This window comes from Homarus americanus, unplaced genomic scaffold (genome assembly GCF_018991925.1).
Source record: "Homarus americanus isolate GMGI-L3 unplaced genomic scaffold, GMGI_Hamer_2.0 scaffold24922, whole genome shotgun sequence".
Taxonomy (NCBI): Eukaryota; Metazoa; Arthropoda; class Malacostraca; order Decapoda; family Nephropidae; genus Homarus; species Homarus americanus.
The window spans coordinates 4,275,408-4,347,496 of NW_024722610.1; the positions used below are offsets into that span (position 1 = coordinate 4,275,408).

The window sequence follows — 72,089 nt, forward strand, 5'->3', positions numbered from 1 at the left end:
TGGTGCCGGGAGGAGAACTGTGAAGTGGGATAGAGTAAATAAAAAATTCCTAAACAATACTTAACATTTTAATAGAAAGTTGTCGTTTCTTTTAATATACTTAAAATCATAAAAACTAAGTAATTGTATATAGTTTATTATAATAGTCCAGAAGTTTGATACAGAAAGATTACAAAAGAACTTGTCAAATTGCCTTATTGTTCTGTTATACCTGCTCTGTCTAGGTACTTAACATAAGACTACCTGAACGTCTAGTAAACGGTTATCTATTATTAAAACCATTATCTAGTATTAGTGTAGATCACAACTAGCAATGGTTGGTTACGTCACACTAGATAACATTTTTCTCTTATCTCGAGATAAACACATTACCACCATTATTTCTTCTCGGCAGATACATTGATGGAAGCGTCATCACGATTTCACATAATACTGTATATTGAGTATTTCCCGATTCAACGTTCACAATGGACTCCGCTTATGGTTAGTTTATTACACTAGACCTTAATGATTTTGTCTATCTTATGACAGGTTTTGGTCCTACTGAAGATTTAGTTTAATCTAATAAAGGAAGTCTTGTACTTTGTGAATAATTTTGACCAGGTACAGTACAGACCCGTATGGGGGTATTTCGAAATTTATCCAATTGACCAAGTCTGATTTAGTATTCACTTGTTAATTTACTACCCTTTGGGCAGGTGTGTGGGCAGGTAGGTAGGGGTGTGGTATTTGCTAGGTTTACACCGTTCATCACCCTTCTCACAACTGTCCCAGGCTGGAGTTTGGGCCCCAGGACAGTTTTGCGAGATACACACTGTACAGTGTACAACCAACACCCACTGTACTTCAGGTCAAAATATCAAATTATTTCATTTCAAAATGTTACAACTTTAAACATGACCATTGGATTTCAGAGTCTTTAGCTTTTTGTACAACTAAATTAATTTACATTGTGTGTTGCACATAGTAAATTAATAATTTTACAAGGATTTTTTTCTAAATTTTAGACAAAACCGACTTCCATTCAACAATTGATGTGCAGTGTCCAGATTGTCAACATCCCGTAAGTAAAATCCCTACTGTACGTTACTTTCATGTACTATGTATACATTGCTTTCAAAATAATAGTATGTATACAGAATCAAAAACGTATCTTTACGGACATGGCCGATGAATTTCAAAATGAACAGACACTTGTTGTCTCTTAGGTTGTCAAAATCCTTCGTCCGAGGTGTCATTATCTAACACCACCATAAAGATGCATTTTTGGTGATGTACAGCTTGTTATAACTACACCGAAATGATGTATTACAATGCCATCTGTAGGTACAGTCCTGTGGTCATCCGTTTAGTTTTGATTTTGCACACCCAATAGGTCACTACATGGGCATTAGCGATAAATATACATAGGCTATCATGTTGGCATCACAGGATCCATATACTTCACCTTCAGTTTACTAGATCATTATTATTCTACTTTTCCTAAATCGGAGTATAAAAGATATCAAATTTATTCAGTGTTTATTTGATTATGAACATATATTGTATAATGAGAGCCAACATTATATTCTTTCTCGATACAAGTGCCAACCATTACACAATATATCCACCTTTTTTAATCTGTGTGGCTTGACTCGAGGCTTACTTCTACGTCCTTAAATGTTACTTTACTGTACTTTTAAATATTTTTTCTTAATTGTATAAATAAATTTGTGCTTAAGGTGGTAGTCATGAAGGTGTGGGATGGTTGACAGTACAGAACAGTCGCTGAGGTCATCTGGCCATCTTGCTTTCACATCTGGTTCATCGATCTTGTACAACTACCTGTAATAAAATTTTGATCACTTTAATGTATGTATCATTACCAATACACAACAGTTACCCCAAAATGTCTTGCATCCTTATATACCCATACACTTGAGCACCCTCCTAAAACACCTTACACGTGAGCACCAGCCTTCCTGCTCTCTTATGGCTGCAGCAGTCTTCTCACAGGCACCATCCACAACATTCCTTCACAGTACATGCCATTTTACTCAGATAAATTTGTAACATTCACTATTAACCATTGTATGAGCACATCACCGCCGCCCGTGCACAAGGGCCCTCCAGTGCCCAACGTACGAGGCCCCTCCACTGCCCAACGTACGAGCGCCCCTCCACTGCCCAACGTACGAGCGCCCCTCCACTGCCCAACGTGCCCCTCCACTGCCCAACGTTCCTCATTGCCCCTCCACTGAAGCGCCCTCCACTGCCCAACGTACAGGCCCCTCCACTGCCCAACCCGCCCTCCACTGCCCAACGAGCGCCCCTCCACTGCCCAACGTACGAGCGCCCCTCCACTGCCCAACGTACGAGCGCCCCTCCACTGCCCAACGTTCCTTCTTCCCAACCCTTCTCACAAAGCAAGTCACTCGTTTTCATTCTTATATTCAGTGGTTTTTAGGTTAACCATACAAAGACAGTTAACTTAACTGGGGAGGCTGAATTAACATGTGTTACATCTTGCTCAAGGTTGGTTCTGTCACTTCCTCTATGTTGGCCTTCAAGTACATCATCTGTCACCTGCAATATATTTAGTTATTTATGTAGAATAAAGGTTAGACATACAATATCCTTCTGCCACTAGACCACCTGCACTTAAACCGACTCAAACTGTACACAAGTCATCAAATTTTAACAATTTACAAAAGTCAATTTTATCTAACTTTAAAATTAACTTTATGTATTCATGATCAGTAAACGTAAGTGGCTCATAAAATAGTTAGAATTAAAAGTACTTTAAATAAGTTATATACAAAATAAGGTTTTGTGTAACAGACACCTTATTACTGATTTGGTTCAGTCTAGGTTAGTTATGTTTAATCTAAGTTAGGCTGGTTAAGTTAGTAAAGTTAGTTGAAACTCACCCACAACAACTTGCTTTATTTACTACTATACAAATAATAATTTTCTCTAATAACCAATAGGCATGTAGTCCTATATATTTATACTGTCACGACAACTAATATTAATTTTACTAGATCAGTCGCTACAGTCAGTCCACTCAATTCCTCCAACAGAGTCCTCCAGAGCCCCCAACACACACACACTCCTCCAGAGCCCTCCAACACACACACACACTCCTCCTCCAGAGCCCTCCAAAACAGTATCCTCCACAGCCCTCCAACACAGCCCTCCAGCGCCCTCCAACACACAGTCCTTCAGAGCCCTTCAACAGTGTCCTCCAGAGTCCTCCAGAGCCCTCCAGCTCCAGAGCCCTCCATCACACACCCTCCAGGGCCTCCATCACACACCTCCTCCAGAGCCCTCCATCACCCTCCTCCAGAGCCCTCCATCACACACCCATACCTCCAGAGCCCTCCATCACACACCTACCTCCAGAGCCCTCCATCACACACCATACCTCCAGAGCCCTCCATCACACACACCATGCCTCAGAGCCTCCATCACACACCACACCTCCAGGCCCTCCATCACACACCATGCCTCCAGAGCCCTCCATCACACACCACCTCCAGAGCCCTCCATCACACCACCTCCAGAGCCCTCCATCACACCATCCTCCAGAGCCCTCCATCACACCATCCTCCAGAGAGCCCTCCATCACACACCCACCTCCAGAGCCTCCATCACACACACCGTCCTCCAGAGCCCTCCATCACACACCCTCCTCCAGAGCCCTCCATCACACACCGTCCCATCAGAGCCCTCCATCACACACCGTCCTCCAGAGCCCTCCATCACACACACCGTCCTCCAGAACCCCCTCCATCACACCGTCCTCCAGAGCCCTCCATCACACACCGTCCTCCAGAGCCCTCCATCACACACCGTCCTCCAGAGCCCTCCATCACACACCGTCCTCCAGAGCCCTCCATCACACACCGTCCTCCAGAGCCCTCCATCACACCGTCCTCCAGGCCCTCCATCACACACCGTCCTCCAGAGCCCTCCATCACACACCGTCCTCCAGAGCCCTCCATCACACACCGTCCTCCAGAGCCCTCCATCACACAGTGTTGAGTGATTTATCGGATGACCATACTAGCTAAGATACACAAGTAACTTAACTGATGAGGCTGAAGTAACGTGCTGCTTGTTAAATCTTGCTCAAGGTTCTGTCACTTATCCATTGGCCTTCACGTACATCAGCTGTCACCTGCAACATGTTTAAAGTTGTATTTACTGTAGAATAGACATTAAACAAACAATTTCCATGTACAATTAGGTCACATGTACAGTTCTCAAGCTGTCCCTAACTGTACACAAGTTATATTTTTATAATTTACACGTCTCAATTTTATCTAAATTCAAAATAAACTTTTTCAGTTCATGATCAGTTAACTTAAGTGGATAATACAATAGTTTAAATTGATGTTCTTAAAATATTTTTTACCCAATATATTTACTGTATAATAGATACCTTATTACTGATTTGGTCAAGTCTAGGTTAGTTATGTTTAATCTAAGTTAGGCTGGTTAAGTTGGATTAGTAAGAGTTATGTTAGTTGAAACCCACCTACAACAACTTGCTTTACTTGCTATATTTACTCCTATACTACTACAATTTTCTCTGATTAATAGGCATGTAGTCCTGTATATATATACTGTCACTACAACTAATATTAATTTTACTCTAATATCAATGTCTAGTCAGTCCACCACAGCCCTCCAATGCCTCCGTCAGCCCACACACACCCTCCATTGCCCAGTGTAGGAGCACAGTGTTGAGTGGTTTATGGGATGACCATAATTGCTAAGATATACAAGTAACTTAACTGATGAGGCTGAAGTAACATGCCTTGTTAAATCTTGCTCAAAGTTCAGTCAGTTCTCCATTGGCTTTTTCGTACATCAGCTGTCACCTGCAACATGTTTAAGTTTCTATTTATGTAGAATGAATGTTAATATATACTTCTACCATTAGACCACATGGACCTAAACTGTCCCAACATTTTACATAAATCATTACCTCCCCATCGGTTTACTCAAATTACGTCTCACCAATACAGTACTGCTACACTATACTGTACTACACATCTCTACACTGTTTCATGCACTATCTGTACACAGTTTACTACAGCTCACTTCCTAGACCTTCCTTCTTTCCCTCCCTCCTCCCTCCCTCATGCCCCCTTAAGTGTCCCCTCGACAGCTAGATTACACTTGGTTTTAATGACAATCTTCACCACAACCACCTGCCCACCTCGTGCAATTCCTTCTTATGTGAACACACAACCCTATCCCAGACACCACCAGAGCCCCCCAAACAAGGTTACAACATCCCACATCCTCTCAAAACGTTAAATGACCACAATAAGCCAAACCCACCTACAAAACATTAAACGACACCACAAGCCACTCACGAAGGTTAAACGACTACCAACAAGCCACACCCACCCACACCCTTACAAAACATTAAATAACACATAATAGGCCACCACCCACACCTTCACACACAACGTTAAAATTTACCTCAAGGAATATTGTTGTGTGTGATATGGCTTCACTCGTGGTCTGCCCACACTGTACAGTTGTACCAGCCAATAACAGAGCTTTGTACTGGTTATGGATCTGTAGCCATTCCTTGATCGAAAAAAATTCACCAGCACATTGTACGTAGATTGACTAAGGTTAAGTTGATCTTCAGCTGAAATAAGCTGGGGATGAATCTTCAGGTGAGCCAAACAATTTAACATTTTCCAGAGGTTAATTAGATGGCGAGCCTTATTCTAATACATTTAAACTGTCTTTATATACATCTTAACATTTAGTTTTAGGAACCCGGGTTTTTTACAAGTAGACAACCAACGAACCTCTAGGTTAGTTAGGTTACGTTATTGGGTTACGTTACGTTACGTTAGTTTTGGTTGTTGAGCAATGTTTTTTCCGATGGTAAAATCCATGGTTTGTCCACTTTTAAATACCAGGAACCCTTAACGTTACTTTATTTAATATACGATATAATGTATTCTGGAACACCTCGACCTTCTGTAACGTCTCGCCCTCCGCCGGCTCTCGCTTGGCTCCCTACCTCACCTTACCTTACCTCACCTCACCCGGCTGGTCGCTCCCTACCTCACCCGGCTGGCTGGCTCGCTCCCCTTACCTTACCTCCACACTGCCTCCTCACCTCGCCCGGCTCCCTACCTCACTGCTTGCCCGGCTCTCCACCTCCACTGCCCGGCTCCCTACCTCACCTCACCTCGCCGCCCGGCTCCCTCTCCTCCTCGCCTCTCATGGCTCCTACCTCACCCTCCGCCTCCTCGGCTCCCCCTACCTCACCTCGCCCGCCTAGCCTCCTCCTGCCTCCTTGCTCAGCTCTCACCTCCTGCCTCGCCATGGCTTCCTCCCCTCACCTCCTTGGCTCCTGTCCTCTCCTTGGCTCCCTGCCTCCTCCTCCTTGGCTCACCACCTCCCACCTCCCCCTCACTCACCCAGCTCCCTACCTCACCTCCTTCTCCTTCCCGGCTCCCTCTCTCCTCCTCACCTCCCTCTGCCTCCTTGGCTCCTCTATTGGCCGGTAAAAAATTCTGTTTCAACTCTGTTTAAAAATGTAAACAAAGAACTAGCCAGTAAAAAGATAACTTAATTGTCAAAAATGTTATATTTTTGTTAAACCTGATCATTGCGGCGCAGTTTTTAATGCTGAATTCAGTGGTGATGGACGTTTGAGGAAATGCGTCATTATTGATTTATGAACCGCCAAAAAGTGGGTTGGGCAAGCAAGAGAAAATGTTTAATTAATAATACAGTAACCTATAAATCTGGTTATTGTGCTTTAATTAACTAAATACATGCCAAGCTCGTTTGGCGGATATGTTGTCAAAACATTAAAATTACTGGTTGAAACACTATATAATACTAAACCATATTAATATATTTGTTTAAGCTGCAAAGTGAGTTGACGCCCAGCCCAGTGAATCTTGGGGATACGACCGCGACCGTGAACTGCAACAACGGCGGCGTTTTTTCTCTTTCAGCATTTATTACGCCATAATTTTAGTAATTAAACACCGAATAACCATACTCTTGGCCATTTTGACTGTAGACAGTCGGGGAAAAACATTACACGTAATGGGAGACTAGGGTGTGGGGCAGCTCGACTTACCTGCCTGTCAGCTGCAGCCAGTAGATGGTGATGGTCGGTGAAAAATGGGGCGAAAACAGGTTGGTCGAGACTCTATATATATGAAGGTTGGTGACGTCAAGCTTCATTGAATCATTTTGATGCTTCATTGAAGCATTCAAGCTCCGAACATGAATATACGTTAATAATACCTACAAATGTCAAATTGCATTTTTCACTTTTGATTAACTTTTGGGTATAATACAGCGAAAATATTGCACCATAACATAAAAAACTAAAAACAGAAAAATAAATACAGGACTCGAACTCGGGCCTCAATAGTGGCAGGTAAAACAACATCCACTGGACTTCCGGAAAGTAGATATTTCCCGTTTTCTCTTTTATTACAGGTCCAAAATAGATCCCAAAATCATCACCTCATTACTATGGGGTATGTTGAAATACATGCAGTAGTTATAATTACAGATATATTAACAAACAAACAATAAACAAATATCAGTATGTACAAAAAATAAACAAATACAAATTAAATCTGATCAAATAAATGACTCAATGAACAACGTGGTCTATCATATACATGTTTCTGCTAGTGTGTATATATATATATATATATATATATATATATATATATATATATATATATATATATATATATGTATATATATATATATATATATATATATATATATATGTTTATATCAACTTCATTATGTGGTCTAGGGCTGGTGCTACTGTAATATGTGGTCCACATAAATTTTACTGTAGTATGTGGTCTCCAGAGCTGGTGCACCACAGAACTGGTGCTACGCGGTATATTAGATCCCTGCAAACTGGAATTCAATTGTGGATCACACAGAGCTGAATTGCTACTAAGCCAATAAGTGAGTCTACTTGAATTACTGGTATAGCCGATTGCCAGAGCTGGTGCTACTATAGTATGTGGTCTATAGAGCTAGTTACTACTGTAATATACCAGGTCTAGAACTGAAATTGCTCATGGTATAAGCAGTACAGAGCTGGTTACTACTATAGTATGTGGTCTCTAGAGCTGGTGCTACTGTAATATGTGGTCTACAGGCTAAATTATACTGTAGTATGTAGATACAGAGCTGGGGTGCCACTGTAGTATGTGGTCTAGAGCACAATTGCTACTACTGTATACGTCCTAACAGAGCTGGTGCTACCATAATATATGGTCTACAGAACTAGTGCTGCACAGCAGTATGTGGATACAGAACTGGTGCTTTACTATAGTATGTAGATACCACCCAAGAGCGGTGCTACCCAGCAATATGTGAGACCTACCGACTTGTTGCTGTGGTATGTGATGCTACAGAGCTGGTGCTGTGGTATGTATTCTAAGAGCTGAATTACTACTGTATGTGAGGTCTAACAGGCCCAGATTACTGCATATGTGGTCTCTGGAACTGGTGCTACTGTGGTATGTGGTCTGCAAGAGCTGTTTTCTGTGTGATTTCAGAGCACAGTGCTACTATAGTATGTGATACAACAGAGCTGGTGCTACTGTAATATGTGGTCCCCGTTGCTACTGTAGTATGTGGTACAGGCTGTAGTGCTACCTTGGTGTGGTCTCTAGAAACTGGTGCTTACTGTAGTATGTGGTCTACCAAACTGGTGTGCTACTGTAGTATGTAGTCTGGCTGGTGCTACTGTAATCATGTGGTCTAACAGGCTGGTGCTACTGTAATATGTGGTCTACAGAACTGTGCTGCTAGTATGTGGTCTGCTTGGTGCTACTGTGGTATGTGGTCTAGAGCTGGTGCTACTGTAGTATGTGGTCTGTTTAATTTTCTGTGTATGTAGTCTAGAGCTGGTGCTACCTCAATGCATGCTGGTCTATGAGCTGTTGCACTGCTGTATGGGTCTGAACTGGGTGCTACTGTGGTATGTGGTCCTAGGCTGGGTGCTACCTGCTGGTATGATTACACAGAGCTGGTGCTACTGTATGTGTGGTCTACAGGGCTGGTGCTACTGTGTGTGGTACCAGGCTGGTGCCATTATGTGGTCTACAGGCTGATTGCCTGTTATCAATGGTCTAACAGGCTGGGTTGCTACATGTGGTCTACAGAACACAGATTGCTACTGCCAGTGTGGTCTGCAAGGCTACCAGTGCTGCTGCAGTATGTGAGATTCTAGAGCTGTTGCTACTATAGTAATGTGGTCTGGGAGCACAATTGCTACTGTGGTATATGGTCTGCAGAGCTGAATTACTATAATGTGCGTTCTACAGAGCTGGTGCAGCATGTGTGGTCCTATGAGCTGGTGCTACTGTAATATGTGGTCTGCAGAACTGGTGCTACTGTAGTATGTGGATACTAGGCAGATTGCACTATAGTATCAGCAGTCTACAGAGCTGGTGCACTATGGTATGTGGTCTGCAGAACTGGTGCTGCACATAGTATGTGATACAGAGCTGAGCCTATAGTATGTGGTCTACAGGGCTGGTGCTGCTGTGGCGATATGTGGTCTGTAACAGAGCTTGGTGCTACACCTTGGTGCTCGCTGGTCTGAGCCCGTTGCTTTACTGGCCAGTATATGATTCACACAGAGCTGAAGGTGCTACTATGGTATGGCGGTCTGGGCTGGTGCTGCTATGGTATGTGGGTCTGCAGGCCAGTGCTGCTGTAACCATGGTCTGCAGAGCGCAATTGCTGCTGTGATGTGTGGTCACAAGAGCTGGGTGCTGCTGTAGTATGGATACCAGAGCTGGTGCTACTTATGGTATGTGGTCTACAGGCGTTTTACTGTAGTATGGTCTGCAGAGCTGATGCTGTAATATGTGATGTGCAGAGGCTACAGTGCTACCTGGTATGTGGTCTGCGTTTGCACTATAGTATGTGGTCTGCAAACTGATGTACTGTGTGTGGTCTGAAAGAGCTGGTGCTACTATGGTATGTGGTCTCTGGGGCGGTCTTTCTGCAGCTGCTGGGTCTGCCCAGGCTGGTTGCTACCGTGTAGCGGTCTGCAGAGCTGGTGCTACTGTGGTATGTGGTCTGAAACTGATGCTACGCATATGTGCGTTCTGCAGAGCTGGTTTCTGGCAATATGTGTGGTCTGCGGGCTGGTGCTGCTGTGTCAGTATGTGGTACAGGCTGTGGGTGCCTGCCCAGCGGTATGTGGTCTGGGGAAGCTGGTGCTGCTATGGTATGTGATGCAGAGCTGGTGCTACTGCGGTATGTGGTCTGCAGGCTGATGCTGCTGTGGCTGTGGCGTTCTGCCAGGCTGGTGCTGCTATGCGTATGTGGTCTGCAGGCTGGTGCTGCCTGGTATGTGGATGCCAGGCACGGTGCTGCGCGGCATAGCGGTTAACCAGAGGCCTGGTGCTATGGTAGCCTGTATAGTATGTGGTCTACAGAGCTGGTGCTACTATAGTATGTGGTCTACAGAGCTGGTGCTACTATAGTATGTGGTCTACAGAGCTGGTGCTACTGTAGTATGTGGTCTACAGAGCTGGTGCTACTATAGTATGTGGTCTACCGAGCTGTAATTGTTTCTACCAGGATATTTACACTGTAGCATCCATGAACCTAACTTAACCTAGGTTACGTTATGTTAATGGGTGCTTTAGTGTAAATATCCCGGTAGAGACAACCCCAGCTCGGTAGACTGCATACTATAGAAGCTCCAGCTCTGTAGACCACATATTATAGAAGCTCCAGCTCTGTAGATTGCATACTATAGAAGCTCCAGCTCTGTAGACTGCATACTATAGAAGCTCCAGCTCTGTAGACCACATATAGAAGCTCCAGCTCTGTAGAAGCTCGGTAGACTGCATACTATAGAAGCTCCAGCTCTGTAGACCACATATTATAGAAGCTCCAGCTCTGTAGATTGCATACTATAGAAGCTCCAGCTCTGTAGAGTGCATACTATAGAAGCTCCAGCTCTGTAGACCACATATTATAGAAGCTCCAGCTCTGTAGATTGCATACTATAGAAGCTCCAGCTCTGTAGACTGCATACTATAGAAGCTCCCAAATAACAATATCAGGATCTATTTAAAAAATAATTCAATCATCTTTTGGTGTTGTCTGGTGGTGGTGATGATGGTGATGATGTAGCCCCCTGCCATCTGGTGGTGATGCCTGAATCATCTGGTGTTGGTGATGGTAATGTAGCCACAGTCACCTGGTGTTGGTGGTGGTAATATAGCCTCAGTCATCTGGTGGTGGTGTAGCCTCAGTCATCTGGTGATGGTAATGTAGCCACAGTCACCTGGTGTTGGTGGTGGTAATGTAGCCTCAGTCATCTGGTGGTGTTGGTGATAATATAGCCTCAGTCATCTGGTGTTGTTGGTGGTGCTGTAGCCTCCTGCCATCTGGTGGTGGTGTAGCCTCAGTCATCTGGTGTTGGAAATGTAACCTCAGTCATCTGGTGTTGGTGGTGGTGATGTAACCTCAGTCACCTGGTGTTGTTGGTGGTAAAGTAGCCTCAGTCATCTGGTGGTGGTGGTGCCTCAGACATTTGGTGGTGGTAAATATAGCCTCCTGTCACCTGATGGTGGTGGTAGTAATGTAGCCTTCTGTTATCTGGTGGTGGTGATTTAACCTCCTGTCAACTGGTGGAGGTGGTGGTGATATAGCCTCCTGTCATCTGATGGTGGTGGTGATGTAGCCTCCTGTCATCTGATGGTAGTGGTGATGTAGCCATCTGTTATCTAATGGTGGTTGTGATGTAGCCTCCTGTCATCTGGTGGTGATGTAGCTTTCTGTCATCTGGTGGTGGTGGTGATGTAGCCTCAGTCATCTGGTGGTGGTGGTGGTGGTAATGTAGCCTCCTGTCATCTGGTGGTGGTGGTAATGTAGCCTCAGTCATATTCCTGGATCTGCCCCTGGAACTCAAACATGGAACAGGACGAAATGACTATCTGTGTTCTTAGTGCCAACTCTTCAAAAAGCAATATTACTAAACTATTTATTATAAATGAAGGAAATTAAATAAAATGACCTCAATTTCGGTATTTTTCCGACGGGTCGGTAGTGACGTCACGGTCTACCGACTACGCCATCGACTTATTTTTTTACCGTCTAACAGACGATTTACCGTCAAACGGTAGCACTGGTGTTCATAACTAGCAGACGCCCGCCCAACAAGGGGTCGCAACTTAAGGTTGATGCCACAAGTCCAAAAAACTGAGGGTAAACTTTTTTGTACCGAATTGTAAACTGTTGGAACAATATGTTGTGATGGCACCGAGTATGAGCTCATTTGTGACTACAGTACTGTACTTGACCAATACAGGTGCTGATACAGATACATCCTGAAGACCGTACATGCCAACAGTGTGTAACAGAGCCAGTACATGCCCAGTATTAGCCAACAGTGTGTAACAGAGCCAGTACATGCCCAGTATTAGCCAACAGTGTTTAGCAGATGGGATTGACCGCCCTAGATCACAGTTACAAAGGTCATGTGAACAGAATTAAATTAACTATATAACAAACTTTCAATGAATAAGGAGGTGCAGTACTGTCCACGATGACGACCACTGATGCAGCAACCTGGTCTTCCTCTCCTACACAACAGTAACTAACACAACCAACTGATTCTCCTCTGTAAAGAAAAGAAAGTCTTACGAGTAAGAAATACTTATAATAAATATTTAGTTAAATAACTTTTAAGACTAAAACATTTGTGATGAACGTTATTTATGAGATGATACAGTATTAATAATGTTAAGATTATAATATATTTATTTTTAGGTGAATTAGAGTGAGTGTGTGTGTGTGTGTAACTTTGTATTAGTGTGTTTATCCAATGTGTATGTGCGTGTGTTTGTGTGGATGTTTTTAACAACGTGTGTAATCTTGATCTATTCTAGACAGGTGAACGTTTTTAACCCTTACATACATCAGGTGAACGTTTTTAACCTGTGCCCTTTCATATAAGCAGTTAATGTTGTCAGTCTTTCAGCCTTGTGTATACCAGGCCGCGTCCCCCCCCCTACTTCGTATTAAGCTAAAAACGATAACATTCTGGTATACACAAGCTAATGACTCCCTCCTCTAAGCGGGTTGACCCACACCATAGATTTAGATTGCCCCCGAGGGGGCTAGTTTATTGGGCACCCCCTTACATCCTGTGCAAGGTGAAGCGCAGAAGCGTTTACAGCGCCCAACAGGGAAGCATGCGGAGTTCATGCTTGCCTTTATGACTCATGCATTAAGGGCGTAAAAGCCAGAAGGGTCATGGGTTTTGTCAGCAAGTTACATAGTGACAGAATGATGAGTGTGTGGGGGCATAATAATAGTCTTTACTTTAGCCTTGACCTCAGCTCATTATCCGGGTCATGCAACCTCAGCTGGCCTCATTAACCCGGGTAGTTAAGAGTAATGAAAGTGATTAAGAACTCCCGCCCGTAACAAGCATCCAATGAGGGTGTTGTCTCATTGCTAAAGTGTCTTAGAAGAGTCTAAACTTTGATTACACAGATAAAATTCTTAAGATTCTCGTGTTGTCCGAAAGTAAAAATTTACCCTAACTTCTTTAAATGAAAGCATAATCCAAACAGCATAGTATTGGAGGCCAATTAAGTTACACCACAATTCCTCTACAGTACAGTACGTAACTAAACTTTACTTTATCTTGGTACTACAGTATAGTAAACTCACTTGTGGTAATAAGTGACAAAGCTCCTCAAACTACCAAACAATTTCCTCATTGTTACAGTGACAGATCCCTACAATAATTTCCGGAAATGCGCTCTTCAGTATATTATAAATTACAATGATCCAATCAACAATAAATAACCTTAATGTATGAAGTACTGTACAGCGGGTAAGAGTAACGACTGGCAGCATCCCCGTCCTGTGTTTAAATGGCCAAGTTTTCACAACCAAGGTAGGTACTGTACCTACCTTGTTCACAACACCTTCCTCTCTCCAGCCAACAATTCTATACGAATTGGAAAAACTTTTAAAAAAATCCAACCTTTGTCATACATACATATTTTAATATAAATTTAAGGCAAATTAAGTTATCTCGTTCTATAAGAATAATAAGAAATTGTAAATAAAGAAATGTTTTGCAGAAAAAGCTAAATATAAACACGAATACTGTTCCAAATCCTTCGGCTTCGGATACAACTTTGTCAAATACTTTGCCAACTCCCCAACATTTCTGATATACTCAATTATATCATAAAAAAATATTAAATCCTAGTAACACAACTAGTTTTATCTAAAAATAATACAATACTTTTCAAATTAATATAACGTTTAACTCAGAAAACCTTACCTGGAAATATATACTGCAGTCGAATTACTTCCTGGACAACAATAATGCGGTAATTACCTTACTGGGCTGTTACTGCTGATTAATAATAGATAGATGAGTAATATATATCTATATATATATATATATATATATATATATATATATATATATATATATATATATATATATATATATATATACTGTATATATTATATAAATAGGTAGAGATACATATGTATAGATGGGTGGGGAGACGGATACATATGTATAGATATACAGTAGAAAATGTTTTAATTGAGTTTTCTGTTGTGGTTACTTCAAGGCTTAAGTTAATACAGCATCTACCTGGGGTCAGTACTGTATATGCAACGGTACAGTGCATAGTATAATTATACTTTACATTAACAGTACTTGTATACCAGGACAGTGATTGGTATATTTATATAATTTACCTGTGCATATTGTGCTTTTAACGAGGCTAATAAGGACCCAACGTTATAGCACCTTATTATGGCGGACGATGCCAAGTTATTCAAAAAATTAAGAACCAAACGGACTGTGAAGAGTTACCGGAAGATCTCTCACTTTTAAGGGTGGTCAGAGGAATGGCTGTTATGATTCAATGTCACGAAATGTAAAAAGGTATCACAGAAGGACGGTTGTGATCTTGGGCGTCCCCAGGGTGACTGGCGGACGCTTCCTGAGGCGGTTCACCGTCTCTGGCGCCCCCAGGGGCAGCAGGAAGTCGAGTCCTTTGTTACATCACCCATGCCTCAGTCACACCACCCATGGCCTACATGAATTTTGTTTAAGGTCAGCAAGCTCCTGAAAACACCAATATAGCCTTAAAAGGCCAACCCTGGTGGCCTTCGAGTACCAAGAGATGTTTGTGATGTTAGGACAAAGTTCACTGATTTGAGGACGTCTGTCAAGAAAAATGCAGCTCAATGACTTTATTTAAACTTCTTAACTATTATTCACAAACTAAACAAAACTATTACTGTATATTTCACACAATGATTACAACTTAACTTAAAATACAAATATATGTACAATTTGCAATTAAAAACTTCATAATCACTACTAAATGATTCAAGAAACTAGTAGCTTATTTTATAATAAAAATATTATGAAAAGTACAAAATAATAATACAAATTAGGTGAGAGTCGGTAAAGCCTATGTGACCACTACGTTCTCTAACCTAAAAAGGTGTCTAATTCCTCACCAGCTACAAAATTTCACTGAGGAAATATGTAGAACCTCAACAATTGTTCATCACTTACAGTATATTAAGAGGGTCCAAATGGCCTCGGTACCTTATTTCAGTCACAAAGCTTGATGCTTTAAATATACATCGACCAGCTCCATCTTGCCTGCTAAAACAAACACAGCTTAAGTTTATAAAATAATTCTTATTGGATTATATTTTATCTTTTAATATTATTTTCCATTGAAATCAGCGTTCATGAGGATTATCATAGATTGGAAGGCATATACTCTTTATACAATCTGGAAATACACACACTATGTCGGGGTTTATCCCGTTACAGGAGCTCCAAAGGTCCTGACAACCTCAAGGATCGACTTACAGAGTTAACTGGGAAATACAATAATGTAAATACTTTTGAGTATCCGGCCCCTGGGCCTCCATCTTCGTGTCGAAGTTACTCGTAGATTGAGCCACTTAAGATACAGTCTCACATAATCACTTAGGGGCGAAGACTTAACGTAGGAATCAATGAGAACCTGGGCCCAGTATTGTAGTGATAAGGCTAATGCTCATTTGGTATGTACAGTACACACTCTATCTATAGCTACAGCAGACTGAATAAAAACACAAGCATATATCATGATGTAAGTCTCGCATACTGAAGAAAATTGTCATCGCAGTATGTATGTGTATATATATATATATATATATATATATATATATATATATATATATATATATATATATATATATATATATATATATATATATATATATATATAACTAGGCTAAGAGTATACTGTACAACAGATGTGTGAACCAACTCTGTATAGTAGACCGTCCATTCTAGCTTCTAATACAACCTGGAGAACAAATCTTATATTCTAAGAGTTATCATTCACCCATTTTACTAATATTTATATCTATCAATGAATAGGGTAGTATTGTACCTTCTTATTTGTCACCTTCACGTAATTTAATAATAATATAAACAGATCTACCAGTTTATACTTCCAACAGAACATTGTGGCGATAAATGGTACCTTTCTAGATCCTCTTAGGTATGGTGGATAATGGCACTAGAGCCTCTTAAGAATGGTGGATAATGGCACTAGATCCTCTTGGTTATAGTGATTAATGGTTATGAATTCTCTTGGTGCGACCATTGATTTGCTGCCAATACGTCACCACCAAATACCTATCTTATGATTTAGTGTTCGATTTCATATGTCAAGTGGCCAATCTTTTTTTCTTTTCTTTCTAATAATATTAAATCGTGTTTCAGTTGAAAGTTTCCCTTTATCATAAGCTAGTTTCAATATTTAACTAACAGTAATACGTGGCAGTCATGTCAAGAAATATTAGATATAGTCAGTAATGGAAAAAAACTATAAAATTAAATAAAAAGTTAATGTTTTTAGTTCACATCAATATTTTCATATGACGTCTCACACATATAGAAACTTAAAGGTGTAGCGGATAGATAAGTCCAGGAAGATCATTTTAACACACGTTCTCTATTATGAGTTACAGCCGGGACTTCGCTAATCACCTACTGGTAAATATTTTGACGGGAATATCCCTTTTTTTAAGTTTATATATAGTAATTGCGTTATTTTTGGATCAATAACATAACATACGGTATCTGAGAACAAAATAGTTAATAAGAGAGTAAGAAATATGTTGCAAATAGTACTGAATACGTCACATAATACCTATGGCCATGTCTTACACCGCACCAGCTCCTCACCCACACCTTGACCCCACAACACAAACTTATTTCCAAGTGTATCTTCTATAGTTCATTCTTATTCTAAATATAATCTCATATCGCCAACAGTATTATCAAACTTCACATACTCAAATCTCAGGTGAATGTTCGGGAAACATTAAATATGGTTCATGTCGAAAATGTGGCTGCCTCTTAACTCTTACGTTGTCGGTAAGTCTAAAATATACACCATAGTGTTAGTTACTATTTTCTAGGGCCAGTAATAAATGTGGTTCTTTTTCATCCATCATGCAAACAAACAATATTCAGCCTTTTGCACAAGCCAAGTATATGTATTTATACTAGTGATGGAGGTTCACAATGCACTATGTATATCTATCTATCTTTGGTCAGGGCCGTGAGAGGCGGTAGAGCAGGAAGGAAGGTCTATCAATCAGGGCCGCGGTAAACAGGATGGCACAGGAGCAGACCACCTGCCACCCTCCAGACAAGTGATGGTCTTCTCGCCGTGGAGCACAAACTGGGAGCTACAGTTATAGGTGATGCTGTCCTCGATGGGGTAGTAGAACTTGACGGAGCTCATGGTGCCCGAGATGATGATGCCAGGATACGTGCATGCCTGGGAGCCTGTAGGGGGGCATACAGTGTTAGTACGTGCTTCAGTTGGTGTGGTTAAGGTAGAGATGGTAAATAATTCACCTTTGAACATCAGTAATTGACGTAGTACATACAATAATGACAAGTTAGTATATACTTATAATATTTAATCACAATATGTATACAGTGAGGGATGACTGTAGCAAGTACTAAAAACAGTATTTCATCATTGGTCTGTAGTACATATATAGATACAGTTCTATTAAAAAAATCACGAGAAATGATGTACAGTATTTACACTTGGGGACTTCTGAGGACCAGGTACCATCATCCTGGCATACGAGGAGTGGCTGGCCCACCAACATGAAGCTGGAGTGGCACTTGATCTCCACCACATCCCCAGCAGCGAAGGGTCCAGTGCGGGTCACTTCCCCGTGCTCAGGCGCTCCAGGGCTGCTGCACCGCACCTCTGTAACACAACTCACACCTTCAACACAATTTTGGATCATTTCACCAATTCCCTTAACAGTTCGTTGATTTTTTAACAGGGTCTGAGAAATTACATTACATTAGTATTTTTTTTTTAATTTCACATGATTTAAGTAAATATTTTTAAAATTCATTATTTTTCTTATAGACTTCACAAGATTTGAGAAAATACAGTTCACAGCGTATTTTTTTAATTTACTGTTATCTAATACTGCAGGTAAGACTTACTTTCACAGCTTGGTACAGGACCTGACCAGTTGCCTGAGGGGAGACACTTGGCCTGACGCTCCCCTATCAGGGCTGTTCCTCGGCCACACGAGAAGGTGACCACTGTGCCGAGGGCGGTGTCTCCCTCAGGGTGGTGGTTCGGGGGGGCTGGACCTGGGCCGGGTTGTCCAGTGCTGATATTAAGTGGCGGACAGTCCACCCCTGATATTTGAACAAACACACACGTTACTCCACACTACCTACTCCATACCACCTCCGCACTACCTAATCCATACCACCTCCACACTACCTACTCCATACCACCGCACACTAACATCAGTATGAATCAGAATAAAATTAATAAATGGAATGGCGCACACAGATACACGAAACTTACGTCTTATATCGAGAGTAACAGTGTGGGAGTGACCAGTGGGAGTGACGCAGGTGTAGTCCCCGGAGTCCCCGTGGTGTGTGGTGTAGAGGGCCAGGCGGAACTCTAACTGGGGGTTCCTCAGGGCATCTGTTGTCCACCCCGTCCAGTACTTCCTGTAGGAGGCGCGGGAGGAGGGAGATTAGTCTTTGATTATGGTTGGGTTGAGACTCTTTCATACTGCTTTCATTTATCTTGGGTTTTATATATATATATATATATATATATATATATATATATATATATATATATATATTTTATATATATATATATATATTATATATATATATATATATATATATATATATATATATATATATATATATATATATATATATATATATATATATATATATATATATATATATATATATATATATATATATATATTATATACAGTATATTTCTTTCATCTTTCTTGGTTTATTTTTACATTTTAGTTTCATTTAATTTTCTTAAAACTTTCTGATGGTGTATAACCTGACCTGACCTGACCACAGTACAATATCATGACACTACAACACCACCACCACTACATTACTACAACACTACCACCTACACCACTACAATACTATCAATATATTACTACAACACCACAATACACCACCACAACGCCAACACCACCACAATACTACTCCAACACCACCACAATACTACTCCAACACCACCACAATACTACTCCAACACCACCACTACCACAACACCACCACTACCACAACACCACCTCTACCACAACACCACCTCTACCACAACACCACCAATACATTACCATAACACCACCACCACACAAAGAAGTAGAGCATCAACAACGCACTCTAAGGTTACCTCAACACATTAACCAGCTATCCCGCTCTTTAAAACACTATTGGAGAATTTGTGTAATGTTGCAGACAGACAGACAGACGGACAGGCGGACGGACAGCACCATGACTATACAGTGATACCTCTATTTAAGGGACCAAACGGACCATATATCCACCACGGACGGCACAAACGTCCTCCTCCTCCACGGACAACCTAACACATGACTAAGTAACTGAAGCCTTACCAGCACAAGTGAAGCTTCTTACACTTCATGTTAAATTTCCTATGTTTGTAGTTACTGTGTGAGAAGAAAATATCCAATTAAATACAAAATCACAATACAGTATAAAAAATAAAACAGGCAGAATTATTTTTATAGGTCATTACAAAAATGCGAACCAACACTTCCTAACTCACCTGTAACAAAACTAAGACTCACTAAAAAAAATGGTACACGATAAAAAAATCCCAAATCGAACATGAAGCCATAACTCAATCATATCAATATGAAGAACTATAGTTATCGATCTTGACTTTGCGATTTGGTGGGGCGTGAAATCCCATGTAATCTTTAGTGTGTTTACTGAGCGGCGGCAACTGTCCAAATATTATAAAATGACAGGTGATCATATATGCTCCTTATACAGTGAGTTGTATAAAAAAATAAGTTATTCATTTAGTAACATGACTTTATAAGACAAGCGACCGTCCTTACAATGCGAGGTGGGAGATATCACGTGACCTGACACACCCACAACATCCCGACGCCAGACCGTAAGAAAACACCTATACGGGTATTTATAATAACCATCTACGTCAACCCAACACTTCAGAAGATAGAGGACTCAACTAACTAACTAACAGCAGAGTTGTAGTTCAGCAGAAGAAGTAGAAGTAGAAGCGTAACTGAAGGTGAATTTAAACAAGCCCGTGTACCGGAGGCCAGATGCTGTAGCCATGCAGAAAACGGAAGCTAAAAATCACATCCAATAGAAGAAAAAAGTGCAGTGCTGGGGAAACTTAAAAAATCTGTACATTAAAGTTCCCTCAATAACTAGTAATATACGAATGCATCTATATACTGTACCTTACATCGGGTACAAACACAACTACCAATCAAAATGACAAAACACACAATTCTTTACTGAGACTTTACCGTATCTAGAGGTATTCTTTTTTATATTACGAGAAACCGAAAGGAACTTAAATATACGATATTTTTTTTAAGATGAGGTGAGTGATTGACTGAGTGAGTGAGAGAGAAGTTTTGCCACACCTACCCAACACCCACCACTGCCGGGCCACTGCCGCCAACCTTGCCGAGAACTTCTGTTGGCTTCTTGGTTACTTTACTCTGCGCGGTCTCCTCTACTACAGGGCTGCCACCACACACGCCAATTGTAAATAAAGATAAAACACGTGATATCTTTTATCATGAGACCAGGAATTTTAATTTAATTTTATCCTTGTGACAAACTAATACGCCATATTGTACTGGAGTTTTAATTTCCTCATTGTGGACACCTTCTGCCAGCCTTATCACTGTGCACACACGACAGTTAGTGAAAAGAAACGCTCGAGTCTAGTGTTTGAATGTTATGTAAACTGCTCTGCTTAAAGGAACACATTCTGAACTGTTCTATCGGAAACAACTTATTAATACACATTGAATTATTATTGTTGTCATTATCATTGTCATTATTACTAGTGTTATTATGGCAGTAATACCACCATGCACTGTACAATGATTACGTAGATCAAAATGTCAATATCATCATTATTCCTATAACAGTTAAATATACACAATGATCTGCTGGCCAGTACAGTCCCTACCATTATAAGTATGATCCCTTAACACCACCCATGACTCTACTGTACGCACACACACACACACTAAACCTCAGAGGTCTTGATAAATGTGTCTGTCTGTGTTGACTTACGCGTGTGAGTGTGAAACATTCCAGCGTGGAGTGCCATATCGTCTCATCCATAGGCACTCCAGGTAGAGCTCAGTGCCAGGGTAGACCAGCAGGCGGCCGTCATTGGTCTGGGCGATGGGGCCGTTCTTGTGACGGAATAAGATAGTGGGTGGGCGGTCCACTATAACCACGACGACCAGCAGTAGTACCGTCATCACGCACCAGCGGGAGGGGGAAGAGACGCGCATGTAAACAAAGGTTTAGGTAAATTTTGGCTACTGTTTTGTGAGAGAGAGAATACCGTACTGCTACACATTTATATTTAGGATTGTATTGAAAACATATCTAGTCTAAAATGTATATACGTCTCTAATTCAGACATTGTAGTAACAGTTGCTCAAGGTCACATTAAACACTAAGTTCTCCAATTAATTCCTAAAGCTGGGTGACAGGCAGCCTGAAGAGGGACGGGGGTTGGGGGGGGGGGGTTACTTGCGAGGGTACGAGGGGGGTTGAACGAGGAGAGTTGGGTTGGGTGAGGGACGTACAGGCATAGTCATACTCCCGGTTGAGGCCAAAGCAAACTGGGGAGCCGCTGGTCCAGTACCCGTTCAGACAGCGACGATGAGAGGACCCCGCCATGCCGTACTTGCCTATGTCCACACACCGCGACACCTATAAGAGCGAGAACCCTTCACTATCCACCCCACATTACAGCCTTCCTGACACACACACAGAGGGGCCCATTTGACCCAATAACCTAAAGGCCCCCGAGACTCACCAGCTCGGTGCCAGGGGGGAACTCCGCCACATCATCCTTGACCTGCTTGTCGTTGTGGAAGGTGACGAGGTTCGGGTGATTATTCCTCCAGGTGCAGGAGTTGTTGCCTACTGAGAGGTCCTCGGTGTTGTCATCGTCATCCTCCTGCTCCTCCTCCAGGCCGCAGGGTGAGGGCGCCTTCTGACCCACCCACGACCCTTCCTCACAGCGGATCTTCCAAGTGGTCTTCTCCCCGATGGTGTTGGTGATACAGTTGAAGGTCACCACGGTGCCGTCTGGGAACCTGAACGTGAAACACAGGGCTATTCTAGTGAAGGAGGTACTCGACCATCTACCAGTACCATCAACTAGTCGACCATTCTACCAGTATAAATGACCGTATGTAACCAAGGTCGAGTCTCGGTATAAACTTAACGCCATTTTGGAAGTATATTTGTAATGTTATCGCTTCAGTAGCCAAATTAGAGACGTGTTGTTGAGGTGTTAACTTACGTCACACACCAACATCTGAGAATTACTGTCTGTTTGGTTCATGAGATCAATAAGTCATTAAGCTGTTAACTCCGTGTTTAGTGGCTTGGCTTTGGTCTCTCTCTCTCTCTCTCTCTCTCTCTCTCTCTCTCTCTCTCTCCACCCCCTCCACACACACACCTGCGTTCGTTCCTGTGTAGCGGCTGACCGTTCTTGTAGATGATGGTGCCTCGGACTCTGGCTGGAGGACTACACGAGTTATGGAGGTTTGGGATGAGGTCAATGCCTGTGATGTCACCACCAGGGGTCAGGTCACCTTTCCCGTACGATAACACTGTCGGGGGGATGAAGAAGGTTACAGTGAAACGTCTATTTAGCGGACTATATAGAGAGAAAAGTACGTTATATCGAGGGTCCGTTAGTAGTAGTTTAAGGGGAGATTGGAGGCCATAAAAAAGGTACTAGTTGTAGTAGTATCTTTATTATCATTACTACTACTACTATCATCACAACACAAGGGTACTCACCAGTAGGCGTCCGTTTGAGAGGAGGAGGCAGGTTGTGTGAGGCGGCGTGTGTGGCCTGTGCTGGAGTGACACAGGTAGGTGGGCTGGGCTGTAGGTGACCCAACTCACACCTCACTTCCTCCACGTTCACCAGCCAACCTTCCTCACACGAGTACTCCACCTTACTCCCGTGTACGACTTTCGAGCCTTCCTCCTCGTCTCCCGCGTACTGCCCGTGTATCACCTTCGGCAGTGTACACGGCTCTGGGGGAGAGGGTGTAGGTGTAGTGAGATGAGAAAAATGATTAATTAATGGATCGCGTGAAGATTAGACACCTCAGTTTATTTCACTTGATGAGGGAGGGAAGAAGGACTCAAGAGTGGGGGGGAAGAGGGGGGGGGGAGAAGCAGTGTGAGGGAGGGAGGCACTCACCTGGCTGGCACTGAGGGCTGGTGCCAGTGACCGTCCACTCACCATACCAGCACCTGAGGGTGTCGGAGCCCAGCACGGTGTAGCCTGAGTGACACGAGAACTTGACCACCTCAGCGTGCCCGATGGTGGCTCTCTCTGGCACCTCACCTCCGTTGAACGTATACTGGCCGTTAAGAGCCTCTGGCACTGAGCATGGCACTGTGGCACCACACAAGAAGAAACAAGCGTCAGAAACAGACCAACTACACAAGAATAAGTCACCACTAACATTTATGGTACTCTAGGGATTTACTTAATTTTTACTTTATATTACTTACTTAAATTATATGTAAACAAGTCACTAATTATCAGTGCTGTGTCTATAATGTTGGTACAGTATAATAAGGGGACGAGGCAGTACTCACGGGAGATACACTCAGGCTTCATGGGCTTCCACCTGCCTCGGGAACACTTGGCCGTCTTGTTGCCTATGTTGAGTCCGTGGCCGTAGAGGCAGGTGACTCTCACCCTCGCCCCCGCCGAGAAGGTGTAGTTGGTGTCCCGTCCCGCCCGTACCACCTCCACCCTCAGGTACGGCTCCCCGCCCAGCTCCTCGCAGTGTGGTGCTGCCGAGGACAACGCTGGGTCACACTACACCCAACACCAGCGCTTATCTCACCACCCCCTAACGAGAGCGCGTACACAGACGTCCATAAACACAAGACACTAATAAACAAACCAGCGGCCAAGTTTAACACGAACTGATGCTAATTTGTTTTAACTTATTTACTGGGTCGTGCGTCGTGGAGGTGAAGCCGAGTGTTTGTACCAGAGTTCTCAACAGTAAAATATATTCATGAACAGCCGGACGCAGAGCTTTACATGTAAGATCACTGTCAAGGCAAACAACGAGTAAGACAGTCTCTCGCCCTCCCTCACAACAACCTTCCATGTAATCCGAGAACAATCTTTTAAACAAATTTCCCACAACAGACATAAATCACCTTCTCTTAAAAATTCTCTTCTTTTAAAATATATTCCTTGTGATCTGTTTCCTTGAGGTTGACGCCGACTCAACACACCTAGACATGTAAACAATGTCTGGGTGGTGTAGGAGAAGTGTTGTCATCACCACCTAGTACCTGTTGTCATCACCACCTAGTACCTGTTGTCCCCACCACATCAATCACAACTCCGACCCCCCCCCCACCCCCCCCCGCCAAAAAAAATGAATAAATAAACTTTTGACTGAAGGTTAATAATGAAGAAATCATACAAGAATAAATTATCATTCATTATTATTTTATTGTCTTAAGTCGGGGTATAACATATAGTCAAACACACACACAGAAAAAAATCTTAATGACAAAGCGCCTCCTAAAGTGATGAACAGCTACGAACGACTACTAGAGTTGGCTGAGCATGCATGTATAGATTGTTGTGGTGAATTGAGTGGCGTGAGTGAAGCAGAGATTACACAGACACTATATATTATATACTAAGACGGCAACAACAACAACAATGTGATCTAGAGAGGTTTAGAATTATTAGAACTGCCTCACCTCACCTCACTTCACAAGCAACCATTAAGTCCTCTTGTTCACTCCACCACGTCACAACAGCCTACCTTTTTTACCCTTCTTTTTCGATTTATTTCTTCTTTTGTGATCGTCGCTTTTCGTTTCTCTTTTGGTATTTCTCAACACTCTTGCCAACAACGCACTACCGCCGTCCACCTGAGACCCCGACCCCGACAAGCTCCTCCGGCCGAATAAACTGTTCTCCCTGGCCCATTCTCTTCCCTCCTCCTCATACTTGGCCCAGGTCTCTAAACGTGTACTCTTCTCTGTATCTTTTAGCGGAGAAAACACCGTCGTCTCCTCCTTCGTGTTGTTGTTATGCTGCACAGGTATTATTAACGAATCCGATACTGATTCATTGGTATTATTAGCGATGGTTATTGGGCCTTCGATGTGGTCTGCTTCAGGATTCTGGCCCGTTAGCCAAGAGGCCAGAGACCCTACGAGAGAACCAGCGAGAGTGGACAGTCCTGCAACACCACCATCACGACCATCAAACGCTCTATCAGTCAACTCCTTCGTCGTCTCCCCCTCCTGTGTGGCATTGAGATACTCCAGGTAGTCGGACATATTGACTGACCTCTTGATCATCCACTGTACACGAGGGTGGAGTTCTGGAGAGCACCTGTAGAAAGAGAGAGAGAGAGCACCCTAATGTTACCTGGCCTTGGGAGGGTTAGGTTAGGTTATGGTGGAAGAGATTAAAGAGTTAGGACAGGTAATTTTTTTTCAGTGTGTCTGATGGACTTAAGAAGGTGAGTTAATCAATTAGCTCAACAGGGCGAATCGAACTGACTTAAGAGGTTGAGAAGGTGAATCAAGGTGACCAAGCAGGTTAAGGTGAGGCTGTGAGGTGACTTACTTAGGCAGGTTCTTAGGGCTCCACTTGCCGGCGACACAGGTAGCCCCCGGCGGCCCCTCAGACAAGAAGTATCCCCGGTTACATTCATATCTTATCCGCCGGTCATTCCGTACCTGTGAAGGAGATCAGGTCAGGTCAAATTAGGTTCTCATACTTTCTTCTGTTCCCTTATAATAGTATGCACTAGCATGTAATAGCACACCCTAACTAACATGAGTTCTCTTTCAAAAACAGGTGTTGTGCTAGTATACTACTATCACCCGACTAGCGAACCCCCAAAAAATTCACTAGCAGAAACTATTGGTCTCTAATATATATATATATATATATATATATATATATATATATATATATATATATATATATATATATATATATATATATATATATATAGTAACTAGTTAAAAGTTGGGTGAGAGAGAGTGGAAGGATGGGTCCTGGGTGAGTGAGTGAGCGGGTGAATGAATCATGGGTGAGAGGATGAGAAAAATCCTGGGTGTATATAATGGATTAGGTATACACTCACCTTCCTCACATAAGGACGGTAGATATACATGCCCATATTGCCCACGAGCAGTACCCTTCCGTCTACCAGATACCCGGGAAATGGGCAATAAACTGTAAAAGAAAAATACAGATAAAAAAAGGAATAAACAAACAAGTAAATATCAATATGAAAAGTATGGAGAATAAAAATGGAATCAAAACAAAGGCATAAATCATCTCCTCTACTCACCCACCCTACACCAAGGCGTTCGTCCCGTCCAGTTACCAAAGTGGCATTTCGTGGTCTGTGGTCCCATCAGCTCGTAGCCGTCCTTACACCTATACTTGGCCCTCATACCGTGGCCAGTCCTAGGTGCTATAACCATGCCGTGACGGGGTCTCACAGGTAGCTTCTTACACCGCGCTTTTGGTGGTGAGGAGAGATATGATTAGTAATGCGCGCGCGCGCGCGCGCACACACACACACACACACACACACACACATGGTACTACAATCAAATATACAATACTGTAGTACTAAATAATATTATCTTTAAGACTTGGAACTTAGAAGTTGATGTGATGGTATGGTTTGGTGGTGTTGTGGTGGTGCAGTGTGAGATGTGGTATAAGGTAGTGATGTGAAGTGGTGTAGGGTGGTGATGGGGGCAGGTAACCTAACACTCACCTGGCTGACAGTGAGGGTAATGGGTCCAGGTGCCATTGTAACAGGTAGAAGGAACGGTCTTGAAGGTCGGCTCGTAAGACTTGGAACACCTCACCCGGATGACGCTGCCGTGAGGTACCTGGGAGCCTGGCTTGGTCCCGTTGGTTAGGTTACCGTTCTCGATGGTGGGCACGATGCAGGGAGCTGTTGTTGGGGACATCATTAATCATTATCATCCACTACACACACGGGTTAAAACAGTGGTCTTAAGTGTGTGTAGACGAAGGAAGCTACTCACTCACCAAGACACTTCGGTAGAGGGTGTGACCAGGTGCCGTTCTTCTGACACTCGGTGCGGTGGTCGTGGTAACCTTCATACTTCATGTTATCATTGCACCGGAACTTATACACGGCGCCGAAGTTTGTCCTCGAGCCTTCCAGCCAGCCGTTGTACAGGTCGCCGGGGAAGCCACAGTCGATCTCTGGCGGCAGGAAGGAAAAAAAACTGTTCGTGACCTGATTCGAACACGTCAATATTTTTCTTGCGTTCCCGAAGTCATTTTTACTATAGTTTGACTTTACTTAATTAATAAATAGGAAAGGTATTTATTAGTCAAGGGGTTCGTGTGTTATTTTACAGTTTACAAAATTGGGAAAATTTACCACGTGTGTTGTAGAGTATGGGAGAGAAACGTACAATACACACATACACACATACACACCTTTACAGCGAGGCATACTACCACTCCACCTCGTGTCTGGACCACAGCGGCGGGTGGAGGGGCCGACGATCATGTAGCCGTAGTTACAGTCGTAGGAAACCACGGCGTTGTAGAAGACGGAGTTAAACTTGGCCTGTCCGTTCTCTGGGTTGTCGGGCATCGAGCACTGGATGGCTAATGAGAAAGGTTAAAGGTAAAACAAACACAGGGGAAAACACACACACACACACACACCTGGTCAACGTTACAAGTGCCTCAATTATCATCTTACGTTTACAGGTAGGCAGGTCGCGTGGGTTCCAGGTACCGTCGTGCTGACAATAATACTTGCTGCGCCCTTCCATGCTAAACCCCGGCCGGCAGTGGTAGGTGACGCGGCAGGAGAAAGAGTAACATGACCCCTCCTTGAACCCGTTGAGAATCTCGCCAGGATCCCCACACTCCTTGGCTGTAGGAACGTTGAGGGGTCAGCGTTGGGTTAAAATGATTGGAAATTGTAAGTGCTGTGTTAAAATGATTGGAAATTGTAAGTGCTGTGTTAAAATGATTGGAAATTGTAAGTGTTGTCTTAAAAATGATTAGATTGCAATAGTGTTAGGTTAAAATGATTAGAGATGATAAAGAAAGAGTTATATGATTGTAGATTGTGATAATACAATTCTATCACTCATATTAACTGTTCTAATATATCATTCATAATATTCCTCAACCATTTTGCATTCATTCACCCCATTTTTCATCGAGAACTTGGGCTATACTTTTTTTGTACCAGTTTTATGGGGTTGGTAAATTCTCTGGAGTGTGGTGGCCGAGTGGATTTATCGCTCGCCTGCCGTCCCTAAGGTCGTTGGTTCGAGGTAACTAGAGACCCGGGGGACAGAAAGCGACTGCTGTATCCACTCGGCTGCTGCTGCTCTATGTAGTGTGTATTATAACAAATGGTGTTCTATAAACCTCCTTCTTCTCCACCCAATGAGAAGAGAAGGAATGGGAATATACACATACATACATAAAATGAGATACAAAATACTTACACACACACACACACACACACTACAGAAAGAAGACTCCCCCCCCCCTCACACACACACACACAATACTCACGCACGCACTCAATCTCGGGGCCAAACCACTGCATCGTGTTGTTGTAGAGGAAGCACTTGGCCACGTCGAAGCCCGTGGTGGTGTACCCTTCATAACAGCGGTACTTGAGGGTGTGGTTAACCTCAAACCTCGTCCTTGCCTCCACACCGTCATGCCTGGCGTGAGCTATGACTGGGGGCGTGGTGCAGTATACTGAGGGAGGGGAGAGAGTACCTGGTGATAAGGAGTTGAGGCTCAGTGTTGTGGTGATAAACTGGTGGTGATAAACTGGTGAAATACTCTCTCTGTGTTGGTAATAAAACAGTGGTGCAGTATGTGGTGAGAGAAGAGGTGTACTCACAGTTCTCGCGGCACTCTGGAGGGGCGGAAGACCAGGTGCCATCTCCCTGGCACTGTCGGGTCTCGTCACCAATCAGATGATAACCCTGCTGGAGGTACAGGTGTTAAATTATGGCCGTCTGTCTCCCTTACAGGTACACATACATACATACATACATACATACATACATACATACACACATACATACCCCTCCTACACACACACACACACACAAAAGAAAATAGTTCTTTAACACTGAGGCGGAACAATGTGAGGCTGGATATACCGTGTAGATAGCCTCGCTACCCCCGCCTTGTGAACATACTGCAGAGAACAGCCACGTCGGGGAGAGGGTGGGGGAGGGTGGGGAGGAGAGGGTGGGGAGGAGGGAGAGCAAGGAGGTCGTCTGATAGCAGGTGAATGAAAATACTGCATGTGTGGAGTGGATGCGTGTGGGTGGATGTGTATGGCTTGGTGTATGTGTGGGTGGGTGGGTGGAGTGGAGTGGGTGGAGTGTGGGTGAGTGAGTGGGTGGTGTGTGGGGAGGGGGTGTGGGTGGAAGCGGCAGAGTTTCTCAAGGAACTAGAATTGGGTTGTGACGTTCCTGCCACACAGACACCTGCTCTGAGAGAGAGAGAGAGTTAAAATAAGCCTCGAGGGAAAAGTCAATTCTCAGTTCCACCTCTTGATGTGAACCCAGCGTGGCAATAGAGCCAAGTACTGGGTCCACTGGCACTAGGACCAGGCGCTGAGGCCAGGCACCAGGGCCAGGTACTGGGTCCAGGTACTAGGGCCAGGCGCTGAGACCAGGCACCAGGGCCAGGTACTAGGGCCAGGTACTAGGGCCAGGTACTGGGTCCAGGCACTAGGGCCAGGTACTAGGGCCAGGCACACCTGCTGACACTAGTAACACCTGTACCTACTAAAACTTACCAGTAAATACACCTGGTAGTACCCACCTGGCGACATTAATTTACACCTACTGAAACTTTTTTATACCTGACATTAATTTACACCAACTGAAATTTTTACACCTGGTGACACCTGCCAGTACCCACCTGTTGACACTTGTACCTGGCCTGAGCACCCACACGCTTCCCATTAAACTCCACGAAGCCGAACAGCGGGTTATCGAGGTCAGGGCACTCCTTGTCTGTAACGGCAGGATACAGGGGCGATTACAGCGGGTGAGGGGCATGATGTAACACTATTTGTGTCTGTACCGTTAACTGTACACTAATTTGTATTATTATACTAGGTTACAGTAATTGAGAGAATACAATTCATTACAAAGTGTACATTGAATTTTGTAATGGGTACAGTTTAGTAGTTCATCATTAAGTATAAGAGAAACACAAAATACAGTCTGTTACATAATTAGTACAGTAATTAGGGTTATTATTAATGAGCTGGAGAGAAGAGGTGGTACAGTGGCTGAATTTTGTACCATATTAGGGTGTGTCATAGGAGGGAAGATCAGCTAAAACTAATGGCCCATCACTTTTTTGGTAGATTTTAGTGTATACAAACAGAAAATAATTTAAGTTTCAATATTTTGCAACCTTTTGCTAGGTAAATTTTAGCGTGAAATTTAACGAAAATCTAACGTACAGCTGCATTAGTGCATTACAATTAAATCGTGAACATTGCTTTCTGACTTCATTCTTTAACCACCCAACTAACAATATTTTTTTCTGTTTCAGATTCTGATGCATTTATAAGTTGATAATATTTGCGATGGCTGCTTGTGTCAGGACGAGGAACCAAAAATCCAGCCATCTCAGTCACTATCTTGGGTCTGGGAGAGAGCTCCTGAAGTCGAAGTTGCCTACATTGAGAGATGCTTTGAGATACGGTGTTTTAATCAGGCAAATCAGTAAAAAGAACCAAAGAACTTACACAAACAAAGACATTGCCAGTGATATGACCAAAGCTGTCTTGGCACAGTACACTCTGGCTAACGCTCAGTTCAAGCCTCCAGTCATAACAAGTCAGAAGATTAGTGAGAGACTGCTAGCCAGTTGGGAAAAGGCAAGAGATATCTCTCTTGGGAGAGGAAAACTTGCAGTTAAGGACAGCTTTGCCAAGCAACTGTCCTGAGTTTGAATGCGATCGTGACTGTAAATCCGGGGCCCACATCTCCTGTATTTGCAAGCGTGAACTGAATTCGCAATGATCGAACTGGCATTTGTCAAAGCACAGAGAGAAGACACAACATTATGAGGCTCTCTCATGATTTCTAGCCAAGATATTCCAGGTCCAGAGACAGGGAAGCTGCCACAGAGACAGAAGAGGAGAGAAAGAGTTGCCGAGGAAAAGAGACTTGAGAAGGCCCAGGGTGAGGTAAAAAAGGCCGATGATTGAGTCAAGCTGATTCAGAGTTTAATGACTTCCCCCATGGCTGATGCGAGTGCTTTGTTCATGAGAATGGTGACTTTGTCCCTAACCCAGAAAATAATGATCCCAAACCTTCCAGGCATAAGATTCCGGAAATAGGAAAGATATCGAAGCATAGCTCTGGCCAGCATGCGACACCACACTGGTCTCAGAGGAAACTGCAGAGATAGCAACAGCTGCCTGGATTGACGGTGGTTTGATAACACCTGATGATGTTTACCTGGTGATAGATCATAACAAAATGAAGCTCAGGAGAAACTTGTCAATAACCTAGAGAGTTTGATAAGGGATAAGAAAAATGGAATCAATTGTTTGTTCTTTGATGGGAGAAGGGATGACACTAAAGTGTTCATGAAAGTTGGAGATTCATGTAAGTTGTTCCCTGCCATGGTGAAGAACACTACTCCTGCTGCAGTGAACCAGGAGGAAGTATTTTGTGGCATTTCACTCAGAGAAAGATGACATCAGGAAACCAGCTGAGATAGTGGCAGAAAACATTGTGAACTGGCTCAGAGAGCATCAGGCCAGACCCTGCAGCAGGCCATTGGAGGGACAGCACTGCCTGAACACAGGGTGGCAAGGGGGGTCATACAGTGGATGGGAAGCGGAAGATTAGGGAGAAGCTGAGGGTCTGGATTGTTTGTGACCTCCACACCAACGAGTTGCCACTCCAGACATCTGATCCCAGGAGCTGGATGGCAAGACTCTTTCAAACAACAGATGGTCTGGTCCTCTTGGCAAGATGCTGGACTCTGCGCAGGTGAAAATAAATCCGAGCTTTGAAAAATCACAGTTGGCCCTCCACTTTCGTTGAGCTTACATACTGTACATTGACGACAGTACTGACCAGTACTATGGTTACATGATTTGCAGTGCCATCAAACTGGGGTCATGCCTGATAGACTTACTTACCTGCAGATAGGTCCAGTCTCACATTCTAGGTGGCTCACAACAGCTCTCAGGTTCTGCAGAATTTGGGTCGCTCATCATAAACTGAAAGGAACAGCTTCACAACCTGGAACTTATTGTCCAATTCATCGTAAGTGTCTCTTGCCAAATTGGTTCAACACCAAGAGCTCAAGTCATCGTTCTCGAAAGGTCAGGCATGTTCTCTTCAGCAGGCTCCTGAGAGTCCCAGCCAAGGAGAGTTGTTCAGGTGTGGAGCAGACTGTGAGAATCTTCCTGGCATGTGCTCATCCCGAGGCAGTTCTGCAGACAATGCTCTGCAGTAAGGATGAAGAGGAGAGAAGAGTGGCAGTCAAAAAGATCTTGGATAGCAGGACTTATGAGAGGATCTGGGCATGACGAATCAGTTGGTGACGATTCCTTCAGGGTCAGGAAGACTCCTGAAGTCAATCCTAGGTGCCAAGACCTCACTGATCCTCATAGTCTGGATAGCACCCAGGCTGGCAGTGAGCCCCCGCACCTGCAGCCTCTGTATCATTCAGAGTCAGAGCTTTTTCCTCGACAACCCCATGCATGTCCTGCTGGCCTCACTTTTGAGTATAGACCGTTGTGTACAGCAAGTGAAAGCGAGGCCAGCAGTCGCGATATTACAACCAGGAGAGGAGAGGCTACATCGAGCTCAGGTGGTCAGCAGGGAGGTGATGAGTAGAAACAGAAGCAAGAAAGACATGTTCTCTATATGGTGTGCAGCAACAGGGTCGTAGTAAATGCAAACCAAAGTTTTTGTATTTGATGATTTTGTTTTCACAAAGGAATATTCGAATTTAATAAAATAATCAGAGCATTCATTTCACTATTCTGGATCATTTTCATCCTAATAAATTAACCTGATACATTTACTTTACTTTAAATAAGCTATTTAGTGGTGTTGGTAAAGGGTGGGAATACTGAATTTTCATAAGATTTCAAGTTAAATTTACCTGTAAAAATAAAAGCTTTTCAAATCTGAAGATATCATGATTCTGCATAGAACGCTACATCATTAATACATGGACCGATTTTCAAACTCAAAAAAAAAAAAAATTCGCCTCCGTATGACACACCCTAAAATACCATATTCTGTACATTAATGGGTTGTTTTAGTACAATGTGGTAGAGTATAGTACAGTAGGTGGGTGTAGTACAGCAGAAGTATGAGTACACTTGTGTGAGAGTTAAAAAGCGGTGTTTGGTCTGGCACTACAAGCACGAGTTACCTGCTACCCTCTCTCTCTCTCTCTTCCTTCCTCCTTACCTCCAACCTCCATCAACCTTCCTACTCTCCTCACCTCCCTCCATCACCCCCCCACCACAGAAGTTTGGCAGATCATAATTTACTTAGAGAGTTACATTACGTGTGTGTGTCTGAGGCGAATGAGTTAAGTGGTGATCATAGTGGACATCCCCTCATTCCTTTACGTTAGTTCAGGTCAGGTCGGTCAGGTCTAGATGAGGAAAAAACAAAGATAAAACGTGCTAGAGGCGAGGACAGACTATCCTAACCCACAACTCCTACACTATCTGTCAGCTCCCGGTGATGATGATGGAAGGTGTGTATGTCTGTCTGTTCCATGAGAGGAGATAAGAGTGCTGCTGGTTAGTCAGTGGTGATGGAAAAGATTCACATTTTCTCGTCGGTTAGTCGTAATGATGATAGTAGTTATAATAATACTCTATAAAAATGATAGTGATGATGATGATGATGATGATGATGATGATGATGATGATGACGATAATAAATCCTTCCTTATTTAACCACTCCTCCGGAAGACACTGTAACAAGTAAACATCAATTCTCGTCTATAGTGTTTCTCTGCAAAGATAAACCCTCTACAATGTTTACCTTGTCCGAGTCGAGCTAAAGTACGTAAGACGATGTGGGGTGTGTGTGTGTGTGTGTGTGTGTGTGTGTGTGTGTGTGTGTGTGTGTGTGTGTGTGTGTGTGTGTGTGTGTGTGTGTGTGTGTGTGTGTGTGTGTGTGTGTGTGTGTGTGTGTGTGTGTGTGTGTGTGTGTGTGTGTGTGTGTGTGTGTGTGTGTGTGTGTCTCAGTAAAGTTTCTAATCTTCTGGTTAATTACACACCATCAGAAGTCCTCCCAGTTCCTCCCACCTTGAAGCATCTTTCTTCCAATCCAGTTATAAATTCTCTAAGAAGTCTTCAAACCTCCTGGAAAGGGGTTCGTCGGACGATTTCTGGAACTTCTAGCTGGAAATGATTCATCGAAGGAGCCTCCAAAAATCCTACAGGGAAAACTCGCTGGAAACGGGTCTTGGGAGGAGCCTCAGAAACGTCTCCCAAAACTTACTGGAAATGATTCATCGAAGGATCCTCCAAAAGCCTAAAAAAAATCCTGCTTGAAACGGGTCTTTGGAGGAGGAGGAGGAGGAGGAGGCGCGTCTCAGCTGGTATTGGCAGACAGGACGCCGTTGTGATGGGCCGCCATGTCATGTCTCCCCAGTGTCAGCTAACCCCGTTTAAGGCCCTCACTTATTGTGCTTCTTCCCGGTGCTGGCCAAGCACTTTTTTCCCGGCAATTATTGCTCCGCCGCCTGCTGGGGACTGGGGTGTGGCAGGGTGGGCCATGGTGGGAGGGATGACGGTGGTGGTGGTGGTCGTGGTGGGTGGCCATGGTGGGGTGGGAGTATGGCCATGGTGGGAGGGGTATGGCCATGGTGGGGAGGGGTACATGGTGGGAGGGAGTATGCATGGTGGGGAGGGGTAGGCCATGGTGGGGAGGGGATGACGGTGGTGGTGGTGGTCGTGGTGGTGGCCATGGTGGGGAGGGGAACGGTGGTGGTGTGTCGGTGGGTGGCCATGGTGGGAGGGGCTGAGGGGTGTGTGCAGGGAAAATGTGGCAAGGACAGTGTGGTGGGTGGCCAGAGGGTAGAGTATGGCCAGGGGATATCGGCCAATGGGAAGGTGGTGGAAGAAATAAAAGAAGAGGAAAGAGAAACAAGAAGAAGAGGTAACACACCAGCAAGCACCAGACCCACCAAGGACCCTGCCACCTGCTGCCCCTCCTCCAGGTAAGACGGACTGTAATAAGGAGAGGTCTTACCTGTACTGTGGTGGATGATTCATCTTGATATAAGACACACTCCCCGGCCAGGTGTTCTCTCTACCACCTGATCCCTACCTTTACTGGCCAGGTGTTGTGTTAATTAGTGTTGTTGTTATTATTATTATTAGTACTATCACTATTATCATTGATGTTGTTATTGTTGATGTATTTTTTTTGCATTATGTCTCCACTCACAGTGACGTTTATAACTCCACAAACGCACAGACAGACACACAGAACCAAAAGAAATAATCCCACAACCAGCCAGCCATTACTCTACTGCGAGGTATAAAATATAATTAAGACAAAACTTATTAATTTTGTGTTTCAAGAAGTTCACTTGATACAGTGCAGGCAGAGCAAAGGCACACACACACACACACACACACACACACACACACACACACACACACATTCACTCCCACCCCCCACTACAAACAAAACACAAAAACTCCACCCACACACAACCCCCCTCCCCACCCACACACGAGGAGGGGCCACAAAGCCCTCTGCTGCCGTGGTCGGCCAGCTGACTGAGAGCTAAAAAGATTTTGTAAATAACTCGGCCAACACAAGTTCTGTTTTTAATAAAGAAAATGTTGTTTGTTGTTGTTGATGATGATGTTATTGTTGTAGTTATTGTTATTATTATTATTATTATTTGTTATGTATATTAGTAGTAGTAGCAGTAGTTCTTTATTTACAGAATGGCAATGAGAGAGAGAGAGAGAGAGAGAGAGAGAGAGAGAGAGAATGAATGAATAATCCAAACTGACAACATAGGCTGCTGTATTTACACTTAATTCCATCCACTGTGTCATAGCTTAAAAAAAAAAAACTAAACTATACTAAAAACAAACGAAAAATAACAACAACAAACGAATAACTGTATTTCATCGTTCATTCTGTTTGTTGACATATGTGAGTAAAAACACACATACAGGGTTATTTACTGTTTGTTACTGCTGTTTGGACACATGCATTCCCGGCCACTGTTTTGGGTACATCTGCCCACGCCCCGTCCAGCTGGGAGGGGGGAGGGGGGAGGGGGGAGGTAGGGGAGGGGGGAGGTAGGGGAGGGGGGAGTAGGGGGGTGGAAAATTTATATGTGTGTGTGTGATTGCAATTTATTTTATGTATGTATATGTATGTATGTATGTATGTCCGTTTATGTATGCAATATGTGGTTTGTTATATTTGTGACTGCAACTGTGTGTGTGTGTGTGTGTGTGTGTGTGTGTGTGTGTGTGTGTGTGTGTGTGTGTGTGTAAATTCTGTGCGCCATACACCTGCCAGTTCTCTAATACCATGATGAACTAATTAGACCTTCACACCTGAAGCTGTTACAGAAAACGAAGACAATTAAGAGAGAGAGAGAGAGAGAGAGAGAGAGAGAGAGAGAGAGAGAGGCCAGATGAAACACACTGCACCATACACACACACACACACACACACACACACACACACACACACACACACACACACACTTTGCCTCATCACCTGTTACACAAAATAATTTACGGTCTTCTCAGAATCTCTGGCTGGAGATGTTTTTCTTGCTGTGTGTGTGTGTGTGTGTGTGTGTGTGTGTGTGTGTGTGTGTGTGTGTGTCTGTGTGTGTGTGTGTGTGTGTGTGTGTGTGTGTGTGTGTGTGTGTGTGTGTGTGTGTGTGTGTGTCTGTCCACCACCAGCTAGTACAGGTGAAACTAACCTAACCTAACCTTATCTAACCTAACCTAATCTAACCTTATCTAACCTAACCTAACCTTTTCTAACCTAACCTAACCTAACCTTATCTAACCTAACCTAACCTAACCAACTACCTTATCTAACTTAACCTAACTATCAACCTAACCTAACCTAACCTTATCTAACCTAACCTTATCTAACGTAACCTAACCTCATCTCACCACTTCCAGGACATAAATTACAGAAAGACTTAGTGAGAATTACCTGGGAAATAATTCATACAGTGCTGTGACACACAACCTTCTACTCAAAAAAAATATTAAGGAAAGTAAGAGGGGAGAAAGTTAGCTCTCTCTCTCTCTCTCTCTCTTCGTTGTTATATAGATGAAAAGCGAAAGGATTGTTATAGTAAATTACATAAAAAATCGATTAAATTAAATCATAGCTTTGACTTATACCAAGACACAGACAGACACAGACAAAACAGACAGACAAAACAGACAGACAGACACACAGACAAAACACACAGACAGACACACACAGACAAAACACACAGACAGACACACACAGACAGACATGCAGATGCAGCACCGCGTCTACAAGCTTTCAGATGAATAGGTCGCCATTTTTGCAGACTCAACAAACACAGGTTGTTTATGTCTTATATGCTTCACCCCTTCCCTACCTGGAGGCGGGGTGAGGGGGAGGGAGGGGGGGGGAGGGGGGAGGGGAGGGGGGGGGGGGGGAGGGAGGGGGGAGGGAGGGGGGGGAGGGAGGGGGGGAGGAGGGGGGGGGTGAGTGGAGGGGGGGGGGAGGAGGGGGGGTGGAGGGAGGGGTGAGGAGGGGGGGGTGAGGGAGGGGGGAGTGGAGGGGGTGGGGAGGAGGGGGGGGAGTGAGGGGGAGGGGGGGGTGAGGGGGGGGGTGAGGGGGGTGAGGGGGGGGGAGGGGGGGGGGGGGAGGGAGGGGGAGGAGGGGGTTGAGTGGAGGGGGGCAGTGTGAGGTAGGAGAGAAAGAAAAATGAGGGAATGAGAAGGAAGGGGAGAGGGATGGAAAGAGTAGAGGGAAGGAGGTGGGAGGGAGAAGGAAGAGGGAAGGGGAGAAGGAAGAGGGATGGAGGAAGGAGGGGTAAAGAGGAGGAGGAGGGAGGAAAGAGATAGGGAAGGGGTGGAAAGAAAGAAGGAGGAGGTGAGTGTGGGGAAGAGGTGGACTTTCAGAGGGATGGTAGAGGAGAGGGAAGAGAGAGCCTTGGTACTATGTGTGTGTAATGTTACTCTTCTGAGCCCTACCAGAGGCGCCTGCAGTACAGGAGGAGGGTACTTGATGAGGGACACACACACACACACACACGGGAGAGGATGACTGTGTGTGTGTGTGTGTGTGTGTGTGTGTGTGTGTGTGTTACTGCCTCATCTGTGTTGATATTTTTTCCACTGGGTTAGTGTTGTGGCTGTGAGATGAAGCATAATCCCGGGTATGTTGGTCTGTGTGTGTGTGTGTGTGTGTGTGTGTGTGTGTGTGTGTGTGTGTGTGTGTGTGTGTGTGTGTGTGTGTGTGTGTGTGTTTAGACAGAGGCTGCCTGATATTGACTTTATATAAAAAAAATAGAATTTGGTCTCACATACCCTGATTGCCATCATGTGACCTATAATGCCACATGACTGGAGGAGATGACATATGACCTGGAAGAGAGACACATGACCTGGAGGAGATGCCACATGACCTGAGGGTGACACATGACCTGGAGGGGATGACATGACCTGAGTGCCACAAGTACTGACCTGGGTTGACACAGGAGAGGCCACACATGCCATCACAGAGGCACACCTTCCTCTTGCTCAGACAGTCCCGGTCACCGTTACACTTCCGTAGACACGTTCGGCCCTGGGCAGAAAGACGCAATCATTAGCACTGTATACCTGCTGTAGTGTGGTGCTGATGGTGATAACATAATAAACATGTTAACTTAACCTAACCTTGAACTAACCTATCCTGGTAAGAAGAAACATTTTAACCTAGCCTGACCTACTCTAACCCAATCTACCCTAACCTAACCCAATCCACCCTAACCTAACCATATAACACAAGTAGTTATAGTATACACAGTGTCAGCAGAGGAAGTCAAGGGCTTTATTTTGTCTACGTGTTGTTGTAATTTCACTGAGTCAGTTGAAATCGTCTGTTTGTGTGGCAATTTAGTGTAAAAATACTATCTGCAATGTGAGTGTTATTTACTGCTTCAAGGTTACGTTGTGGAGGTGAAGTGAGGTGAAGTGAAGTGAGGTGAGGTGAAGTGAAGTGAGGTGAGGAGAGGTGAGCAGAGGTGGAGAGAGGTGAGGTGAGGTGAGGTGAAGTGAAGTGAGGTGAGGTGGAGGAGGTGAGGTAGGTGAGGGGTGGAGAGGTGAAGTGAAGTAAGGTGGAGGGAGGTGGAGGTGGGAGGTGGAGAGGTGAGGTGAGGTGAGGAGGGGTGAGGTGAGGTGAGGTGAGGGATAGTACTAGGGGTTTGAGGTTCTTATAAGAGAATAGTTCTCTCTCTTGTCTAGCAGAGCTTCTCCACTCTACAACACCCCCTACCTCCCACAGCCCGCATAACACCCTCACACATCACGTCCCTCCATCAGTCAGGTCCCTAGGTGATAACACAACCCGATAATTTTCCCAATGGCCACTTGTCTCAGCCCCTCATCTCCAGGTCACATACCCAGGCCAAGTCTCAGTCAACACAAAGAATAACATTTACTTTTTCTTAAGGTGTGTTGGGGGATGGATCACCTGAAGATTAGGCGCTCTCACAGCTTATTTCACCTGATGATTAACTACCCATCCTTAAACTAGGATGGGTTAGTTAGGTTGGTAGGTTAGGTTATGGTCTTATATTTGTTAGTTTTGTCTCCACCTCCCTCACCCATCTTTCCTCTCCCCTACCAACTTCCCATTCCCCTCCCCCACACCAACTCCTCTCTCTCTCTCTCCATTCCTTCCCCAGTCTCTCCCCACACCAACTCCTCCTCCTCTCTCTCTCTCCATTCCTCCCCCATCAGAAGAGGATCCAAGGAACACCATTAGACACAGGCAGGAGTATTAAGACCAATTCTGAGGCCACTTTGACTATTAAACTCAAGGTGGAAGGTTAATACGCCCCACTTATACACCGTCTCACATCTTCACTTAGGGCCCAAGGAGGCGTTTATAACTATCAACATGTCTTAGATGGAGTTCTGTATAAGGAATGGCATTTTTTTTTTATCTTGGAAACGTTTTAGGGGCATTTTCTGACGTCTTCTATATGTTTCTGAATATCCTGACTTAACCAAAACTAACACTGTATACCTGTCTAAACTCCAGGTAATCATATTAATTAACGAAGAACGAGATCACAATAGGTAAGAAGCGTGTGTTGTCATACCTGAGGTGAAGGTTAATGAGCCAACACCTCACCTGTGCTACCTGGGCCACTCGAGAGGAAAGTGCCAACACAACCTCGAGTTACACCTTGACCTTTTTTTTTACCCTTGTGACCTTGAGAAAAATAGTTTGATTCTCGGGACTGTTATGATGGTTTTGTTTTCACCTGATGATTAGACACCCCAGCAGCCCTTCATGTACCACTCCATTAACATCAACACTACCACTATATGTTCACACCTGCATGGTAACAAGACGCATGCAAATTACAAGCACAGGTAGAGCCATTACGGTCTGTCACTCTCATTATTCTACCTGACTCACGTAACATGTTGTGAAAGTCAGTCATTTTTCTCCCTCAGGTTAGGTTAGGTTAGACAGGTCAGGTCAGGCAGGGTTAGGCTGTATTGTGTTAAGGTTAGGTTAGGTCAGGTTAGGTTAGGTAAATATTCAAGTAATCGAATAAGGGTTTTATAAGGTCGTCCATCATTGAGGAAAAATGTTGACCGCTATGTAAATCCCAGGACACACACAACCTCCTATTGCACACCATCCTGGGAACAGAAAACAATCGTCTAAAACAATGAGAGATTTGAACCTGCAATCAAAGGACATTTCCCTGGCCTCTTCTTGCACTTGGGTCAATATAATCTTGCCCGAGAGAGTGGACTGTTTACACGGTCCAGTTCCCCTGCCTCCTTTTTCTCCCCACTTCCTCCCTGCCCCTCCTTTCTCCCCCCCCCTCCCCCTGCCCTCCCTCCCCACCTCCCTCCTTCTCTCCCCACTCCTCCCCCCTGCCCTCCTTCTCTCCCCACTTCCTCCCCTGCCCCTCCTTTCTCCCCCACATCCCTCCCCTGCCTCCTTCTCCCCACTCCCCAGCCCCTCTCCCCACTTCCCTCCCCTGCCCCTCCTCCCCACCTCCCCCTGCCCCTCCTTTCTCCCCACTTCCCTGCCCCTCCTTTTCTCCCCCACTTCCCCCCTGCCCCTCCTTCTCTCCCCACCCCCCCTGCCCCTCCTTCTCCCCACTCCTGCCCTCCTCCTTCTCCCCACTTCCTCCCCTGCCCCTCTCCCCTGCCCTTCCCCTCCTGCCCTCCTTCCCACCCCCCAGCCCCTCCTTCTCCCCACTTCCCTCCCCTGCCCCCCTCCCCTTCTCTCCTCACTTCCCCTCCCCAGCCCCTCCTTCTCTCCCCCCTGCCCCTCCTTTCACCCCACTTCCCTCCCTGCCCCTCCTCCTTTCCCCTCTCTACACCCCCAAATCTCCTACTCTCCCTCCCTCCCTCCCAAAACTTTCAACATTAATGAAATGTTTTTACCTTTCAACCCAAGTCACAACACTATGGTCAATATCACAGGTTAAATAAACTATATATTAACCAATCTACTCCACTAATGGTTAATATTCCAGGGATAAAAGTAGAGGTTTATTCGCCAATCAAATCTGGGCTAAAACTGTGGTCAGAAAGTCTATTTACATATTCAAAGTCTGATTCAAGAGCTTTCAAAACGCTGTCTGAATTTACAAAAGGTTCGTTCGTTTTTTTTCAGTTATCTTCGTGTGTGTGTGTGTGTGTGTGTGTGTGTGTGTGTCCCTGGAGGCTTGAGTGTGGACGTGGGTATATATCTCTCTCTCTCTCTCTCTCTCTCTCTCTCTCTCACACACACACACACACACACACACACACAGACACACAGACACACACACACACACACACACACACACACACACACACACACACATAATCTAAAATGCAATATAATAAAAAAAGATCATTCAATACAGCAAAGAAATATAACAGCCAGGTGTTAAAAGGTAGATATAAGATGTAATTATCCTTGTGTCGCACCTGTTGAGGGAAGGTGTGTAAAGGTCGCCAGGTAGGAAATTAAATTCTCATTGGTTAGGAAAAATGCCTCTAGGAGATACTGGTGTGGCAGCAGCTTCCAGGCAGTCCACCACCTACCTAGCCTAGCTGTGTGTTGATGGGTTGTTGTTGTTGTTACCACCAAAAGTGATAAACTAGGAGAGAGAGAGAGAGAAGAGAGGCATAGTGTTGACAACGTGTTTGTTGACGTGTTTAATATGAAACAGATGGTCCTCGCCTCAGGCTGCGATTGCTCTCACAGTAGTCTACCGATTCTTGCAGGAGAAACAACACGCTCGTCTAATCCTAGACGCTAAAACGTGAGTGTGATTGTGAAGTATTAAATCCTCTTAGAACCTCTAAATAACTTTAATAAGTATATTTATGTACTGTAATTTGATCATTTTATACAAATGTTCTATATCAACAGTTGTAACATGAGTTATATTTAACATGTTAACAGGCTATGTACTGTATATTATTGTACTATTCATACTATGTGTCCTGAGATAACAGCATTTGTTATATGAATTGTTCTGACAGGTTTTGACCGAATTACAGTATATGGTACGCGTCAACGTTGAGGGTTTATTTTCCAGCAACAAACCAATAACGCTCCTATGAGTTAACAGTTGTGGTTTGTGTTGTTATTATTTGAGGATTTCACAAAACTCACACACACACACACACACACACACACACACACACACACACACACACACACACACACACACACACACACACACACACACACAAAACTCACTCACGATAATTTGGCTGCACAATCATGAATATAATTTGAACTTGTGGGTCGTGTGATGGTGTGTGGTAATGACAGACACACAGCGATGACGCCCACCGCCTGCCCACACGAGACCTATACCTTCCCATGCCCATTTTAGGTCACACTCTCAAAGGTTAGGTTAGGTTAGGTTAGGTTAGGTTAGGAGGTTGGTAGGCTAGGTTGGTTAGATTAGATTAAATTAGGATCGATCAGTATTTTAACCTGTCCCAATTAATAACATGAACCAATTAGGTAAACAGATGGCGAATAAGCTGACCTGACCAATCCAAACTTTGCTACACGCACGGGACATTAATTATTAACCACAAATACTGTGAGTTTTAGTGAGGGTTCATGTATAGTGGCGTATAGTAGTGGTGATGATGTGAGTGGTAGTAGTAGTAGTAGTAGTAGTAGTAGTAGTAATAGTAATAGTAGTAGTAGTAGTAGTAGTAGTAGTAGTAGTAGTAATAAAATGGCGGCGAAGGTGGCTTTGGGGGAGGCTGAGGCCACGTTAAAAAAAAAAAACAGTATTAGTAGTAGTGTGACTGCTTGTGTGGGGTGAGTGTGTGACTGCTTGTGTGTGTGTGGGGTGTGTGTGTGACTGCTTGTGAGTGTGACTGCTTGTGTGTGTGTATAAATGGTATATAAGTATGAATGTGTATAATAACGTGTCAGTGTATGACGGTCGTGGTCTATGCGTGAGGTATATGGCGTGTACATGTAAGCCAATGGTGATGAATAGTAATTACACTAGAGCACCACACGTACACAACACACACCACGTACATACTGGTTCAGGAGCGTTATATCTAGGTCAAGGCTGTTAGGTTAAGCCAGTCTGTGACCTATCTGACTGTTAGAGAGAGAGAGAGAGAGAGGGGGGGGTGGAGAGAGAGAGAGACACCAACCTGACCTTATTATTTACACACACACACACACACACACACACACACACACACATATTTCATTCTCACCAGAAAAAGACATTCTCACAAGTAGCTCTCGTGTGTGTGTGTGTGTGTGTGTGTGTGTGTGTGTGTGTGTGTGTGTGTGTGTGTGTGTGTGTGTGTGTGAGAGACAATGATCTACGTTATGTTAATTTCACAGGTCCATATTTCCTGGCCTTTTAAACTCTTGACAAGAAATTAATGTTTGTGTTGAGGGCAAGAGTGTGGTGACGAGTGACTTCTCGTCAGTATAATTACCCTCGCTTCTCCCTATAATCATTAACAAAGCTACTAGATACAATATAAAGGACACTGTTTACCTGTAGATAGATTCTGTTTACACATGTGAAGTGAAATAAAGATTCTGTTTACATTTCTCGACGATGGTGGTGTCTCTCTGACATGGGAAATCCCAAACTAATCCACGAAAGGAGAGGAAGGAAAGAAGGAAGGAAGGAAGGAAGGAAGACAGAGAAGGAAGGAAAGACAGAAAGAAGGAAGGAAAGACAGAAAGGAAGGAAGGAAAGGCAGAGAAGGAAGGAAAGGCAGAAAGAAGGAAGGAAAGACAGAAAGGAAGGAAGAAAGGCAGGAAGGAAGGAAGAAAGAAAGAAGGGAAAGAAGAAAGGAAGGAAGGAAGGAATTTGTGCTCCCTGACGCCTGCAAGCTTTCTAACTTATGGATGGTCTGTAACCTTGAAACAGTGAGCCACAGAGCAAGGTTAAGGGTAGGGGCGTGAATGGTTAAGACAAGAGGGGGGGAGGGGAAGAGACACAGAGGTGAGGGGAGGGGGTGGGGGAGGAGGGGATAAGAACACAGGTGAGGAGGGGAGTGGGGGGAGGGGGATAGGACACAGGAGGAGGGGAGGGGAGAGGGAGGGGGATAAAGAGACAGGTGGGAGGGGAGGGGAGGGGGAGGGAGGGAGGAGGGGGAGTGGGGAGGAGGGGGGATAAAGGCATGTAGAGGTATAGGTGAGAGGGGGGTGTGGGAGGAGGAGAGAGGGAGGGGGGTAATATAGGTGAGAGGGGTGGGAGGAGAGGGGGTGTGGGAGGGAGGGAGAATAAGGAAGTGAGGTTAAGGAATGAGGTGGGTGTGGGTGTGTGTAGGTACATGACAGCAGAGGGAGGAGAGTGTGTGGGAGGAGGATGAAGAAGAGTAGAAAACGGGGAGATAAAATAACATTATATAAAGTGGTAAACTATGATATTTTAGTCACAAGACCATCATCACCACTTACCATGATACAAAAAGTGGGGGCAAGAGGTGGGTGGGCCTGTGTGTGGGGAGGGGGGACGCTAGAAGAGGAGTGGGAGGTGTAAATATTAAAATTACAGGTGGTCCAAAATGAAGCCCTAAGATTCGTCACAGAAAGATACCCTTCACCAAAAACCACAGCCGAGATACATAGAGACCTGAGAAGGAAACCCATCAACCAGCAGCTGCACACCTGGCCAGCAGAATCTGGCAAAAGATAGAACGATCAGAGCAAGAACTCCTTCAAAGACTCCACCAGATAACGACAACAACCATACATGGTTCAAAAAAGTTACCAAATCTCAAAAAGGTCCATTACCACCCCCAATCCACACGGCCAGGCAATAGACAACCTCCTAGACCAGCATCCGCCAGTAGGGTCGGCGGAATATGAAATAAGGCCCTAAAACACTCATATATGGGACAGGGTGAGGCTGTCTAGTGCCTGTACCGACAGGACAATAACTAAACCTATGACACACCTCAACACACCATTACCTTAGCTAGGCGGTCAGCCCGCCTTCACCTCCTGAATTTCTTCTTACTTCGAACTATAACTTCCTTCCCCACCTCTACTCCTTCACCGCCTCTCTCTAAAAAAAAAAAAGAGGTGTAGGAGGAAGGAGGAGGAGGCGCTAAAGTAGGAGGACGTGGGAGGAGTTGAGCCCTGAGGGAGAGTGTGAGAACAAAGGCGAGGAGACTGTATGTGTGTGTGTGTCACCAGGATGAAGCACCATCATACAGCACCAAGATCAAGCACCAACCCCCACCAGAAGCACCATCATGCAGCACCACTTGTGAGAAAACCATTACAAAACACCATGCTGAACCACCATTATGAGGCACCAATTTAGGTTTGGTTAGATTTACGTAAGTTAGGTTAGGGCACTACCGATCTCCTGACGGCGGACTCATCCCTGGGGCAGGGAGACGGACGGGGCATTCCTTAGGGTCTGTATTCCTTCCGCCCTCCAAGACCTCGTCGTCGGGGTAGAAGGCGTAGGTGAAGGTGCTGTAGGGGTGGAAGGACGGGGGCAGCAGGTGGTGATGGTGGACGCCTCCCCACACCTCCCCGGCACTCATCTAAACAAACAAACACTAGAGTTAAGATAATGATGACAGAATAAGAAGAAGGAAGAAAAAGAAGGTACAAGAAAAGGAGGAGGACAATGAGAGAAGATGAGGAGCAAGAAGAACAACAGGAGAAGAAGAGGATGAGGAACCAAAGAAAGAGAGAGAGAGAGAGAGAAAACAGCATCAGACCCACAATCATTACAAACACGACCCCAAGTAAATCTCAATCACACAACAGGTCTGGGGGGTGGGGGTAAGGGTGGTTCTGGTGGCAAGGGTGGGCTCTGGGGCAGGGTGGGTCAGGTGTGAAGAAGTGTCAGAGAAGTTTGTAGCGTGAGAAGCGGCTGTAAATTTCAAGCAGTAGCAAAAAGGTAATGCAAGTGAAGAGTTGATTACTACTACTGTGGAGGAGGGGGGGGGGGGGAGAGAGAGAGAGAGAGAGAGAGAGAGAGAGAGAGAGAGTTCAATCACCTCACCATTCACCACCCCTACCACACGACCCCCACTTCACCTCCCTCACTCACCTCCCCACTCACCACACCCCCTCACTCCACCACCCCCCTCACTTCACCACACCCCTCACTTCACCTCCTCCCCTTACTTCACCTCCCCCCCCCACCTCCCCCTCACTTCCCTCCCACCACTCCCCCTCACACCCCCCCCACTTCACCCCCCATTTCACCACCCCTCTCACTTCCACCCCCACTCCCCTCACCCCTCACTTCACCACCCCCCCACTTCACCTCTCCCTCACTTCCACCCTCACCCCCACTTCACCTCCCCCACCCTCACCACCACCTCCTTCCCCCCACTCACTTCACCCCCACTCCCCCACCCCCCCCTCACTTCCCTCCCCACTCCCCCTCCCCTCACTCACCACCTCACTTCCACCCAACCCCCCCTCCCCCTCCTCCTCCCCCACCCCCTCACCCCTCACTTCACCACCTCACTTCACCTCCTCACTTCACCTCCCCACTCCCCCTCTTTCACCTCCCCCTCACTTCTTTACCTCCCACTCCTCACCTGACGTCTACACCTAAGAGTCATTATAACTCACTCAGTAAAACACTCCATTGGGTTTTTTTTGCCTCCGTTTCATGTTAATTCTCTGGGTATATTTAGCCCAGGGGCATTATGGTGGTGTGTGTGTGTGTGTGTGTGTGTGTGTGTGTGTGTGTGTGTGTGTGTGTGTGTGTGTGTGTTCTTCATAAACCAGATACGTGCGTCTTATTACTTTCACGCCCTCCTCCTCCTCCTGCCCCAGCTGGTGTTAATGCCTCCTAGCTGGCGTTTTAAGGGCCCAGATGGTGTCAGTACCCTCGTAGATGGCTCTTGTACCTCCTCTCAGATGGTGTCACCTGATACAGCTTAATACATCAGGTTACAGCATGTAAAAACAAGGATTGCATTTCCTTCCCCTCAAGAATCAAATTAAGTAATTACGATTTTCTTTGAATTTTAACATTTATTTTTATTACTCACGACACAACGACTTCCCAGACATACATCCGCATACGTAAAAATGCATCTGGGGTGTATGTTGTATTTCCAGACCGAGAGAAATACACGAGAAATACTTTACTTCGTGTGTATTGTTGAGAATATTGCTCAAGTTTGTTAATGCTTCTGTTGACAAGCTTTGGATGATTATAGAAGTGTGTCTGCCAGGCTCTCTCTCTCTCCACCTGCACCATCTTGTCTTCCACATACTCTTCCTCCTCGACCTCTTCCACCACCTCCTCTTCCACCATTCCCTCCTCCTCCACTACCACCACCACCACTATCACCACTATTCTCACCGTCACCACTATCACCAACACTCCCATAACTCCACTACTATCACCACCACAAATCCTTTCCACACACATACACACACCAGCGGGAGCGTGTGTGGGTGGGCGTGTGGTGGGTGGGTGGTGTAGGGGCCGCCCGTGCACAAATTGTTAGGTGTTACACATTTCACTCGGCCGCCGTGGGATATTAAAATCCTGGGAAACAGCGAAGGTAAAAATGACTTTGGTGTTCAAGGAAGCGGCGGGCAAGGTATTCTGACAGTGAGGCCACCAGTGCTGATATGAATACCGGAGCTTCACCTCGTCCACCTCTGACCTCTCCCCCTCCTTCTGACCTCCCCCCTCCTCTGCTCCCCTCTCTCTCTGACCTCCCCCCTCTCTCTCCTTCTGACCTCCTCTGACCTCTCCCTCTCTCCCTCTGACCTCCCCTCTCCTCTGACCTCCTTTCTCCTCTGACCTCCCCTCCCTCCTCTGACCTCCCCTCTCCTCTGACCTCTTCCTCTGACCTACCTTCTTGCTTCCCTCTCTACTCCTCTCAGCTATTCCCCCTCTCCTCTTTATCACCTCTTCACCTCCCTCATCCCCTCCCCTACGTTTCACCTCCCTCTCCCCTCTCACCAAACATTAATCATAACCTCTGACCTATATATGAGGGAAATAGTGATTAACAAGGAGACATAACCTAAGCTCAGGTACTCTTAAACTTAACCTATTTGTGAAGGTAATAGGAAATAGCATAATAGGAAGCATTCAATAGGCACAACAACTATTATGTACCCTCAGCTTTGACCTACTTATGAAGGAACGAGTGAACGTTACCCACCTCCCCCCCTTCCCCTGTGCTCTGACCCAGGGAAGGATATAAAACCGTATTAAATCTACTACTGCAACTAACCACTACACACACACACACACAACACACACACACACACACACCTGGTTTACCTATTCACGGCCGTAAACATCCAGGTAAGGTAAGACACACCTTCAGTATACCTTGGTCTATGAATGATACACCTGGGCTCTGTCAGGTGTCTTCGTGTGTGTGTGTGTGTGTGTGTGTGTGTGTGTGTGTGTGTGTGTGTGTGTGTGTGTGTGTGTGTTCTTTATTATGGCCTTTACTAATGGTCCCTTCCTTATGGTCTCATAGTCCCTACTAAGGGCCCTACTAGGTCTTTACCATCCTTCCTAATGGACCTTAACCCCTTAAAGTACCAAGAGAGAGAGAGAGAGAAAAAAGCTTTAAAACACAATAGATTTAAAGTTGGTCAATAGCGTTTAGTGGAATAACCATAGGCCTCTGTGTGTGTGTGTGTGTGTGTGTGTGTGTGTGTGTGTGTGTGTGTGTGTGTGTGTGTGTGTGTGTGTGTGTGTCTGTGTGTGTGTGTGTGTGTGTGTGTGTGTGTGTGTGTGTGTGTGTATTATTGTTGTGTGTGTGCGTGTGTGTGGGATTTCATTACTGCTTGTTTGTAGAAACACTAACAGAAAGATATATCAACACTGACTGCAAAACACACACACACACATACCAGAAACATTGAGTTAAGAGTGCCAGAGGGTGTGTGTGTGTGTGTACAGTCAATATGTGGGGGTTGTTTACCTTCTGCCACCACACCTTCAGGCTGCTCTTACTCCCTCGTTTGTCAGTCCTCCTCCTCCTTACCTCACCCTCACACTCCTATCCTCCTTACTTCCTCTCCCCCTCTCTCCCTCCCTCTCCTCCCTTTCCTTATCGCCTCACCTTCCTTCCTCCCCCATACCCTTTACCATTCTCCCTCTTTTCTCCCCCCCTTCCCCTTCCCTCTCCTGAGTGGGTGGGATGAGTGGAAAAGAAGTATGGTAGCCTCCCGTACTCTGAGGATGGGTGGTGGCGGGGAAGGATGGAGTGGTGGAGAGATGAAGTGGTGGAGAGGGGAGGATGGGTGTGGAGGGAGGAAGAGTGGGGAGAGGAGATAGGTGGTGCTACAGTACCTGTCCCCGTGCCTGGCCCCTACAGTACCTGGCCCTGGTACCTGGCCTCTACAGTGCCTGGCCTCTACAGTGCCTGACCTCTGCAGTACCTGGCCTCTACAGTACCTGGCCCTACAGTACCTGGCCCCTACAGTGCCTGGCCCCCTCTTCTGCCTGGCCCCTGAGTATCTGGCCTCTACAGTACCTGGCTTCTACAGTACCTGGCCTTTGCAGTGCCTGGCCCTACAGTGCCTGGCCTCTACAGTACCTGGCCTCTACCTGGCCTCTGTAGCCACCTGGCCTCTACAGTGTGGCCCCTACAGTACCCTGGCCCCTACAGTGCCTGGCCCCTACAGTACCTGGCCTCTCTGCAGTGCCTGGCCTCTACAGTACCTGGCCTCTACAGTGCCTGGTGCAGTGCCTGGCCCCTACGGGTGCCTGGCCCCTGTGCCTGGCCTCTACGGTGCCTGTTCTCTACAGTGCCTGGCCCCTACAGTACCCTGGCCCCTACAGTACCTTGGCCTGGCCCCTACAGTGCCCTGGCCCCTACAGTACCTGGCCTCTACAGTACCCACCTGGCCCCTACTGTACCTGGCCTCTCTACAGTACCTGGCCTCTGCTGCACCCTGGCCTCTGTACCTGGCTCTACGTGCCTGGGCTCTACAGTACCTGGCCTCTACAGTGCCTGGCCTCTACAGTACCTGGCCTCTACAGTACCTGGCCTCTACAGTACCTGGCCTCCTGAGTGCCTGGCCTACAGTACCGGGCCCCTGGTGCCTGTTCGGTGGCCCTACAGTGCCGGGCCTCTACAGTACCTGGCCTCTACAGTACCTGGCCTCTACAGTACCTGGCCCCTACAGTGCCTGGCCCCTACAGTGCCCTACAGTGCCTGGCCTCTACAGTACCTGGCCCTACAGTGCCTGGCCTCTACAGTGCCTGGCCTCTACAGTGCCTGGCCTCTACAGTGCCTGGCCTCTGAGTACCTGGCCCCTGCTGTGCCTGGCCTCTACAGTGCCTGGCCTCTACAGTGCCTGGCCTCTACAGTACCTGGCCTCTAGTACCTGGCCTCTACAGTACCTGGCCCTGGTGCCTGGCCCTACAGTACCTGGCCCTCCACAGTGCCTGGCCTCTACGGTACCTGGCCTCTACAGTACCTGGCCTCTACGATGCCTGGCCTCTGTTGTACCTGGCCTCTACAGTACCTGGCCTCCTACAGTGCCACCGCTCTGCCCCTGGTACCTGTCCCCTACAGTGCCTGGCCCCTACATGATGCCTGGCCTCTCAGTGCCTGGCCTCTACGTGCCTGGCCTCTCGGTGCTGGCCTCTACAGTACCTGGCCCTACGGTGCCTGGCCTCTGTGCCTGGCCTACAGTGCCTGGCCTCTAAGTGCGGCTCTACAGTGCCTGGCCCCTACAGTGCCTGGCCTCTACAGTGCCTGTTCCCAGTGCCTGGCCTCTACAGTGCCTGGCCCTACAGTACCTGGCCTCTCACAGTACCTGGCCTCTATGCCTGGCCTCTACAGGCCCTGGCCTACAGTACCTGGCCTCTACAGTGCCTGGCCTCTACAGTACCTGCCCCAGTACCTGGCCTCTACAGTACCTGGCCTCCTACAGTACCTGGCCTCTACAGTGCCTGGCCCCACCGGTACCTGGCCTCTACAGTGCCTGGCCTCTGCAGTACCTGGCCTCTACAGTACCTGGCTTCTACAGTACCTGGCCTCTTACAGTGCCTGGCCCCTACAGTACCTGGCCTCTACAGTACCTGGCCTCTACAGTACCTGGCCTCTGCAGTGCCTCGCCTCTACAGTACCTGGCCTCTACAGTGCCTGGCCTCTCTACAGTGCCTGGCCTCTACAGTGCCTGGCCTCTACAGTGCCTGGCCCCTACAGTGCCTGGCCTCTACAGTACCTGGCCCTACGTGCCTGGCCTCTCGGCAGTGCCTGGCCTCTACAGTACCTGGCCTCTACAGTACCTGGCCTCTACAGTACCTGGCCTCTCAGTCCTGGCCTGGCCCTACAGTCCTGGCCTCTACAGTACCTGGCCCCTACAGTACTGGCCTCTACAGTACCTGGCCTCTGTACCTGGCCCCTACAGTACCTGGCCTCTACAGTACCTGGCCTCTACAGTGCCTGGCCTCTACAGTAATGCCTTATCATCTTCATCACTAAGTATCCATCGAGCAGTGGAGTTCAGAACTTGCCCCCCGTCACTGGCCCTAACTTCTTCAACAGTCCTCAACAGTACCACCTTCAAGGTCCTCCATCACAGTGCCTCCTCCAACACAGTACCACCTTCAAGAGTCCTCCAACACAGTACTGCTAAGAGTCCTCAGCACAGTGCCTCCTCAACAGTCCTCCAACGCAGTTACCACAGTCCTCCAACAGTCCTCCCAACACAGTGCCTCCTCCAGCAGTCCTCCAACACAGTTACCTCCTCCAACAGTCCTCCAGCACAGTGCCTCCTCCAACAGTCCTCCAACACAGTGCCTCCTCCAACAGTCCTCCAACACAGTACCACCTTTGAGGTCCTCCAACGTGCCTCCTCCAACAGTCCTCCAACACAGTGCCTCTCAACAGTCCTCCAACACAGTACCACCTTCAAGGGTCCTCCAACACAGTGCCTCCTCCAACAGTCCTCCAACACAGTGCTCCTCCAACAGTCCTCCAACACAGTGCCTCCTCCAGCAGTCCTCCAGCACAGTACCACCTTCAACAGTCCTCCAACACAGTGCCTCCTTCAACAGTCCTCCAACACGTTTCCTCCAACAGTCCTCCAACACGAGTGCCTCCTCCAGCAGTCCTCCAACACAGTGCCTCCTCCAACAGTCCTCCAACACGGTTCCTCCTCCAGCAGTCCTCCAACACAGTACCACCTTCAAGTCCTCCAACACAGTGCCTCCTCCAACAGAGTACCACCTTCAAGTCCTCCAACACAGTGCCTCCTCCAACAGTCCTCCAACACAGAGGCAGTCAGGCTCAGTTGGCCTTTTCACTCTTGTGGAAAATTGTCCGTGTGTCCCGTCCAGTCAACCGCGGCCTCTTTCCTCTTACTTTCTTTCCTCTTACTTTCTTTCCTCACTTTCTTCCTCTGCTTTCTTTCCCTCTTTCTTTTCCTCTTCTTTCCTTCCTTTCTTTCCTCTTACTTTCTTTCCCTCTCTTCCTTGCTCTTACTTTCTTCTCTCCTTTCTTGCGTGTGTGTGTGTGTGTGTGTGTGTGTGTGTGTGTGTGTGTGTGTGTGTGTGTGTGTGTGTGTGTGAAAGAGATAAAGATAGAAAATCCATACCAATCCCCCCCTCTCTCCTTAAGACAACCATCATCACCACACCACCATCTCACACCACCATCATCACCACCACACCACCATCATCACACCACAACCATCACCACAACACCACCATCATCACCTACCATCATCACCACACCACCATCATCACCACACCACCATCATCACCACACCACCATCATCACCACTACATCATCACCACCACCATCATCACCACTACCATCATCACCACACCTTCACCAATATCACCACACCATCATCACCACACCACCATCATCACCCACACCACCACCACCCATCATCACCACACCATCATCACACCACCATCATCCACCATCATCACCACACCATCATCACCCACACCCACCATCATCATCACCACACCATCTATCTTTAATCATCCCACCACACCACCATCATCACCACACCACCATCCATCACCACCACCATCATCACCACACCACCATCATCACCACCACTACCATCATCACCCACACCATCACCACCACCACCATCATCCACCACCATCATCACCACCACACACCACCATCATCACCCACCACATCATCACCAAACCACCATCATCACCACACCACCATCATCACCACTACCATCATCACCACCACCATCATCACCACCACACCACCACCCACACCACCATCATCCACACCACCATCATCACCCACACCACCATCATCACCCACACCACCACCATACCACCATCATCACCACCACCATCATCACCCACCACCATCATCACCACCACACCACCATCATCACCACCCACACCATCATCACCACACCACCATCATCACCACCATCACTTACCACCATCATCCACCACACCACCATCATCACCACACCACCATCATCACCACACCACCATCCAACACCATCATCACCCACACACCACCATCACCAACCATCATCACCACCATCATCACCACCACCACCATCATCACCACACCACCATCCTCACCACCATCATCCACACACCACCACCATCACCACACCCACCACCACCTTACACCACCACCATCACCACACCACCACCATCACCACACCACCACCATCCACCACCACCATCATCATCACACCACCACCACTCCCACCACCATCATCCACCACTACCATCATCACCACACCATCATCACCCACACCCATCATCACCCACCACACCACCATCATCACCCACACCATCATCACCCACCACCATCATCACCACACCACCATCATCACCACACCACCATCATCACACCACCATCATCCACCACACCACCATCATCACCACACCACCATCATCACCACCACCACCATACCACCATCATCACCCCACCATCATCACCACACCACCATCATCACCACCACACCACCATCAGCACACCACCACCATCACCACACCACCATCACCACACCACCATCATCACCACACCAATCACCACACCACCATCATCACCCACCACCACCACCCACCACCATCATCACCACACCACCATCCCACCAAACCACCATCATCACCACACCATCATCACCACACCACATCATCACCACCACCATCATCATCCACCACCACACCATCATCCACCCCACCATCATCACCCACACCACCACCATCACCACACCACCATCATCACCACACCACCATCATCACCACACCACCATCACCACCACACCACCATCACCACACCTCATCCACCACCACCATCATCACCCACACCACCACCATCACCACACCACCATCATCACCCACACCACCATCATCACACACCACCATCATCACCACCACCATCACCACACCATCATCACCACACCACCACCATCAGCACACCACCTTCACCCACCACCACCATCACCACACCACCACCATCACCACACCACCACCATCACCACACCACCATCATCATCCACCACCACCATCACCACACCACCATCATCACCACACACCACCATCATCCCACACCACCATCATCACACACCACCATCACCCCACCACCATCATCACCACCACCATCACCACACCACCATCATCACCACACCACCATCATCACCACACCACTTCACCACCACCACCATCATCACCACCACCATCATCACCACACCACCATCATCACCAACACCACCATCATCACCCACACCACCATCACCACACCATCACCACACCACCACCATCACCACACCACCATCATCACCCACACCATCATCACCCACACCACCATCATCACCACACCACCACCATCACCACACCACCATCATCACCACACCACCATCATCACCACACCACCATCATCACCACACCACCATCATCACCACACCACCATCACACACCACCATCATCACCACACCACCACCATCACCACACCACCATCATCACCACCACCATCATCACCCACACCACCATCATCCACCACCATCATCCACCAATCACCACCACCATCATCACCACACCACCATCATCACCCACACCACCATCATCACCACACCACCATCATCCACACCACCATCATCACCACACCATCATCACCACCACATCCACTTCACCACCACTACACTATACATCACCTTTATTCATTATTTCTATCTCATTTTCACACACCCACGGGATTACCCATAGAAGGTCGTGGATAAGGAAAGAGAAGAGAGGAATAAGTAGATAGATAGGAAGAAGAAGAAAATGGTTAATAACAGTGGATGACGTTGAGATCAAGGTGTAGCTGTCAGGTGAAAATCGTTTAGTCTCTCTCTCTCTCTCAGCGTTTCCTTCTCCCTCATTTCTCACTTTCCCTCCTTTTATCCACCTCTACGCTCCTCCTCATCCACCTAATCCCCTTTCCTCATCCACTTTACCTCTCCCCGTTTCAGAAAGCGCACTGCATCAGTCAAATGAAACACTTTTCCTTGCATACATATTCTGTTGCCTCGTAAAACTACACCAACGCCTATGCTGCTCCTGTTCCCAATTGGACGGACATACATACATACATACATACATACATACATACATACATACATACATACATACATATACATATACATACACACACACAACAGAGAAATGGAAACCTAACTTTATTATACATGGAATAACATCGGATAACTTTATTCAGGGATAGTGTGTTCTGTGAGGGTGCATCATGGACACACACACACACACACACACACACACACACACACACACACACACACAGAGTAGAAAGGAAAGTAGAAGAAAAACAAATAGTTAATTAAACTTTAAAATGACAATTGACAAATGTTTACAACTCCCTCCTCCACCACCCCACAACCATCAGTACCACCACCCCCCACTACCACCACACACCCTCCCCCCACCACCACCTCCCCACACACACCCCCCACCATTACTCAGGTTTACGGACACACAAATATTACTTGACGTTTAGTTAATAGAGATGAGAGGTGATGGTGAGGGTAAATGATGGCACGATAACACCATAGGAGTAATTTAACAGTGTGCGGGGCGGGAAATTATACACGTAACAGCTTGTAATGTGGTGTGTGTGTTGTGTGTGTGTGTGTGTGTGTGTGTAATCAACGTTGTGTACACCCTCCTGACTCAACCCTTACCTATCTTCTGTCCCCTTCCGACCCCCCCATGTAAACTTCAGTAATGGGGTTAGGTTCTCACACAACTTGCCGCTATTGAACCGGAAAGAGAGACTTCGAATCTTGGGTCGAGAGGGAGTAGTATCACTGTTTGGTTTTGGTGGTGGTGTGGGGATGGTGGTGTGGGGATGGGGTGGTGGTGTGGGGGTGGTGGGGGTGTGTGTGGGGGTGGTGGTGTGGGGGTGGTGGTGTGGGGTGGTGGTGTGGGTTGGTGTGGTGTGGGGTGTGGGTGTGGTGTGTGGGTGGTGTGGTGTGTGTGTGTGTGGGTGGGTGGTGGTGGGGTGGTGGTGGCGTGGGTGGTGGTGGCGGTGTTGTGGGGGTGGTGTGGGGGTGTGGGTGTGGTGGTGGTGGCGTGGGGGTGGTGTGGGGGGTGGTGTGGGGTGTGGTGGTGTGTGAGGTGTGGGAGGGGTGTGGTGCGTGGGGGGTGGTGTGAGGTGGTGGGTGGGTGTGTGGGTGGGGTGGTGGTGTGGTGCGTGGGGGTGGTGGTGTGGTGGGTGAAGGGTGGTGGTGTGGTGGGTTGGGGTGTGGTGGTTGATGGTGTGATGGATGTGTGTGTGGTAGGTAATGTGTAGTAAGTCATGACAGTGCTACCACAATCCCCACCCTACCACATACTCTATTACGGTACCACACTATAGCTAATACACTACCCCACATACACACAACACCCCTCCCACACACACACACACACACAGACACACAGCCCCCACCACACACACATACCCCTCCCTCCCACACACACACACACACACACACACACACACACCCAAACACAAAAATGAGATTTATATATTTTACGGTAAGAAATGTGAAATATGAGTTAAATACATTATAAACAATCGAGCGAGTTTCCCCTCTCCCTGATGAGCAAAAGTATAGTCTGTTATTTGTGTTTCCCTGAATCGCGGGGTCCTCCAAGCCGGGGGTCATTTTTGTTGTCTATTTCCGAATCGCAATCCAGCCCGGAATTTGATGTGAATATATTTTTTGGTGTAACAGAATCGCGTGTTTGTTTTTCTTTGTATTTATTTTGTTATATTTTACTGAATCGCTTCTGTTTTATTTTTTTTTTTTTATAAACAGAATCGCATTCCGGAGTTGTTTATTTGTCCCGCTATATCGAACAAAACCCCGTTAACAGAGATGGTTCTTTTCTCTGTTCCGATGTATCCAAAACAGAACGCCGCGTTTTTTCATTCCTCGCATATAATTCCACACAGAGAATCGCGTTTTCAGGGAAGAGTTTTCATTTGAGGAAATACAGGAGTAGAGTTTATAAACACCCTTCTTGTTCTTTTATTACACACACACACACACACACACACACCGACGGGACTTTCATTTTGCGTCATGGTGAGACAATGAATAAAATATAAAGTTTGGGCGAATGCATCTAAGTTCTGAAGTTTTAATTGAAGTTTGGAGAGAGAACCTTGTTATTATTATTATTATTATTATTATTATTATTATTATTATTATTATTATATCTATCGTTCATCTATCTCTGCTGCTTCTCTTTATTCTCTTTCTCTCAATCTTCAGTCGTTCATCTCCACCTACAGGATCAAACCAGATCTTGGAAGAGACAGCGCTGTCTCCTCTCGACCACCCCACACACCACCACACCCACCCACCCCCACCACACACAACCCACCCACCCACACCCACCCACCCACCCACACACAAACCCACCCACCCACCCACCCACACCACCACACCCACCCCCACACACAACCCACCCACACACAACCCACACACAAACCCACTCACCCACCCACCCACACACACCCACCACCCACCCACACACACACACCACCCCACGCCCACACTAATTATAGCCATTAATCTGATCTATCTCTATATATACATTGTTCATGTGACGTGTACCATTGCCCGGAATATATGTTTGTAAATGAAGGTAAGTGGAGAGAGTAGTACTGGGCTTACTGATGAATTATTCTGGCCACCTACCAGATTACTCCTACCTACCTACCTTACCTACCTACCTACCTACCACTCGGATTACTACCTACCTTACCACACTCTCTCCCTCTCCACACAAGATTACTACACCTCTCTCTCTCTCTCTCTCTCTCTCTCTCCCTATTTCTCCCTTAATGGTTTTCTCTCATTTAATAGTTCCCCACCCCCCCCTCCCCGACTTGAGGCAGGGGGGGGGGTGAAAGTGGCCTCAGTATGGTAATTCTCTCAGTGAACCAGTAACTTTTATCCTTGACACCTTACCTCCTTATTGACACCGTGAGAGAGACATCTTCAATCAACATCATCCACTACTACCTCCACCACCAACAACCTCTACCACCACCTACCACAACAAAACCTCTACCACCACCACCACCACCACACCCACCACCAACAACCTCTACCACCACCTCCACCAACAACCTCTACCACCACCACCAACAACCTCTACCACCACCACCACCTCCACCTCCACCACCACCAACCTCTACCACCACCACCACCACCACCACCACCAACAACAACAACCTCTACCACCACCTCCACCACCAACAACCTCTACCACCACCACCACCAACAACCTCTACCACACCACCACCACCACCAACCTCTACCACCACCACCAACAACCTCTACCACCACCACCACCAAATAACCCTACCACCACCACCACCCCCCACCACCAACCTCTACCACCACCACCACCACCACCACCACCACCAACCCCTCTACTACCACCACCACCACCACCACCACCCCCCACCAACAACCTCTACCACCACCACCCCCACCACCAACCTCTACCACCACCACCACCACCACCACCAACCTCTACCACCACCACCACCACCCCAACAACCTCTACCACCACCTCCACCACCAACAACCTCAACCACCACCACCACCAACGCCTAAAACCTATCAACTCGTGGTGGTGCAGCTGAAGTCAGTGACAAACAGCGTCCATTTATCTTCAAGAAAATGGGTTTTAATTAGTGTGACTGCCTCGTTGTTTTAGCGTGTGAGGGACTGGCAGGGGACAAGGCACTTCATCAGCTGGCAATGGAGGAGATGCCAGTGCTAACGAAGACAGACAAGGATTGGGGCTTTGGGTTAGGTTAGGTTAGGTTACGTTAGAGTTAGGTTAGGTTAGAGTAAGGTTACGTTAGGTTAGGGTTAGGTTACGTTAGGTTAGAGTTAAGTTACGTTAGGTTAGAGTTAGGTTAGAGTTAGGTTAGAGTTAGGTTACGTTAGGTTAGAGTTGGGTTACGTTAGGTTAGAGTTAGGTTACGTTAGGTTAGGGGTTAAGTTACGTTAGGTTAGAGTTAGAGTTACGTTAGGTTAGGATTGGGTTACGTTAGGTTAGGTTAAGTTACGTTAGGTTAGAGTTAGGTTAGGGTTAGGTTAGAGTTAGGTTACGTTAGGTTAGAGTTGGGTTACGTTAGGTTAGAGTTGGGTTACGTTAGGTTAGATTGGGTTACGTTAGGTTAGAGTTAGGTTACGTTAGGTTAGAGTTGGGTTACGTTAGGTTACGTTAGGTTAGGGGTTAGGTTACGTTAGGTTAGGGTTAGGTTACGTTAGGTTAGAGTTGGGTTACGTTAGGTTAGGAAGAGTTGGGTTGGGTTAGGGTTGGGTTACGTTGGGTTAGAGTTAGGTTACGTTAGGTTAGAGTTAGGTTACGTTAGGTTAGAGTTAGGTTACGTTAGAGTTAGTTTACGTTAAAGGTTAGGTTAGAGTTAGGTTACGTTAGAGTTAGGTTAGAGTTACGTTACGTTGGGTTACAGTTAGGTTACAGTTAGGTTAAGTTAAAAATATGGTTAAATTTTACACTAGCTATCAAATTTAATCTTATGGTAACCCAGACTTAACTTGATCCAACTTAATTTAACCTAACTTAACCAGACGTAAGCTGAATCAATACTAATTTTACTTAACCTTCCCCCTTTGTCCTCCCCCTTAAAACTTCCCCTCCCTGTCATCCTTCATCCTTCCTCCCCCTCACCTCTCCATGTAATACGATTACTTAGTTACCTGTATCAACAAAATAGGAGAGAGTGTGTGCGTGCGTGTGTGTGTGTGTGTGTTGTGTGTGTGTGTGTGTGTGTGTGTGTGTGTGTTTATATTTCATATTTTTTACGATAAATGGTTGTATTTTCTTCTCAAGTTATCACCTTTCATCATCATTATCACCATCACCACCACCACCACCATCCACCACCACCATCCACCACGACCACCACCACATCCACCACCACCATCACCACCATCACCACCACCACCACAACATCCACCACCACCACCACCATGACCACCACCACCACATCCTCCTCCACCCTCACCACCCACCCTCACCACCACCAGTCTTAGTTACAGTGAGATAGTGAAGGGTGTTGGTGGTCTGTTAATTACCATAAAGCAAGACTAAATGCTACATCACCCTGGCCAGCCCGGAGAGGCATTAGTACACCTTAATATATTGATGGCGTGTGAGCGGCATTACGAGCAGGGGAGGAGGAGGAGAGTAAAGAGGAAGGAGAGAGGAAGGGCGAGAAAAGAGAGAGGAAGAGAAATGTATACAGAGACATACATACATACATACATAAATACATACATACATACATACATATACATACATGCATACATCTAGGCGTCTCGTCCGTCCGTCTGTCCAACACCAACAAACTAAGTCAACAAATGTATTCAAATGCAATTACTTAACAAGACGAAATATATTTTTAGAGAGTTTGTGTAATGTGAGTGTAAAGTTGCCTCGTGTGTGTGTGTTCGTGTGTGTGTGTGTGTGTTCGTGTGTGTGTGTGTGTTCGTGTGTGTGGGTGTGTGTGTGTGTGTTCGTGTGTGGTGTGTGTGTGTTCGTGTGTGTGTGTGTGTGTGTTCGTGTGTGTGTGTGTGTGTGTGTGTGTTCGTGTGTGTGTGTGTGTGTGTGTGTGTGTTCGTGTGTGTGTGGGTGTGTGTGTTCGTGTGTGTGTGTGTGTGTGTGTTCGTGTGTGTGTGTGTGTGTGTTTGTGTGTGTGTGTGTGTGTGTGTGTTCGTGTGTGTGTGTGTGTGTGTGTGTGTGTGTGTGTGTGTGTGTGTTCGTGTATGTGTGTGTGTGTGTGTGTGTGTGTTCGTGTGTGTGTGGGTGTGTGTGTGTTCGTGTGTGTGTGTGTGTGTGTGTGTGTGTGTTCGTGTGTGTATGTGTGTGTGTTTGTGTGTGTGTGTGTGTGTGTGTGTGTTCGTGTGTGTGTGTGTGTGTGTGTGTGTGTGTGTGTGTGTGTGTGTTCGTGTGTGTGTGTGTGTGTGTGTGTGTGTGTGTTCGTGTGTGTGTGTGTGTTCGTGTATGTGTGTGTGTGTGTGTGTGTGTGTTCGTGTGTGTGTGGGTGTGTGTGTTCGTGTGTGTGTGTGTGTGTGTGTGTGTGTGTTGTGTGTGTATGTGTGTGTGTGTTTGTGTGTATGTGTGTGTGTGTGTGTGTTCGTGTGTGTGTGTGTGTGTGTGTGTGTGTGTGTGTGTGTGTGTGTGTGTGTGTTCGTGTGTGTGTGTGTGTGTGTGTGTGTGTGTGTGTGTGTGTGTTCGTGTATGTGTGTGTGTGTGTGTGTGTGTGTGTGTTCGTGTGTGTGTGGGTGTGTGTGTTCGTGTGTGTGTGTGTGTGTGTGTGTGTTCGTGTGTGTATGTGTGTGTTTGTGTGTGTGTGTGTGTGTGTGTGTTCGTGTGTGTGTGTGTGTGTGTGTGTGTGTGTGTGTGTGTTCGTGTGTGTGTGTGTGTGTGTGTGTGTGTGTGTGTGTGTTCGTGTGTGTGTTCGTGTGTGTGTGTGTGTTCGTGTGTGTGTTCGTGTGTGTGTGTGTGTGTGTGTTCGTGTGTGTGTGTGTGTGTGTGTGTGTGTGTTCGTGTGTGTGTGTGTGTGTGTGTGTGTGTGTTCGTGTGTGTGTGTGTGTGTGTGTGTGTGTGTGTGTGTGTTCGTGTGTGTGTGTGTTTATCTCCCTCTCTCCCTTAATTCTTCAGATCCTCCTAATTATTCATATTCTCTCTTGGTCATCTCTCTCTCTCTCTCTCTCTCTCTCTCTCTCTCTCTCTCTCTCTCTCTCTCTTCCACACCTATCTCCTCCCTGCCTCCAGCACGCCTCCAACACACGCCTACACGCCTCCAACACACGCCTCCAACACACTCCAACACGCCTCAACACGCCTCCAACACACGCCTCCAACACACTCCCAACACACGCCTCCAACACACGCCTCAACACACGCCTCCATCACACGCCTCCATCACACGCCCCCAACACACGCCTCCAACACACGCCTCAACACACGCCCCCAACACACGCCTCCAACACACGCCTCCATCACGCCCCCAACACACACTCCCCCAACACGCCTCAACACACGCCCCCAACACACAGCCTCCAACACGCCTCCAACACACGCCTCAACACACGCCCCCCAACACACGCCCCCAACACACGCCTCCAACACACGCCTCCAACACACGCCTCTAACACACGCCCCAACCACGCGCCCCCCCAACACACGCCTCAACACACGCCTCCAACACTCAACACACGCCCCCAACACACTCCAACACGCCTCCAACACACGCCCCCCAGCCACACGCCTCCAACACACCCCCCAACACACGCCTCCAACACACCCCCAACACCGCCTCCAACACACGTCCTGCCTCCAACACGCCTCAACACACGCCCCCAACACACGCCTCCATCACACGCCTCTAACACACGCCTCTAACACGCCCCAACACACGCCCCAACACACGCTCCCAACACACGCCTCAACACACCCCCCCCAACACACCCGCCTCCCCCCAACACACGCCCCAACACACCCCCCAACACGCCCCAACACACGCCCCCAACACTTACCCTCATCTAACACACCTCCAACACATCCCCCTCCAACACACTCCCCAACACACGCCTCCAAGCCCCCAACACACGCCCGCCCCCCCATCCGCCTCCAGCCTCAACACACCTCCAACACACCTCCAACACACGCCCGCCTCCAGCCCCAACACACCGCCTCAACACCTCAACACACGCCTCCATGCCTCATCACGCCTCTAACACACACCCTCCAACACGCCTCCATCACACGCCTCCTAACACACCCCCCAACACACCTCCAACACACGCCCCCAACACACGCCTCCAACACACCGCCTCCGCCCCAACACACGCCTCCAACACATCCTCCGCCTCCCATCACACGCCTCTAACACATGCCCCCAACACACGTCAAGTTTCCAAGACTTTCAAATCACATCCTCGAACTTGGTCGGGGTGTGAGGTCAGTGGCTTCTATGGGGTTCCAGTGGGGTGTGAGGGTCCAGTGAGCTTCTGGGGTTCAGTGGGGTGTGAGGGTCCAGTGGGCTTCTATGGGGTTCCAGTGGGGTGTGGGGATCCATGAAGCTTCTATTGGGTTCCAGTGGGTGTGAGGGAGGTCAGTGGGCTTCTATTGGGTTCAGTGGGGTGTGAGGGGGTCCAGTGGGCTATGGGGTTCCAGTGGGTGTGAGGGGGATCCAGTAGGTCTATTGGGTTCCAGTGGGGTGTGGGGGTCAGTGGGCTTCTATGGGGTTCCAGTGGGGTGTGGGGGTCAGTGGGCTTCTATGGGGTTCCAGTGGGGTGTGAGGGGGTTCAGTGGGCTTCTATGGGGTTCAGGTGGGGTGTGAGGGGGTCAGTGGGCTTCTATGGGGGTTCCAGTGGGGTGTGGAGGGGGGTCAGTGGGCTTCTGTGGGTTCAGTGGGGTGGGGGTCGTGGGCTTCATGGGGTTCAGTGGGTGAGGGGTCCAGTAGGCTTCTATTGGGTTCCAGTGGGGTGTGAGGGTCGTGGCTATGGGTTCAGGTGTGAGGTGTGGCTTCTATGGGGTTCAGTGGGGTGTGAGGGTCCTGGGCTGGGGTTCAGTCGGGTGGGGGTCCAGTGCTTCTTGGGTTTGGGGTGGGGGGTCCAGTGGGCTTCTTGGGGTTCCAGTGGGGTGTGAGGGGTCCAGTGGGCTTCTATGGGTTCCAGTGGGGTGTGAGGGTCAGTGGGCTTATGGGGTTCAGTGGGGTGTGAGGGGGTCAGTGGCTTCTGGGTTCCAGTGGATGGGTTCAGTGGGGTGTGAAGTGGGCTTCTTGGGTTCATTGGGGTGTGAGGGGTCCAGTGGGCTTCTATGGGGTTCAGTGGGGTGGGGGTAGTGCTTGGGGTTCGTGGGTGTGAGGGTCCAGTGCTTCTATGGGTTCAGTGGGGTGAGGGGGGTCCATGGGCTTCTATGGGGTTCAGGGGGTGTGAGGGGTCCAGTGGGCTGGGGTTCCAGTGGGGTGTGAGGGGGTCCATGGGCTTCGTGGGTTATTGGGTTCCAGTGGGGTGTGAGGGGGTCCAGTGGGCTTCTATTGGGTTCCAGTGGGGGTGAGGGTCCAGTGGGCTTTTGGGGTTCCAGTGGGGTGGGGGGTGGCTTCTATGGGTTCAGTGGGGTGTGAGGCCAGTGGCTTCTGGGTTCGTGGGGTGTGGGGTCCAGTGTTCTGGGGTTCCAGTGGGGTGTGAGGGGGTCCAGTGGGCTTCTATGGGGTTCCAGTGGTGTGTGAGGGGTCAGTGGGCTTCTGTGGGTTCCAGTGGGGTGTGAGGGGGTCCAGTGGGCTTCTGGGTTCCAGTGGGGTGTGAGGAGTGGGCTTCTATGGGGTTCCAGTGGGGTGTGAGGGGGTCAGTGGGCTGGGGTTCCAGTGGGTGTGAGGGGGTCAGTGGGCTTCTATTGGGTTCAGTGGGGTGGGGGGGTCGTGGGCTTCTATTGGGTTCAGGGGTGTGAGGGGTGGCAGTGGGCTTCTATGGGGTTCCATGGGGTGTGAGGGTCAGTGGGCTTCTATGGGGTTCCAGTGGGGTGTGAGGGTCAGTGGGCTTTATGGGGTTCCAGTGGGTGTGAGGGTCCAGTGGGCTATTGGGTTCCGTGTGGGGTGTGGGGGGTCCAGTGGGGTGTGAGGGGTCCAGTGGGCTTCTATGGGGTTCCAGTGGGGTGTGAGGGGTCCAGGGCTTCTATGGGTTCCAGTGGGTGAGGGGGGGTCAAGTGGGCTTCATGGGGTTCAGTGGGTGTGAGGGGGTCAAGTGGGCTTCTATGGGGTTCAGTGGGTGAGGGGGTCCAGTGGGCTTCTATTGGGTTCCAGGGTGTGAGGGGGTCCAGTGGGCTTCTATGGGGTTCCAGTGGGTGTGAGGGGTCCAGTGGGCTTCTATGGGTTCCAGTGGGGTGTGAGGGGGTCAAGGGGCTTCTATGGGGTTCAGTGGGGTGTGAGGGGTCAAGTGGGCTTCTATGGGGTTCAGTGGGGTGTGAGGGGGGTCCAGTAGGCTTCATTGGGTTCCAGGGGTGTGAGGGGTCCAGTGGGCTTCTATGGGGTTCCAGGGTGTGAGGGGGTCAGTGGGCTTCTATGGGGTTCCAGTGGGGTGTGAGGGGTCCAGTGGGCTTCATGGGGTTCCAGTGGGTGTGAGGGGGTCAAGTGGGCTTCTATGGGGTTCAGTGGGGTGTGAGGGGGGTCAAGTGGGCTTCTATGGGGTTCAGTGGGGTGTGAGGGGGGTCCAGTAGGCTTCTATTGGGTTCCAGTGGGGTGTGGAGGGGTCCAGTGGGCTTCTATGGGGTTCCAGTGGGGTGTGAGGGGGTCCAGTGGGCTTCTATGGGGTTCCAGTGGGGTGTGAGGGGTCCAGTGGGCTTCTATGGGGTTCCAGTGGGTGTGAGGGGGGTCCAGTGGGCTTCTATGGGGTTCCAGTGGGGTGTGAGGGGTCCACTGGGGGTCTAGAAGCATCCCGGTGGTCATCCAAGAAATCTCTCTCTCTCTCTCTCTCTCTCTCTCTCTCTCTCTCTCAGCCAAACATGAAGACGGAGGCAAAAAAAAAATACTAATAAAAAAATAAAATAAAAAAAGGAGCGTTTGACGTAATCCAAAGTCCCTTGAACGACCTCCTCAAACTTATTCACTTAACATTATGAATGAATATTATGAATTAGTGAATAACTCGGCAAACTTTAGCGGGTAAAAAAAAATAAATAAAAATAAATAAACTGTACTCCGACTGCCCCCGAGATTTTGTACCGATCAAGGTGGGGAAGGGAGAAGAGAGGAAGGAGATGAAGAGGAGGGTAATAAGAAGGGAAGAGGAGGAAGAAGGGAGGAGGAGGACGTGGAAGAAGGAAGGAAGGAGGAAGTAGGTGGAGGAATGAAAATATCTCACCTCACCAAGCATCCACCGCCAAACACATCTCTTCCCCCTTCCCCTCCATACCCCTCTCTCCTCTCCCCCTCCCCCTCTCTCTCCAGTCCCTCTCTCCCCCGGCCATTAACCTCACCGCCAATACACTCACAACACGTCACAACACCACCATCTCTTTAACACCGTAGAGTGACCGAGCAAGGCCGCGCCCGTGTTACCCTCTTAAGTAATGCCTTCCTTACTTATTAATAACCACATTACTACTACTACTTTACTCTTACTACTATACAACTACAACTACTACTTTACTCTTACTACTATACAACTACTACTACTTTTTTTTCAACTACTACTACTGCTACTAATAACATCAATAACATCTGAACTACTTTATAATCACCTGAATTAAACCACGAGAGTAATTATGTGACTTTGGAATTTAAATAACATCCAACACCAGAGTTAAATCACCTATTTATACATATGCTAACGAGGTCATTAGTATCGCTGCTCGCCAATCACGCTTTTATTGACTGACCTCTGACCTGACCTGTTGGCTGCACATTTACAGTTATGATAATATGGTTCTAGCAAATACACATACGTACACACACGTACACACAGACACACACACACACATGAACACACTAATCTACATACACACAAACACTGACCAACACACACACACACACAAACACTGACCTACATACACACAAACACTGACCTACATACACACAAACACTGACCTACATACACACAAACACTGACCTACATACACACAAACACTGACCTACACACAAACAAACACTGACCTACATACACACAAACACTGACCCACATACACACAAACACTGACCTACACACAAACAAACACTGACCTACATACACACAAACACTGACCTACACACAAACAAACACTGACCAACACACACACAAACACTGACCTACATACACACAAACACTGACCTACATACACACAAACACTGACCTACATACACACAAACACTGACCTACATACACACAAACACTGACCTACATACACACAAACACTGACTAACATACACACAAACACTGACTTGCCATACACAATACGACTGACTCACATACACACAAACACTGATCAACATACACACAAACACTGACCAACATACACACAAACACTGACCTACATACACACAAACACTGACTAACATACACACAAACACTCGACCTCAACATACACAAACACTGACCCCATATACACACACACAAACACTGACCTACATACACACAAACACTGACCTACATACACACAAACACTGACCTACATACACACAAACACTGACCAACATACACACAAACACTGACCTACATACACACAAACACTGACCTACATACACACAAACACTGACCTACATACACACAAACACTGACCTACATACACACAAACACTGACCTACATACACACAAACACTGACCTACATACACACAAACACTGACCTACACACACACAAACACTGACCTACGCACACGTGACCTCAACCACAGGTAAGGAACAAGTCGTTTGGGATTCCCTCGCCTAAAGTCAATTACACAATGGGTGAAAAAATCTCCTGTGTGTGAGCCGGAGTTAATTACACTGTGTTTGTATACTCGAATTCTTAATTAGGAAAAAGCGCAACACAAATAAACGGCCGGGAAGTTGATCTCACCCAACCTGCTGATAAATGTTGCAGTAAATTGAATGTTTAATTTGTGTTGCGTGGGGGGTGTTGCAGTGTGCGTGAGGGGGGTGTGGTGTGGGGTGTGTGCGTGGGGGCTGGGGTGTGTTGCGTTGGGGTGTGTTGGGGGCTGGGGTGTGTTATGGGGGCTGGGTGTGTTGCGTGGGGGCTGGGGTGTGTGGTGGGGGCTGGGGTGTGTTGGTGGGGGCTGGGGTGTGTTGCGTGGGGGCTGGGGTGTGTTGCGTGGGGGTGGGGTGTGTGCGTGGGGGGCTGGGGTGTGTTGCGTGGGGGCTGGGGTGTGTGTGTTGCGTGGGGGCTGGGGTGTGTTGCGTGGGGGGCTGGGGTGTGTTGCGTGGGGGCTGGGGTGTGTTACGTGGGGGTTGGGGTGTTGCGTGGGGGGCTGGGGTGTTGGTGGGGGGCTGGGGTGTTGCGTGGGGGGCTGGGGTGTTGGGGGGGCTGGGGTGGTGTTGCGTGGGGGCTGGGGTGTTGCGTGGGGCTGGGGTGTGTGTGTTGCGTGGGGGGCTGGGGTGTGTGTTGCGTGGGGGCTGGGGTGTGTGTTGCGTGGGGGGGGCTGGGGTGTGTGTGTTGCGTGGGGGACTGGGGGTGTGTGGCGAGGGGGCTGGGGTGTGTGTTGCGTGGGGGAGGGCTGGGGTGTGTGTTGCGTGGGGGGCTGGGGTGTGTGTGTTGCGTGGGGGCTGGGGTGTGTGTGTGCGTGGGGGGCTGGGGTGTGTGTTGCGTGGGGGCTGGGTGTGTGTGCGTGGGGGCTGGGGTGTGTGTGTTGGTGGGGGCTGGGGTGTGTGTTGCGTGGGGGCTGGTGGGGGTGCGTGTGGGGGTGTGCGTGGGGCTGGGTGTGTGTTGCGTGGGGGCTGGGGTGTGTGTGTGCGTGGGGGCTGGGGTGTGTGTTGCGTGGGGGGCTGGGGTGTGTGTTGCGTGGGGTGGCTGGGGTGGGGTGTGTGTGCGTTGGGGGCTGAGGGAGGTGTTGCGTGGGGGCCTGGGAGGTGTTGCGTGGGGGTTGGGGAGGTGTTGCGTGGGGGTTGGGGAGGTGTTGCTGGGTGTTGCTTGGGGGGTGAGTGGAAGGTAGAGGTAGCTAGGTGGGTGGGTGGGGTGGGTGGCCGGTAGGTGGGGGTGGTACAGAGTGGCAGAGATGGGTGAGTAGGAAGGTGGCAGGAGGCAGAGATGGGTGGTGGGCGGCTGAGATGGGTGGTGGGCGGCTGGGTGTAGAGACGGGTGGTGGGCAGCAGAGATGGGTGGTGGGCGGCTGGGTGGCAGAGACAGGGGTGGGTGTGAGATGGAGTGGTGGGGAAACGGGTGTGGTGGGTGGCAGAGACGGGTGGTGGGTGGGATGTGGGGTAGAAGGGTGGTGGGTGGCTTGGTGGCAGAGACAGGGTGGTGGGTGGCAGAGATGGGTAGGTAAACGGGTGGTTTGGTGGCAGAGACGGGTGGTGGGCGGCTGGGTGGCAAGAACATAACCCATAACTCCCTAATGGTTTTACTGTGTTATTAACGAGATGCCACGACTTAGGGGCCAGTCAGCACTCCCCCCCCCGGTCACTATAGGCGCCAACCCGGTCCATTAACTAAGGTGCGACGCCACTCCCAGTACTGCCACACCTATCATCACCACTACCACCACCACCACCATAGCTATTACTGTCCTATCCAACACCACTACACTATACACCACACCATCGCCACCCACACACCACACTACTACACCACACCACACCACCACTGACCTAGACTCTCCTCACATCATCTATCAAGTGCAGCGGCGGCAGGAGGTGTAGTTTGTAAGCTGGCGGCTCCACCAGAAGGTCCGCCTGTATTGTACGGTACGTCCCTCACACTCCAGCCCCCCACCATCTCTCCTAGCCCCCACCAGCCCTCCTTACCTTACCAGCACTCAAACAATAACAAAAATAACACCACACCATCACCACACCACCACCACACCATCACCACACCAACACCAGCCATAATAATAATCAAGTGAGTGGGATGCAACATCAACCTCCATTAACATGCAAATTGAGATGATGACTTGGTGCAACAGCTTCTCAATTATAGCACCGGTAATGACGATGGTGAATGTTTAATGTTAATGACTGGGGAGGAGGCGGTGCAGCAGTCCATCTGTCCGATTGACCTGTGGCATTATAGAATTAATCTGTGTGTGTGTGTGTGTGTGTACAGCAGAAGCCTTCAGCACCCCCAGTTGTCCCAGGCACGTAACCACCCCCCGTCTCTAGTCTTCCTAAACGATGCAATACACCACTTTATTTACGGGTCACGTACACACCACCTACCCTACTGTACATACCACAACCTAACCATATATATATATACCACAGCTCACCCCCACTATCTACCTTCCCCCCCCCAACCCCCCCTCCTCCTCCTCTCAATGCTAGGGTTATAGTTCGCCACGTACGAGTATATTGGCTGACCACGTAACCACTGTCTTCCCCCACACTCCTTCACTACACACACACATGACCCTTATACCTTACTTCCTCCCTATAGTATAAAATTATATG

The 72,089-nt window shown here is 47.3% G+C and overlaps 1 protein-coding gene and 1 long non-coding RNA gene across 5 annotated transcripts; one reads left to right on the forward strand and one right to left on the reverse strand.

Moving 5' to 3' along the window:
- Window positions 1–395: 395 nt before the first annotated feature.
- Window positions 396–17,753, forward strand: LOC121862907. Its single transcript, XR_006088293.1, has 3 exons — window positions 396–483; window positions 1,008–1,063; window positions 17,666–17,753. It is a non-coding gene; the product is annotated as an uncharacterized LOC121862907 (long non-coding RNA).
- LOC121862906 (complement factor H-like) lies at window positions 15,819–46,927 on the reverse strand. 4 transcript variants are annotated; one of them, XM_042361315.1, is made up of 25 exons: window positions 46,865–46,927; window positions 39,502–39,604; window positions 30,690–30,784; window positions 29,653–29,737; window positions 29,313–29,504; window positions 28,480–28,656; window positions 28,209–28,382; window positions 27,789–27,968; window positions 27,508–27,690; window positions 27,070–27,243; window positions 26,860–26,951; window positions 26,334–26,446; window positions 25,519–26,096; window positions 24,317–24,517; window positions 23,913–24,110; window positions 23,501–23,743; window positions 23,154–23,307; window positions 22,503–22,785; window positions 22,270–22,396; window positions 21,743–21,902; window positions 21,083–21,181; window positions 18,963–19,114; window positions 18,587–18,787; window positions 18,168–18,338; window positions 15,819–17,899 (listed from the first exon to the last, which is right to left on the reverse strand). In XM_042361315.1, the coding sequence occupies exons 1-25, from the start codon at window positions 46,913–46,915 to the stop codon at window positions 17,706–17,708; spliced, it is 4,380 nt and encodes a 1,459-aa protein (XP_042217249.1). In that variant the 5' UTR covers window positions 46,916–46,927; the 3' UTR covers window positions 15,819–17,705. The 4 variants fall into 4 exon arrangements, with proteins under 4 accessions (XP_042217249.1, XP_042217248.1, XP_042217251.1 ...); XM_042361314.1 differs by having other exon boundaries at window positions 29,653–29,740; XM_042361317.1 differs by lacking the exon at window positions 29,313–29,504.
- Between the last annotated feature and the right edge of the window lie 25,162 nt (window positions 46,928–72,089).

What these genes read in the sequence shown, in the direction of transcription:
- LOC121862906 (XM_042361314.1), bottom strand. Translation starts at nt 46,915, where the DNA reads ATGCCCCGTCCGTCTCCCTGCCCCAGGGATGAGTCCGCCGTCAGGAGA. An exon ending in TAGTATGCCTCGCTGTAAAG is followed by an intron (nt 27,969 to 28,208) that starts GTGTGTATGTGT and finishes TCCTGCCGCCAG; the next exon opens with AGATCGACTGTGGCTTCCCC. An exon ending in TCCTGTACCAAGCTGTGAAA is followed by an intron (nt 18,339 to 18,586) that starts GTAAGTCTTACC and finishes GTTGTGTTACAG; the next exon opens with AGGTGCGGTGCAGCAGCCCT.